The sequence below is a fragment of the Cajanus cajan genome, chromosome 6 (genome assembly GCF_000230855.2).
Source record: "Cajanus cajan strain Asha chromosome 6, NIPB_CcT2T_4, whole genome shotgun sequence".
Taxonomy (NCBI): domain Eukaryota; kingdom Viridiplantae; phylum Streptophyta; class Magnoliopsida; order Fabales; family Fabaceae; genus Cajanus; species Cajanus cajan.
Window position 1 is genome coordinate 51,404,266 of NC_138522.1, and position 72,089 is coordinate 51,476,354.

A 72,089-nucleotide genomic window follows, 5' to 3' on the forward strand; every position below is an offset into this window, starting at 1 on the left:
CAGTTGAAATCTCGATGTTATACTAATATACCTGAACATGAATTAGTTAGGATTGCAGCAACAGGGTTAGATTTCTCAATACGCAAGAAATTAGTAAACGAACAATTGAGAGATATGGCTCAACTGGCCGAAAAAGTGAGGAGGATCGAACAGATTAAAATTGAGAAAGAAAGGTTAAGAAAATTTGATAAGTTTGTTCGAAAAGAAAGGGTTGCTTATTTAGAAAATCTCGAGTTGAGTGAAGATCCTAACTGTGAGGCTTCGAATGAAGATTTTGAGATTAACTTAGCTGAATTACGTCCTGGCCCTACCTATCAATGTCAAATGTTAAAACCAGGAGAGAATATAGACGGAACCTCAACTAAGAAGTATAGTTTTGACGTAACTAAAGCCGAAAAGATATTTGATATCTTGCTAAAAGATAAACAAATTGTGCTTCCAGAAAACCATAAAATTCCACCATTCGAACAAAGGAAGGGAAAGAAATTTTGCAAATATCATAACATGTATGGGCATTGGACTAATAATTGTGTACGTTTCAGGGATTTGATCGAGCGAGCGATTACTGATGGTCGTCTTGCTTTTGAGGGTAAAGATATGAAAGTGGATACTGATCCATTTGCTGCCCATACTGGATATGTGGAACCTATGACAATGGGAATCAATATGGTAGACGTTGCTGTTGAGGAAGATGAGAACATTGAACCCATTTCTGATGAGAAGCTGGAAGAATTGATGGAAGATTTTTCCAAAGAGCAAGAGCCCATCTATCCTAAGGAGGGAGATAGCTTGGTCGAATTTCTGTCGAAAAAGAAGGAGGCCGATAGGGAGGTAATGTTATGCCCCCGATGTAGTGTCGTCTTCGACAAAGCGGCTGCCAAAGCCTTCGAAGAATCAGATATGATGAGAAGTTATAAGGCAGGAGGTCTTCGAGAGAAACCTAAGCTAAATGCTAGATCGAACACTGGGGTGACTATGAGGCAGGTCCATATGCCTCAGTACAATGCTCCCGTGGGAAAAATGGAGATGTACAATTCTGCGAGGTTTGGCAATACTTTTGTGCCAAATGCAAATGTTCCGATTGCAAAATGGAATGCACCTCCGAGGCCCATGGTTGGTGGAATGGGTCGAGGTAAACAGATAGTAACTTACCCTAAAAACCCAATACAGGGAAATGCTGGGAGATTCTCGAATTTGGCCCCAGGGCCTGGCAAATTCTCGACTAGTGGATACGGACGGGGTTTTCGACAACCATTCAATAATTTAACTAAGACCCAATGGAGGAGGCAATAGAGGATGCGAAAGGCTACTTTCGAAGGCGTTGGGGGAAATCGCTTTTCAGTCCCAGTTCCTCAAAGAGGAGAATCGTCCCAAAAGTATATCGAAGATGACGAGGACATGATTACTGATTGCTTCGAGAGCGGGTTCGAGGATTCTCTGGAAGACATTTGTGGGGTAGTTTCCATTTTGCCTTCTGAGTATGCTGGGGCTATGGAGTCTGTCAATGAACAAGAGGATATTCATCGAGAGGATTATTTTGAAGATCCTAATTATGAGTCCAAAGTTATATGGGTGAATCAAATTTCGAGGGTTATCCCCAAGTTCAATTCTGCGGTGTTCGATTCTCCCACAGAAGAAATGAAAGGCACCTTAAACCTCTCTTGCTGACCTTGATGATCGAAGGGCAAGAGGTGAACAAGGTTTTGGTCGACGGAGGCGCGGCTGTGAATATCCTGCCCAAGACAATGTTAAATAGGTTTGGGAAATCCTTGACCGATTTGAAACCTCATAACATTATGATCTCTGACTATGCAGGCAAGTCTTCACATCCTGAAGGCATGATTCTGCTCGATGTACAGATCGGGAGTGTGAAGAGGACTACCATGTTTATAGTGACGCCTTCTAAGGCAAACTTTAATGTGTTGCTAGGTCGAGAGTGGATACATGGAGTAGGAGCTGTTCCTTCGAAAGTGCATCAGAAGATTTTCTTCTGGAACAATGATGAAAGGGTTAGAGGTCCTCGAAGCTGATCAGAAAACTTATGAAGTTGACATGTATTTTGCTGATCAACAACTAACAGCATTTGCCAAGACCAAACTGTTTGATGCCTATAATTCGGGGGTGATGGATGAAGAAGAAGGAGTTAAGAAAACTTTCTGTTGGGATGTAAAGAGAGGATTCGTGATTCAAGCCGAAAAGGATTCGGCTCCACTAGAGGAATGAAGGATGAGAATCCTTATTCGAGCTTTTTAGCTCGAATATCAGCCTATGTGGCCGATCGAACGACCGATATGGCCAAAGTTGAAAGTGAAGAAAGATGTTTGGAAACAGATGACAAAAGTACGGCCATTTTGGTTGAGGAAAAACAAAAAATAGAAAAACAAAGAGATCAACGAATCTCGAGTAACAATCAAAAAATAGAAAGAGGCCAAGGGGTCGAAAAAACAAGAGTATGAAGAGCAAGAGCTTGACTTCAAATTAGACTGTATTTTCGATGATTCGCCCCTGGGATTCGAAAGGGAAGTTAAAGAAGAGCATAAGTTAGAATCCCAAGACCCACTCGAAGAAGTTAATCTGGGGACCATCGAGAATAAAAAAGTGACTTATGTTAGCAAGTTCTTACAAGGGGAAATGAAGGAGGAAATCATTCGAGTCTTGCACGAGTATAAAGATTGCTTTGCATGGGATTATGATGAAATTCCAGGATTAGATCGAGAGTTGGTAGAGCATAGGCTACCCATGATCCCAGGAAAGAAACCCGTTAAGCAAACTCCTCGAAGATTCGCTCCTGAGATAATCGAAAGAATCAAGGGAGAAATTGAGAGACTACTAAAAGCGAAGTTCATCAGAACTTCGAGATACCCTGAGTGGATTTCAAATATAGTGCCTGTTATAAAGAAAAATGGGAAACTCTGGGTATGCATTGATTTTCGAGATCTCAATACAGCAACGCCCAAGGATGAATATCCTATGCCCATTGCTGAAACCATGATAGACGCTGCTGCAGGTAATGAAATTATGAGTTTACTTGATGGTTATTCTGGATATAACCAAATTTATATTGCAGCTAATGACGTATCGAAAACTGCTTTTCGATGTCCAGGTGCTCTGGGTGTCTATGAATGGGTGATGATGCCATTTGGATTAAAGAACGCAGGTGCTACTTATCAAAGGGCAATGAATTTAATATTCCATGATTTAATTGGTAAGTTTGTTCAAGTTTATATTGATGATATAATTGTCGGATCGAAACAAAAAAAGGATCATTTATATCATTTGAAATTATCTTTCGAGAGAATGAGGAAACATGGTTTAAAAATGAATCCACTAAAATGTGCTTTTGGTGTTACAGCAGGAGAATTTCTAGGATTTATTATACACCAAAAAGGGATTGAAGTAGACAAGAACAAAACCAAAGCCATCTTGGAGACTAAACCGCCGTCGAACAAGAAATAACTTCAATCGCTCCTAGGTAAAGTAAATTTCTTGAGAAGGTTTATCTCGAATTTGTCTGGTAAAACTAAAGTCTTCTCTCCTCTGTTACGTTTGAAGAAGGAGCAAGAATTTCGATGGAATGAAGAGCACCAGAAAGCGTTCGAGGAAATTAAAGCATACTTGGCTCATCCTCCCGTATTGGCACCACTTTCTAAAGGGAAGCAACTTAAGTTATATATCTCAGCTAGTGATTCGACTATTGCGGGCATGCTGGCGCAAGATGATAATAATGGCATCGAGAGAGTCATTTATTATTTAAGTCGAATGTTAGTAGGTGCAGAAAGTAGATACTCCCCTTTAGAGAAATTATGTTTAAGTTTATATGTTGCTTGTACAAAGTTGAAGTACTATATTAAGACTCGTGATGTTGTAAGTCGAAGTAATGTGATTAAGTATATGTTGTGTAAACCTGTTTTACATTCTCGAGTTGGTAAATGGGCACTTGCGTTAACTGAATTTTCGCTCACTTTCGAGCCATTAAAAGCAATTAAAGGTCAAATACTCGCTGATTTTCTCGCTGATCACTCGAAAGAAATGAAAGATATTGGATACTTAACCACAAAGCCTTGGCAATTATATTTTGATGGATCGAAACACGAGTCAGGTGCTGGAATAGGTCTTTTAATCATATCTCCCGAAGGATTGCCGACTAAAGTGTCATTTGAAACGAACAAAAGGTACTCGAACAATGAAACTGAGTCTCAAGCATTAATAACCGGACTCGAAATGTTGATGGAGTTAGGCGCTCGAAATGTATTAATTCGAGGTGATTCGCAATTAGTTATCAAACAATTAACACAAGAGTATAAGTGCTTAAATGAAAAGTTAATTGAATTTAAAGCTCGAGTTGTGCATTTGCTTAACACTTTTGATGAGGTTGAGTTACAACATATTCCTCGAAGCTCGAATGCCATTGCAAACAAGTTAGCTCAAACTGCATCAGGATATAAAATAAGTAAGAAGTGTCTAGAATGGTTGTTGCATATAGAGAGTGAATGGATGGATCATCAAGAAATTTTGAGCGTTGGTTCCTCGAGTCAATAAGATTGGAGAAGCAAATTGATCGAATACTTGCAAAATCCCAATATAAAGGTTGAAAGAAAGATTAAGCTCCAAGCCCTCAATTATGTATTGCTAGATAATGAATTATATAAGAGAGGTTTTGATGGAGTCTTATTTAAGTGCCTTGGAAATCATGAAAGTTATGTAGCCATGGCAGAGATACATGAAGGAATTTGTGGAGCACATCAGGCTGGGAAGAAGATGAAATGGGTTTTGTCGAGAAAAGGTTTGTATTGGCCAACAATGATTAAGGATTGTATCGAATTCGCAAAAAGTTGTGAGGAATGTCAAAAATATGGACCAATACAAAAGGTACCAGCAAGTGAGTTACATTCGATCATCAAACCCTGACCATTTCAAGGTTGGGCAATGGATTTAATTGGACAAGACACCCACCTTCCTCGAAAAACCACAAATATATATTAGTCGCCATAGACTATTTTACAAAATGGGTTGAAGCTATTCCTTTAAAAGAAGTCGAGCAAAAAGACATAATTGATTTTGTCGAAGATCACATTATTACAAGGTTTGGGATTCCCCAAACAATTACTACTGATCAAGGCACAGTTTTCACAGGTCGAAAAGTTGCTCAATACATGGAATCAAGAGGGATTAAATTAATAACTTCAACACTGTATTATGCACAAGCAAATGGTCAAGTCGAGACGGCCAACAAAGTGGTGATAGGGTTAATCAAAAAACATATATCAAATAGACCTCGAAGTTGGCACGAAACTCTTGTTCAAATACTATGGGCTTATAGAAACTCTCCGAGAGATGCTACGAAAACTACTCCATATAAGTTAGTGTATGGGCATGAGGTTATTCTTCCTATAGATATTAACTTACAATCAATTCACATACAGAAACAAAATGAATTACCCATTGAAGATTATTGGAATTTAATGTATGATGAATTGACCTCTTTAGGGGAAGAAAGACTAATAGCATTGCAGCATCTCATTCAGCAAAAAGAAAAAATTGAAAGATCATATAATAAGAGAGTTAAAGCACAGCAATTTCGAGTTAGGGACTTAGTGTTAAAGGTAATACTGCCCATGGATCAAAAATCTCGATACCTTAGTAAATGGTCTTACAATTGGGAAGGTCCTTTCGTAATCGAGCAAGTATACTCAAACAACGCATACATGGTTAAATAATTAAATTCGAGTACAGGCAAGGTGATAAATGGCAAATACTTAAAATGCTTTCATAAAAGAGGAGAATAATAATTGTTCAGGGATAAATAGAAAAAGAGAAACGGGAAAAAGAAAATCTAATTATTACAAAATTTAGACTTAAATTCTTTGAAAGCTCTATAAGCATCATCTAAGCTTTTTCTTCGAGAGCGACATTGGGCTTCTAGGTGTTTTTTCTGCTCCAAGGCCTTAGCAAGTTTCGAAGAAATCAATTTGCCTTCCTCCTTAAGGCCTGTCTGACGCTGTTTGATTTCTTGACTCTGAACCTTGACAGCATCTTTCTTGGAGCGAGTCTTGTCCAATTCATGTTGCATAGCCTTAATGGTGTTCTCGATATCTGCCTCTTCTTTTTGTAAGTGTTGCAAAGAAGAAATCATCTCTGCCGTTGAATCCTTGAGAGAAATCAAGTCATCACGGAGTTTTTCGAGCTTAGCCCTATCTTCCTCGTTTTCAAATTCGACCTGAGCCACTTCTTGATAAACGTTAGACCATTGAGTGCGAAGGTCCCACGCTAGGCTAAAAGGTTTAACGAATTCTTGCAGCTTAGAATGGACCTCAGGAGGAAGGTTCGAGTAACACAGTAGATCGTCCATCATTTGTTGAACTTCTGCCTTGAACCCAGGAATAAGGAAAGCCTGATCAAGGTCCTCAACATAAGCCTTGGATCGGAAGGAATCGAGCAAAGGTTGATACGATGGAGTCTCAGAAACTTGCTCAACATTTTTTCCTTTCTCTTTCTCCGATTCAGAAGGACCACTTGTCCAATTATCCAAGACTTCGAAAATACTAGAGATATCTTCATCTCCATCGTTGAAGAAACTCATCAAATCGAAATCCAGAGAGGGAATTGATGAAAGACCTTGGATCGAAGAAGTAGCACCACCTTGAGTTGAAGGGGAAGTAGTGAATGGTCTTAGAGATTCAGTTGAACCTGTATAAAAGGAAATATATAAGTTCTCATTAAGAAGTTACCACACAAAGGGTAAAGTCGAAAGAAATATACCCTTGTTCAGACTCAAAGGAGGTTGTAGCTCAAAAGAGGGTTCACCTTGAGCAGAATCTTGTTGCACTTTCACGTGGACCAAAGGTTCTGAGTCAAGAGCCTTACCCTCTTCGACCTTTGGAGGAATCTTTATTGAAGCTACCACAGAAGCAATCTCAGCGGCGTTCAACTGAGAAATCAGTCAACCACAAGCAGATTATAAGACTAAAAAGAAGTGTAAAAGGTATATATATATAAAAAAATAAAAATAAAAAAAAAAACAAACAAACCTGCTGAGATGACCCTGTGGGAGGAAGAATATCTCTCGACATTTCTCGAGAAGAATCAATGGTGATGATTTCAACATCCTATGGATAAACAAAGTTTAGGATATTTTATAAGTATTGATTCGATAAGACAGACAAATTCGAGAAAGGAAATACCTTGGGTGTTGACTTCATGGCATCTTGAAGAAGCTTCACAACAGGGGGTTTCTGGGTCTTCTTAGGAATAGAGATTACCATTTTGCCTTTACCCTTATCTTGTTTTTTTGTGGTTGAGACCTGGAAACGAAAATTATTTTAGAACTATCACGTCGAGATAGATGCAATAATGGTGTGAGTCGAAAGACTTACAGTTTTAGTACTGTCGGAGCCAACCTTCTGTTTCTTCGAGGTTTCAATGCTCTACGAGAAAAGATTCCCAAAAACAAACGTAAGCCAAAATATGCCAAGAGCCTAAGTAAGAAAGTGAAGTCGAAAAGAATTATACCTTTGAACTCAGAGAAACCTTTTCAGCAGCGGTCTTTCTTTTTTGACCCTTCTTTGAGGATTCTTTGTCCTCATCGTCATCACTCTCCCAGTTGGGAGTCTGCTCAACATGTTGTGGAACACGCTGAGGGATGACATCTGCGAAAATCGAAAGGGGAGATGAGACAAATATAAAATCAAATGTAGAAAAGACTTAGCTAAAGTTAGTTACCAGGAGGAGGGTTAACGTTATTGACCCAACATAGTGGCCACCATTTGTCTCGAGGAAAATCGTACACGGAACATTTCGCATAGGTAACGCGATCCTTTTTAGGAATCTCTTTGCGCTCGAGGTAAAACGGGTCGAGTGTTTTCACCCAAGGAGGGTGAGATAGGTGCTTAACTAAACCAAAAAGAGCATTTGGAAGAGGAGGTATACGTTTTGGACAAAATTTTTCAAAATCAGTTTTACCTCGAGGGTTTATTACCTTTTTTGACCGGATGTTCCGTTGTACCATTTTCGACAAGGAGACGGAAGCATCAAAGATGGTTCGATGTACATTGTTGGGTCGATAACTAACTTTAAAAAATTGCTCGAATTGATAAATTATATTTTGATTCTTGAAAGTACCTGTTTGCTTGGGTCCCTGCGAAGAAGAGAGAGGAGAATTGATCAGCTTCTTCAAAAACATATCGAAAGTGATAAGTTTATCAGCGCAATATTGACACCACCATCGAAGGTAGCATCGAGAAACTAAGAAAGACGGTGAGAAACTGCATGAGGTGAGTGTAAGTTTTTTATCAGGTCGAAGGATAAATTCTAAGACTTCTTCATAGTTCCCCGTTTCAACACAGATATCAAAGTCAATACTTTCTTTTCTTCGTAAAGGAAGAGGCTTCATCTGACAAAGACCAAATTGACGAGCGAATAGTTGAGGCTGGTAGGGATAGATCCTAACATCTTTTTGCTTCATGCCAGACATGATTACATCCCAAGATAAAAATCCAACCCATATCTCAACAGAAGCCAGGTTGATATTCCAAACTTCATTATTCTGTCGAAGCCAAGCAGGACCAATCAAAGTAGGTCGAATGAAAGGAGCTAAATCTTCGTTAAATTCAGTGAAGCTTAGAATAGCCCTGATATATGCTTCAAAGTTATCAACCAAACGTTTTCGGGGAGTCAGAGTAGTTAGACGAGCACCCTCAAGGTCACAAGTAGGTGTGAAAGTTGAAGTGAGGGATAATCTTTTCTCGAAAATGGCATTAAGCCATAATTGAAGAAGCCACAATGGCCCAGAAAGATTTCGAGGTCCAGTTTCTCGAAAAAGGCTCTCAGAAGCTTCATCAAGGCAGGTATATAGGGAGGCCAGCAAAAGCTTACTCAAACAAACTTTCTTTTTCAAATGCAAGGCCTGTGCAAGAGTGAAATAGTACTTCAGAACTTGGAGTGAAGGAGTGCAGAAAACACAACCGGATAACCAGTACATTAGAAAAGCAATGTGTTCAGAGGTCGAAACAGGAGTCCCGGGTTGTCCTACGTGAGCATTGATGAAAGCTAGATATTTCTTCTTGTCCCATGTGATCGAAAGCTCTTTGATCGAAATCTCGTCTTCAAAGACATCAGGGTAGAAGCGATCTCCCAAAGGTGTTAAACCAGTAATGGCAGCAATATCTAATAACGTGGGGCAGACAAATCCACAGGGGAACTCGAAAGCACGTGTCTCTCTATTCCAGAAAAAAATTGCGGACAAGAGCATTTGTGGGTCGAATAGGTGTAAATCGAATTTGGCAAGTTGAATGAACTCAAAAATACCAGTTTCAACCCATGAAGAACTCATGTCATTTTCCAGACGAAGTAACCATTCTAAATGCCTATTTTTTACAGGGGGAAAGGCCCTAAAGATCTTGGTAGTATCCTTAAACAAAGAAAGATTTATCTCTGGTGAATAAATAAAAGGTAAAGTAGACGAGTCTTCAGGCAACAAAGTATTGCCAATTTTCTTCTTATTCTGACCTACAAATGGCCCTAAGAAAGCATGAATTTGACTATTCTCAAGAGAGAAGGGAAGAAGTACCTGAGAGTTATAAATTTTGAGGCTGGCTTCCTCCATGCCAGGAATGGGCACAAATTCCTCTTGACTCTCAGGAACAGTACACACTGGTGCATTGGTCATCAATAAAGGTCCCGTCTGGGTGGAAGTGGCGGTGGCCATGGCGGCTACGGTGGTAGCTACTATAGCAGCAGAGGGAGTAGTAGTGAGAAGAGGAGAGGTTGAAGCACCAGCAGTAGGAGACGTAGTGGAAGCGACGGCAGCGGAACTGGAAGCAGTAGAAGAAGCCATCAAGTCGTTGAGAACAAAAAACGTGAAGAACGAAAGAAGAATCAAGGGTGCAGGGGTCGCCGGAGAAGAAGACCAAGCAGAAGACTTGGGGATAAAGCAAAGTGAGTGGTGAAAGTAATTCACTCTAGGGTAAAAAAAGGGGTGTTTAAGTGAGGTAAATGGGCTTGGGTCAAAACGGGTCCGTTTTAAATCTATTTCAAACGTTAAAATTGCATCCATTCAAATCAAACCGCCAAAACGTATGGGACAGAGTAAGCACGCGCCGTCAGGATAATCAGTGTGTCTCATCAAACGGTCATATGAATTTAATACAGAATCAGGGTAGGTTTTCATCGAAGAATCAAAAAGTCACTAGGGGAGTCCATGGAAAAGTTTTGAAAAAATGAAGTATTGATAAGGAATTCGAGTCTTTCATCGCATTGGACATGCTCACCTCGACTTAATTCCTAGGGGGGCATCTGTTAGGACCACTCAAAAATTGCAAGAGTTGAAACAATACATGAGACCCCTCGAAGGATGTTATGAAGACATACCCCTACCAATGACAAGGGTCCAAGGTCGAAAAGAATTATTTTGAGATTGGACAATGGTATGCTCGAAATTAGTATAGGTGTGGGTGATACTTGTCATACGGTGTTCAACGTTCAGGTCGAAAACCGATACTTGAGTATTGACGGTTACGTTGAAGAAGTTAAGATACGTGGGCTGAACGGTTTTAGGAGGTTACAATTTCCACGTAGTGTGTGTAGTGGGAAGCGGTTATCCTTTAATGATGTACGTGCACGAAATTAACTGCCCCTAATTAGTTCTATAAATACAAGTACTACACACCTTAACAGAGGTCGGAAAATTCATACTAAAGATTATACTCTGAAGTACTCTCTGCCTGCGCACATGGCTTACGTACGAGGGATTGTTTTTGGGTATGACTCCTTCTCGGCCATTTTTCTGTTTTCTTGTTAGGAGTAGCATTAGTGTAGTTCTTCTTCTTAAGTTCTTTTGATTAAGTAGTTCAAGCATTATGGTACTATAATATCTGTTAATTATGTGAGTGAACCATGATCTGTATTGCAAATATATATGTTGTTCATTCTGTTCAGTTGAGTATTTATGTTCATGGAAATAGTTACTTGTTAATTATTGAGGAATTCTTGGAAACAAGTAGTCATTAATCTTTCTGCTCCTTCTCTTCTCCTCTCCGTTAAATTCCAAACAATATATACCTAAATTGAAACGCGTGTCGTGCTAGTTCGAGTAAAAAGAATCCATAAAAAACGAGTTTCACAGTAAACACATGGATACCATATATTTCAGGCAGAAATATAAAAGCTCATATAGCTAGATGTATGCTTGCAAAAAATAATAGATTTAACCTTATCGTGTTTTAACCTCCGACCTCAAGCTTGACCCAAATAGTTGTGACCTTCGACCTTGGGCTCGAATAGAAATGAAAGGAAATGTAACTTTGGGTTTGGCTATTTGGAAATGGAAGGAGATGTGCTTTTGGGTTTGCTAAAATTCTCAACCGTGTTCTTAAATCTAAGAATAATACTCTCTCTTTTCACAATGACTAAAATTTTAGCATTGAAAAATGACTCAAAAAGAATAATATTTTTACTTTTCAATATAATATTAATTAAATTTTTTTATTAATTTATTCCTTCACAAATTATTCAATCATCATAATTACAAGTAATGCACTTATTAATATAATAATTTATTTTAGTAAAATTGGATAAAAAAGAATAATACATCTATCATATACTTTAATCTATGTGTATAAACCTTAAAATCGAATTATTGTAAAGGGAAGGAGTAAAATATAAAAACTACTTTTATATAAGAAACCATAAGAACCGATTTTTATCAATTAAAAAACAGTTTAAAATAAAAATATAAAATAGTAAAACCCATACATAGTAAATTAAAAACTTTCCATTAAATTATTTTTTTTTTAAAAAACATCTACAAAAAGCACATTAAAAAACCAAAATAAGTTCTCATATTAGACGATGGTTTAACAAAAACATTGCACACGATTGAGTTTTTGTGGACAGAGGGCGTATAACAGCAATGATTCCAGTAAAGTAGTAAATGTTTAATTACTACAATGATGTTGGTTATATTTACAATGGTTTGAGATGAATTGGACTCCCTTAAACGTATGCAGTGCCAATGTGCCATTGTCTAATCAAATTGCACGTACCTGCCATCTCCATTTTGACACTCAAAAGTCAAAAAACTACATTAAAACTTGGTTCATAAAAAGATATTGAACGCTAGCAACGACAATCGCAAACTAGAACGATTAGAAGAACAGACCATGGCCCAAAAATGAAAAGCTTACTCCCACATGACCAAGAAAATTGTCTACTTTGATAGTAAAAAGATACTAATAAAACCCGTCTGATGCACAACTAACTAAAATTGTTTCAACTCGATCAAAATCAATAACTCAATCAAATCAAAAGTGTAAAGATTTATATAAAATCATATCAACTGCTCTCATCGTGATTTTGAAAAATCTATTGTAAAACCAAGCGGAAACCAAAGAACCTGTTATTTTCTCAAATGTTTAATAGCAAGTAGTCTTATTGAAATTATTCGGTTCAAAACAGGTTAGCAAACAACTAAAAATCTTTTCGTGTCGAGATGCGTCAGACATACTAAACAAAACGAATGCGTAGCGCGATAACCAAACATTAAGCAAAACACCTCATAACGATTGAAATTAAATCCCCAAATCCACGTCCAAAAGGGTCAATAGATAATACAACCCAAAATCTTCACATATTGTAGCATACACAAGTACCAGTAACTACTCAGGAAAATGGACCACACGCACATTTCCTACTCAAATGTATCATCATCATCGTCAGGAAGGGGCTGACTAGCAGCTGCAGCAAGCTCAGCCTCATGCCTGCAAAAGCCACCAATACATACAATATAAAAAATCTAAAACGAACAATTCCATTTGACCAAGAATAAAATTACTTAGAATCTGTCGCTATAGGAAACAACTCATGGAAATTGTGTGCTTTGTTTATAGAACCTAAAATAACACAATATCCAATATCCATCATGGCTGGCAATTCACTATTAGAATATTTTTAAATTCAAAATGAAACTCGTCAATTGTATAATCTATGTATGTAATCATCATGCTGAAAGCCATGAGTCGGGAGCAAGATTACTGGTTGTTGAAAAAGGAATTCAGTTAATGACGGGTAACTTACTGTTGTTGAGCAGCTAAATCAATTTGAACCTCGGGAGGAGCCAATGCAGGAGATTCTACAAAGTGTAAGTTAGTATCCCTGCAAAAATGACAAACGTAGCAAAATTTAAGCTGAAATGCCTTTAAAAAATTATACCATTCTTATAACATATAGAAACTAAAAATTGCAGCATTGTCCTTACCCTGCAAGTTTCCTGGCCAAGTACAAAAACGGCTTTTCAAAATTATAATTGCTCTTAGCAGATATCTCATAGTACTGCAAATTCTTCTTCCTATGGAAGGTAACCTGCTTTGCTTTCACTTGCCTGTTCTTGACATCAACCTTGTTACCACAAAGAACAATTGGGATGTTTTCACAGACCCTGAAAAATCATTTGGGTAGAAAATGTCCATTATCTAATATAAATAACTCGGTGCTAAATAATTAGAGATGAAACTGATAGATAAGCTTTGAAGACTTCATTAACGAACCGACAAAGATCACGATGCCAGGTAGGGACATTTTTGTATGTTAGTCGTGCAGTAACATCAAACATGATAATCGCACATTGACCATGGATACTGCAATATAAGACATCATGTTAGAAGCACTAGTTAGGGAGCAAAACAAATGTAAAAGAAAAAGATTAGGGGATTTATATCACAACAAAATAAAAAAAACCTTCACAAACAACTCCAATGGAAAAAATCAAGCATTTCATTGCAGTTCTTAAATGGTAGATTTCCTACATCTAACCAAGTCATCCCTGCAGAAACTAAGATTGCAGAAGCAGGTAATTAGCATGCAAAACTACAATTCTACGGTACTGATAAAAGTAAAACCCGTGGAGATAATGAACATCCATAAATGTTCACAGGCACCAAATTTTACATTTAACACATGCAAAAGTTGTGATTGTAAAAACCATGCAAAGTGTCGACACGCTATGATAAAAGATAACGAAATTTGTGGTTCCATCTCGTCATAGATAGAAATACAGGTAATCAAAAAGACATAATCAGCTAATCCATGAACATGCAAAAACACAGGTGAAATCTCACAACATGCAAACAGAAGGACCCTCAAATATGATTCTAAGCATTAAACAACAAAAACATTCACATTTCCCCATTAGGTGCAAATCATCAAACGTGCAACTCCAATCACACAGGACATATTGATTAATAAACATAGTCTGTTACTCTTATTCACGCAAAAATTTGAAACCCTAAACACTAAATACAAAAAACTTACTAATAGCCATCTCTGAGGCCACCAAACTTCTCTTGCCCAGCGGTATCCCAACAATAGAAGCGAATCTTTCCACAGTTTGTGAAAAAGTCCAACGGGTGAACCTCCACACCGATGGTGGCTGTTTCGGACAAGCAAAATCAAGAGAACAAATGAGATAAACGCAGATAATTAAAGATGAAGACTTAACTATAAATAAAAAATAAAGAATCTCACGTTCGTATTTCTTCTCGAATTCGCCGGTGAGATGCCTTTTCACGAACGTTGTCTTTCCTGCAAAGGTTCAAAACGATAAAATCCTAACACATAAGGCGGTGCCGAAATCTTTTGAATATAGAAAGAACCTAGATAGTTATGAAAGAAGAGCAAAGAAGATGGGAAAGAACCCCAACTTCAACCCTAACCCTAACCGTTTTGATTTTAGAAAGGAGGAATAGGTAAGGAAATTGACCTGTGCCACCGTCACCGACGATGACGAGCTTGAAGCTAGGGTAATCCACAGTTTGCTGATTGGGCAAAGCCTGTGACGGAAAAAATCAAATGTGAACGGAATTGCGAGAGAGAAAATCGAAAAAGCAAAGAGATCGATGCCATACCATGTTGTGTGTGGGGAGAAGAGCGGTGACAGACAGACAGAGGAGAATCGATATTTATTTGAAATGTATATATATAGTTGATTGATCAGTAATTGAATATTACTTTTTTTTTTTTTTACAGCAGTGGCTGAATCTTACTGCATGCTTTTTACTTGCCAAGAAATCAAGAGTTAAGTTTTAAAATTTATTAATATATTAATATATTTGTTTTCAAAACATGACAAATAATTTATACCATTTCAAATATTGTCTGAACTAACCGTTAAACCTAGAATAATAAAAAATTATGCTTGTCTTTTTTTAATTTGGATGGTTTAAAAGGTCAATTTAAAGGTTTAAAATATCATTTTCAGGCAAAAAAAAAAAATGCTAATTTTCTATAAAAGTATAAGTTAATAGATATTTTATATTTTAACATTTGTTCCCAGAAATTTCATTGTACATGTATTATTTGAGTTTTTTAAAAAACAAAATCAAGCTTTAATTTTTTTTTTCCTATCTTTCATAACTTTTCACAAAATTTTATAAAGTTACGCAATAAATGCCGTCAGATTAAATAAGATACATTTTTATTCTTTTACTAGTGTCGAGCCCGTGACATGGACGGAGAAAATATTTTTTAAAAATTAATGTTATATGAAATTGATTTTTTTTATTTAAACGTTAAATTAAAAAATAATGACAAATTGTTAAAAAAATAATGTATAAATATTTTGAATTTAAAAACATAAATATAAAATTGAAATAACGAACAAGTAAAATGATTTTGATTGAAAGCTTTGGTTGAAAATAAAATACAATATTATACGTTGATAATTTAAGAAACAAAACACTTTTAAAGGATTTAACTAAAAAAATTAGGTAAAGATGAATTTCATACTTCACATTGATGAATAAAGAAAATAATAATAATTACTGATAATATTGTTTATATAGACACCACTTTAGAGTAATGATTTACGAAATATATTATAAATTAGATTTACAAATCAATTAATATGCATATCTTGTTAGAAAAATAAAGCATAACACATTTAAATATTATTTTTTTTAAAATAAAAAAATGCAATTCTTATAAATAAAAAAAAGGAAAAATAAATATAATTTTTTAAAAAATTAAATTAATAAATAAATTTATATATTATTATTTAAATATCTCACTTTTTAAAAATAGGACATTAAAAATGAAATTAAAAAAAATTGACACTAATCTTCAATTAAGTCTAATTTAGTACAAAAATGAAAAAAATTGAAAAATATATTTTATTTAGAATGGATAAATAAAATGCTATTTATTATTTATTAAGATAATTTTAAATTATAATTTTGAATATTTAACAATAAGATTAATGAAATAAGCATAATTTGGTTTGACTTAATTTTTTTTAATGTAAAACATAAGTTGAAATTTTTTTTACAATATTAACAATGGTAGAAATAATAATGATATAATTTTTACGAAAGAATTTTAATTAAATTTATAATATTAATTAATAATAAAATTTTGAAGAATTACATCTTATATTTGTGATAATTAAGATGATAAACCGGTAGAAAAATAAAAATTATTAAAATGATAAGTTCAAATTAAATTAACAATATTAAAATGAGATAAAAAATAAAGTCATAAAAAACAATCAATTAAAAAAAATTCTTGAAAAATGTAATATCTTATTGTCATTTTTATTGTCATTTTATAATATCAATTAAGTATATTATAAATAAAAAAAATATTAAGCATTAAATATATTTTTTAAATAATATTGTTAACTATTTTTGATAAAAAAAAACAAATAATGAAAATCTAATTAATAAGAAAGACAAAGGTACATAAAAAATTTGAATTATATTTTTTTATAAAATTTAAAATATTAATATGTTCTTAATTAAATTCTATAAAAAATTAAAAAAAAAATTCAACTTCAAGTAAAATGGAAGTAATTTTTTTATAATGATTTCTCATTATCAAAAATTTAATTATAATATATAAAGTAATCAAATTAAATATAATTTTTAAAATATGACTCAATGTTTTCATATCAATTTCTATGTAATATATTTAATTTGCATTTTATTTAATTAAAATTACATTAATTAATATTTAAATATATATTTTTATTAGAATATAGAAATTAATTCACACACAAAATTAATTTATACTAAAATTAGCTTCTTTTTTTCTCTAACAAATGTTATTTGTGAAATCTTCTACCTCACATACATATTACACAATACATATAAAGTATATTTATTGAGTAAATAAAACTTTCTTAATCGAAACAAGGTTCCAAACACAAGGGTAAAAAGTTCACACTCATAATTCATAATTTATAGTTCAATATGAAAATTACAACAAAATAAAACATAGGTCTTTCCAAAACACGGTAACAATAATGAAGCTCCTAAGTTAATCCTAACTAAGTTCTGATGTCATATATCCTATCATTGCATGCTTACTAAAGTTTAAGCATCATCACCAATTTCCTCATGTTGATGATCATCTACAACACAAGGAAAACATACAAAGAACAACAAGGGAGTGAAAAACATCTCACTTGGGTTTAAGTGCAGAGACACATGTCGAATAGCAAACACACACAACAATCATAATACAAGGTACAAGTACTATCCAAACATATTCAATTATCACACACACAATCACTCATCATGTTAGGAAAGTCATGGACTCGACTCTTAATGCATGCATGTGGTGTTATACGGAAGTTGCACATTTCTCATCATTGGCATGTTGCTACAACAAAATACCTGGGGGGATATTTATTCATAAATACATCCTGGTGACCCAAGGTACACTTGGAATAGCTCAATACATCACTGGCATGCGGCCTAAGTGGAACACCTGGAGTCATACATGCACATGATTCATGTCACACATTCATTATTTCATTGACTCAACATTTCATTTATCATGTCTCATCATATCTCATATCACTTGCCACATTTCACATTTCTCATAGTCATCCTCCCATAGGGTCACACACATTAGTATCCTCATCGTCAGAATTTCCATAAAAACACATAATCAACAATGAATCAGTAACTAGGCAATGTACATCCAATTCGCACCTTCAAACACACTACAAAACATGTAAACACCAATATGGGTCACGCTCGGCGCACTCCAACTTGAAACTGAAATTCCTAACTTAGCAAATCACGCGATTATTCATAGAAAAACACATATTCATGCAATCCAATCATTACAATTACTTCTAATAACTTTTAGAACACGAATTCATACTCAATTTTACATAAAATACTTCAAATCTCAACCAAAGATCATGTTCCTAATTTTACCTCGTAAGATTTCACACAGAAATCCACAGAGCACTCTAATTCATATCAAAACTTATTTTTTTTTTTAAATTAAACACAATTTCACATTCAACAAACATCAAGAAACACAACAGAAAACTCAAACATTAAAACAGAAAACATTCAAAAAGTGTTTGTTCCTAAGAGCATGCATCAGGCAAGGGATTCAGGCTAATTATGTTATCAAACATCTAATTTAAAAATTAAACACACATTCATGCTCAACATTCATTAAGGAACACAACAGAAACATCAAATATTCAAACAAAAAACTTTCATAATTTGTCTGTTCTTAATAGACATGCATCAAGCAAATTGGGGGTCAATCCGACTACCCAATATATATTTTCACACCCCTAGGTGAGGTCTCTCACTCCCCCTTACCTTGATGAATAGAAGAAGAAGTGTTTTTACGTTCCCCAGTGACCTCCTCCTCATGGTTCTATTAAGTTTTCAAAGCACAAGACGTAGAAAAGAAGGAGAAAGTGAGAAGCTTTAAAATAACTATTGACAACCTCCTTTCTTAAAAATAATAAAAATGAATAATAATAATAATAATAATAATATATAATAATAATACTATTTAGCAAAAGACCACTACGTCCCTCATTCACTTTTTATAAAATAATTAAAATAATTAAAGATATTTTATCTATTTAATAAATAACATAAACATAATTCTTAATAAAAACATATTTTCATAAAAATAGTCTTATAGAAAATAATCTAAATATTAATTAAAAATAATTTTTATATTAAAATAGAGCTTACATAAAATAGATAAATAATATAAAATATACTTCTCCCTTTTAGTAAAAATAACATATGTTTTATATAAAAATAGAACTTATATCTACTAGCTAAATAATATCAAAAATCCTTTTAATAAACACATTAACATATTAAAATAAATACAAATATATTATTAATAAAATATATTTCATAATAGTTATATATATATCACTAATCAAAATAATCATTATAAATGATGCCTCATAAATAAAATAGAGCTCATATAACCCAATCGACCATTTTATGAGAAGGTGGTGGATTGGGTCAACTTCTGAATTTAATCTTTTTTGTCATTTCTAATTATAGTGTCTTTATAATTAAGTTTAAATACATAAATGATATATTAATATTACTATTAATGTTTAAAAAATTTACATAGGAAGAATAGTGGTTGGATTATGATACCAATAAATGAATGGAAACTAAAATTTAACTTAAAGATCATTTTTAAGTTAAATAATTAAAGTAATTAGAAGAGATAATTAAGATATTAGGGGTAAAATTGACTATTGAAAAATGGAAACTAAAACTCTATATCTCCTTTTATATATTTTTTTTATATAAACATCATTTATTTTATATATAATATACATAAAATAAATATAATTATTTTGAAAATTAAAATATGTTGTTCCTACATTGGATTGACCAATATAATAATAAATGTATAATTTAGTTTTTATAATATCATATATATTCTTTCAAAAATTTAGTCTATTAAATATTCTCAAGTGGCTAAACCTTTCATATTCATCCCAACACTATTTAATAAATTAAATACATTCCATTTCGGTAAAACAAAATGATAAGACTTTCATTACAAATCTTGTACTTCATGTATATATAATCATCCATGAATCCTTTTACTTTTCTCATGTTATTTATTTTAAGATTATTATTAGTGTTGATTCTTTTTTCAACAAGTTTATGAGTGAAAGCCTTAGACATCAAAATGGTATTTTTATTATTAAAAGATGGGATGTTGAAGAATAAAATATAAAATTTATTTTATATGTTTGTGTAATAATTAACATATATAAAGTATGTATATGAACCATTTTTTTTTAATTTCATAATAGAAATTTTATTTTGAAATGTTTGGTGTACAAAATAATATTATTATTAACATATGCATTAGTTTAATTGGGCTAAAAAATATATTAAACTCATTAGTGTATACATTAATTTATAAATGCTATATAATTTACTTTTTAATTATTATAAAATAAAAAATAACAATAATTTTAAAATATAAATAAATTTTACTTTAAAATGTGAAACTAATAACTTTTTAAAAAATATATTTTAAATAAAATATTTAATCATTGCATGATTAAACATAAGAATATAATTCCAAACTATATAGTGTAAATAATTTATCCCCATAAACATATCTGATTATTTGAAGTATTTACATCGGAAGCTTTTGTACCGGTCAAGTTCTACGCACAAACCTTACAACAACGATGAGGAAATGAAAGAGTAGTTAGCTATATAATGAAGGTGTGAAACCACGCACGCTGTACTTCAAAACTCAAAAATGGCTTCAATGAGCTTGAATCTGGATATCTCAACTCACATATAAATAAACTCCGATAATCTAATCCCAAGGCAAAGGGAGAGATATCTATGGTACATGACATATAATTAAAATTTTAAATTTACAACATTTTCATAATGTAAAAAATAACAAAATTACATAATAATTAAGAAAGAATCTTCGGTACGTTAACTTAAATCATTAAAAACTGTAGGTGAAGGTATTAATTAATGTGAAGGTCTCCAATCATAAACAAGTTATAATTGTCCCTTTGTACGTTAACTGAGAAATGTTGAAATACAATGTTGTAATACTCAAAGTAGTTTTAAAATTAAGCAATTGTATCTTACACATAATTTCTGTTGGAGTGTATTTATGTGGCTACTCAAATCGCTTAAATGTATGTTCCGTCTCTTAAATAAGATACGATTGTTTAAGAATAAAAAAATAATTTAATGGGAGGCAGTGGACAGATATATGTCTTTTGGTATAGTTATGTCTTTACATGCTCACTAAGAAGATGCAGGACCTTCAACTACCTTCATATGGGATAATATTTTTTTTATTAATTAGGAACAATTGTGAATAATGATAATTTTAACTTCTACAAATAATTAAATTTTTCAAAAAAATTTTGGGGATTATTTTAACTTCTACAAATAATTAAATTTTTCGGCGGTTAAAAACCGCCGCAATATTTACCAGTCAATTTAATTAAAATATTTTTATAAAAAATTTTAAAAAAGTTTAGACTTAATTCAAAATAATAATAATAAAAACAGGACACGTGAGTGAGTCTCTGCTTCGACTATATGTTCCGTCACCAACACTGCCAACTTCCTCCTCTACCATCTGCAAAACACAGCCCCTTGGCGTCGTTTTGGAGGACCTGATTTGCGTTTCCAATTCCAACTCCGTTTTGTTCCCCTACTCTCTCATCCTCTGCCTCGAGGAAATGTACATTGTTCTCACAAGATTAAAACGCTAATTGAAGATTGCTCCAATGGAAGAAGTAAGTTCAATCTACTCGTGCAAATCGAAACCGTCGTTGACACCTTCCACAGGCTCAGCAGAGAACTCTCCACGCTCCTCGATGTTTTCCCTCTCCAAGAACTCCACCTAAACGACCAAATCAAGCACGAGATCGTTCCCGATCAAGCGCATCTCTCTTTAATTTTTGACAAACTAGAGATTCGCGACGCGTCCAGCTACAGAGCGGAGATTGAGAGTCTCAAGGAAGAAATTGTCAATCGGAGCGAGGAACAATCCAAAACGGACCTTGTCACGTTTATCCACCTTGTGGATTATTTTTAAAATTCGAATATTAAATAATTTGACACGTAAGAAATTAAATGATATATAATTAATATTTATTTAATATAAAATTTACATTATTAATGTCTGTTAAATTTTGGATGATAAATTGTTTGTGAGATTAAAATTACTTATTATTTAAATTTTATATGGATCAAAATTAAGTAATTTAAATTATAAGGACCAAAATTACTCCTGCATTAAATTAGGAGGACCAAAAGTATAATTAAGCCTAATATTAAAATAAAAAATGCATAATTAGATCATTTAAAAATTTATAAAAGTAGATTGATCACCAACAATTAATCGATTAATATGTAATATTTTTTAAAAAAACTTATTCATAATTTTTAAAAAACTCATAATTTTAAGATAATAAATTTATAATATTAAATATAAATAAAATTGTATAAAAGATTATTACTAATTTAGTTTTATAAAAACGTCATCTTGATGCCTTAAACTTCATATCCAATTTACTTCTTTCTATTGTTTTAATTTTGACCTCTCACTATGTCAAAATCTCAAAATTCAACAACAAACCTCTAAGGTGGTTGATAATTTCTTGGTGACATTATACATTATTGATCATTTTTATTGTGCATAAGTATGAGGATATCTTATAATTTCGTACGAACATATGATATTTTTAGTCATTTTGATTGTAAATGAATGTTTAGTTATTGCTAATCCTCTATTTTTTATTTATAAAAATTATAATGATAATAATAATGTTCAACTTAGAAAGTTCAAATACGTATTACCAAAATCCTTACTATTAGACTGACCCAATAGATGATTATATATCATCAGGGTTAAAAATATTAATAACACAATCTCTAATACATTCATTTTTACTGGTTAAAAATTATTGAAAATCAAAAAATTAAGATAGAAAGAGAAAGTGAGTTATTAAACAAGGTGTGAGACTCACCAAAATTTATATTTTTGATAGATTTCAACATAATGAGAGGGGTATATTTAAAAACGTGTGATAAATAATGTGTTGCTATCATTTCTCTTATGAGGGTATCATTTTTGTTCATGAGACTAAAAAGTTGGTTTAACTATACTTTTACCACCCATGTTTAATATTTTATTAATTTTTATCATTTAACTTTTAAAATTATGCATTTTGTTACTTTATTAGTTGAAAACTATAATGTGACATGTTGATAGTTGATCGATCATATAATGTCACATCATCATATGTATGTTGCACCAAAAATTCACATTATCGATCAATGTATCATATGTGAACAGTCAACATATCATATTAACAATTAACTAACGGTGTTAATGGTTAACTAATGGGTAGAAAAATATGCAAAATTTTAAAAATTAAGTGACAAAATTCACAAAAATATAAAAAAAATAAGTGACAAAAAGTGCAATTAAGTCGTTAATAATCAAGGCGAACACTCTATTCTACCCATCTTATTCTTAGCCTACAACTAACAATAAAAATGAAAAGTATTTATAAAAAAAAAGGATCACATTATGTGTAAATATAATTATAATTTCAAAATAAAAATCAATTATTAATCCCTATATATTAAACAGAACTTTTATCTTGCGTGAAAATATTTTTGAGAACTTTTTTTTAATAGAAGAGTTTGTAAGGATTTTTATAACCTCTTATTTAATTTGATTTTATTTATTATAATTATTTTTTAATTAAATATATAAAAAAATATATTATAAATTATTTATCATAAATTTAAAATATAATTTATATATTTAAAAATATTTATGTATACTTATTTTAAATATAATTTATATACCTCAATATAATATTTTTATATAATTTATTGTAAAATATTAATAATATATTAAATACGGACATTTATTTTACGTGATAGAATTTTTAACAATGGTTCATCATCAAAACATTTTTGGAGATTTTTTTAATTTTTTTTAATTCAAATTTTTACTAATCAAATTTATTTATAAATTTTATTTTATTTTAAATAAATTATTAATAATTAAAATAATTTTATATCATAACATAAATTATTGATCTGAAATATAAATATAATATTAATGTTAAAAAAGATCTATTATACAAATTTTAAATATATATAATTTTAATTATACAATAAATATTTAGGTGGATTAAAATAGTACATAGATGCAAAATTTGAAAATGATAATAAAAGATAAAAGAAGGCAAATAACGTGAAAGAGAAAATGGGTAGGCAAAGTGATACTATATAACACGGAATACACGGGCGAGATCACGTGTCTAATTTGGGTGTGAGGTGGTTACAGAAAGATACGTGAGGCCCGGAAGTTTAGTTAGATATATAGGAACGTGTATGATGTACATGCATATTAGTATGTTAAATATTAATATTAATTACAATTGGTTGGGTTTTATTCTATTATTATGGATGTAACAGGGATGCAGCTCCATGTGTATATATTAATAGAGGATTGCTAGAGAACAATTCTACACTAGGTTAATGCTAAGAAGATACTCATTCCTTGCTTTCAAAAGTCATTACAATCCAATAAAAAGGAAATTTCAAAGACTCTGGTTCCTACACGTGTAGGACCTTGATTCTAGGTTAAGAAAACAGAAACAACAACTGGAACAATTTGTTGGACTCCCATTTGAACTATTGGCCTTTTTAAGGCCCAATTCCTTAAATCATGTAATCTTTAAATTTGAGAGGGCTTGTTTTGTTTCGTTTGGGCCTTCCACCTGTATCAATACCGGCCCGATCACCTTTGACATTGTCCTCAATGTCATTGGCCATGGGGATGAAGTCACGGATCGAGGCTGAGGTGGACACCTGGGATGCATTTGTGTTTTGTGTGGATGGCTGAGATGAAGCGGTGGAAAGTGGAACGTTGGCGTTAATTGACTCCTTAATGACATGGGCACATGTTGGGGCAAACGAAGTGGTGTCTGCTTCATCAAAACACGCAACAGCCTTGGTATGTGTAAGAGGTGGGACTTCTTCCGCGTTGTGGTGAGAGGATGAGAGCGTCAAAGGTGTAGCTGGACGAAGCGGATCCGGAGTCGGTGGGAGTGGGCGGAAATGACTAACAGGGTCAGCACCCTTGTATGGGCGGAGTAGGGAGACATGAAACACCGGGTGAATGCGGGCAGTTTCTGGCAACAGCAACTCATAAGCCACCAAACCGATGCGACGGTGAACGCAGAAAGGCCCATAGTATCGCTTGGCGAGTTTCTGCGACGTTCGGCGCAACAACGACGTTTGACGGTATGGTTGAAGCTTGAGCAAGACCCAATCCCCCGGTTGGAAGGTAATATCCTGACGGTGCTGATCTGTGAAAATTTTCATGCGCTGCCGTGCTCGAGAGAGGTGTAGTTTGACCTCCTGTAAAATTTCTCTATGTTCTTGTAGGAGAAGTTGAACAGTTGTGGAAGACGGGCTGTGGAGAACATCCACCGGGGTAGGCGGGGAACGACCATACAAGGCGTGAAAAGGGGTGGTTCCAATGCTGGTGTGGAACGATGTGTTGTGCCAGTATTCGGCGAGATGAAGGTACTGATACCAGGCACGGGGATGATCACTCACAAAACAACGGAGATAAGCCTCCAAGCAACGATTCAAGACCTCTGATTGCCATCCGATTGGGGATGATACGCCGAACTAAAGGCTAGAGTGGTGCCTTGAGCTCGAAATAATTCGCGCCAAAAAGAACTGACAAACAGGGGATCCCGATCCGAGACAATGGATTTCGGGCAGCCATGAATTTTGAAAATTTCCACCATAAAGCGGCGAGCTAGTTGAGGAGCGGTGAACTTGGCCGGCAGTGCAAGAAAATGAGCGAACTTGGTTAATCGATCACAGATAACCCAGATGGTAGAATGCCCAAAAGATTGAGGTAAGTGAGTGATAAAGTCCATTGAAATGTCTTCCCAGACTCTGTTGGCTTGCTTGAGTGGTTGCAATAATCCAAATTTTTTTGTGGGCAGGTACTTATTGTGTTGACATTCCGGGCACGCACGGATGAACTTACGAGCATCAGAGTAAAGGCCAGGCCAATAAAAAGCGGCAGCAAGACGATAGACTGTGGGTTTCAATCCAGAATGACCGGCCACCGGGGTGCAATGAAATTCCTTGAGTAACTGGAGGCGAAAGTCTTGAATGTCAGGAACAAAGAGGCGTGATTTAAAATATAACAGCCCATTGTGAAAGGTAAACACTTCTTGTTCCGGATTTTGTTGGAGCAATTTCGTAACTAACATCTGACCCTCCGACTTGAAATATTCTTGCCAAGGTTGAATAAATGTTGGAACGGGTGAGGAAATGTGAAATAAAATGGGTGGGGCTGGTTCCGGACGTGACAACGAATCAGCCACAATATTCTGTTTGCCTGGCCGGTATAGGATATCAAAGTGGTAGCCCAAGAACTTAATGGCCCATTTCTGTTGCTCTGGTGTGTGCACGACTTGGGTAAGTAGATTCTTCAAACTCTTTTGATCTGTAATGATTTGGAAATAGTGACCAATTAAATATTGACGCCATTTCTTTATGGCTTCTGTGATAGCAAACATCTCGCGCACATAGACGGACGCAGCTTGAAGTTTTGGGCATAGGCGCTTGCTGAAGAATGCTATGGGGTGACCATGCTGAGATAAAACGGCCCCAATTGCAGTGCCTGAAGCATCGGTGTCAATGACGAATGGGACGGTGAAGTCGGGAAGAGCCAAAACAGGGACTGTTGTAATCGTATTTTTTAATTTTGTGAATGCTTGTTGTGCCTGAGAATTCCATTGAAATGAGGGAGAACGTAACAAATCGGTGAGGGGAGTGGCAAGAGTCGCGTAATTACGCACGAATTTGCGGTAAAACCCCGTTAGGCCTAAGAACCCGCGTAGAGCCGTGAATGAGCGCGGAGGGGGCCAGGCCACAATAGCCTGAATCTTCTCTGGGTCAGGCAGAACGCCCTTGCCTGAAATGATGTGGCCCAAATAGGCCACTGATTGCATTGCAAATACACACTTGGAGAATTTGGCATAAAACTGGTTAGACAATAGGAGTTGTAGAACAGAAGTCAAGTGGGACAAGTGATCTTGAAATGAATTACTATAGACCAATATATCATCAAAAAACACAAGCACACATTTTCGCAAAAATGGTCTTAGTAAGTCATTCATGGTCGCTTGAAACGTAGAAGGAGCATTAGATAAACCGAATGGCATCACTAAAAATTCATAATGACCATCAAACGTGCGAAAAGCAGTTTTATAAGTATCGGAAGAATTTACTCTAATTTGATGATAACCGGAACGCAGATCAATCTTAGAAAAAACCTGAGCAGAACCGAGTTCGTCTAGCAATTCCTCAATTGTTGGCATAGGGAAACGGTCGCGAATGGTTATGGCATTCAGGGCCCGGTAATCCACACAAAAACGCCAAGTGCCATCTTTCTTTTTAACTAGTAAAACTGGTGATGAAAATGGACTAGTACTAGGCTTAATAATTTCATCAGTTAACATTTCTGTAATGAGGGTGGTCATGAGAGTCTTTTGGGAATGAGGGTAACGGTACGGCTTAATATTAACTGGGGGGAAATTTGGCATGAGGGGAATATGGTGATCTTGGGGACGATGTGGAGGAAGACCTTTAGGTTTTTGAAAAACTTGTTGGAATGTGGTTAGGAGGTTGCGAATCTCAATGGGGTATGAAACAGGTATGGAATCAGAAAAGGTTAAATATGAGGGAGGTTCGGGATGTGAGACTTGGAGTAGGTGAAGAGAAGCCACGGAATCTTGGTGCACATAGTGGCACAATTGGTGAAAAGAGGAAAAAATAGGGGAGGCCGAGTCACCCGTAAGAGTGACTAAAGTATCGTGATGTTGAAAGGTAAGTGTAGGCACCGAAAAGTCTGCTTGAATCGGACCTAATGTGCGAAGCCAAGCAACCCCTAGAACCACATCAGCACCTTCAATGGGAATGACATAAAGCGGAACACATAAGGTAGCTTTTGGAAGAGTAATAGGCACATAAGAGCATACTTGATCACAAGTAATAGAGTCACCATTGCCCACTAGAACTTTGAACGGAGAAGTGGGAGTCGTAACCAACCGTAAATGACGAGCTAGACGGGGTTGGATGATATTGTGAGTGCTACCCGAATCAACGAGGATCGTTATCGAGCACCCATTAATATAGCCGTTAAATCGTAGGGTTTTGGGTGAGGGAACACCAGTGAGTGCTTGAGCTGAGAGTTGAAAGTGAACAGCTGGGTTGGGCTCGAAATCTGCTAAATTAGGTGCATCCAATACCGCATTTGTGGCTGGTAACTCCAACTCCGAATCATCCTGAGAAAGTAACAACAAGAATTTGGGGGTGGAACACTTATGGCCCGGGTGGAACTTTTCATCACAATTATAACAGAGGCCCGCGGCCCGACGTTCTTGTAACTGTTGGGATGTCATCCTTTTAACGGGTAAGTATTGGGGTTCTTTTGTAGTGGTGGGTTTAGGAATAGGGTTGGCCGATTTAGGGGGTGGGGATGGGGGGTACTGAAAGGAGGAAGAGGAGCGGTTGAATTTAGGTTTGGCATCCTTTAGTTTGGCCTCAATTAGTTTAGCCAGCCCAATGGCCTGAGATATGGTTTGGGGTTGAAATAAGGCAATTTCATTTTGAATTTCTGGAAGTAACCCCGAAATAAAACAGTTCTTAAGCACTTCAGGAGGTATACCAAAAACTCGATTGCTCAATTTCTCAAAATTAACCTGAAAATCAGTAACTGAACCTGTTTGACGTAACTTCAGTAATTCCCCCTGATGATTTTCATAAGATGAAGGGCCAAAACGAATTTCTAAGGCTCGAGCAAAAGAAGTCCAATCCCCTAATTGGTTGTTGTGAAACATCCATTTAAACCAGCTCAAGGCAGCACCTTGCATATAAAAAGCCACAATAGGAACCCTTTGATCCCATGGTACCTGATAAAACATAAAGTATTGGTCTGCCTGAAAAAGCCAATCTAAAGGGTCCGATCCATCAAAAGGGAGCAAATTGAGTTTAGGGGGTCGGATTTGGGAGTGTGGGATGGCATTCAAAGGTGGGATTGGTGGGGCCAAGGATGAAGAAACGGGGGGTATGACAGAAGATGACAAAAAAGGTAATGACGGAGGTACTGTGGTAGAAATGGGAAAACTGGAGGGACCATAACCAAAGGAGTGTGGGGCCGCGGTGAATATGGGGGGTGGTCGAGGGAAGGAAGGTTCACCAGGTGGAAAAAGTGGGAGGGCCATATTGGGAAAAGGAGGGGGAAAATTGTGTGATCCAAAAGTGGTGCCGTTAGTGGGGAAAGAAGAAACGGTAACAGAAGGTCCGGATGATGAGTTGGGGTTATTAAAATGGGTTCGTAGGGTATCCATGATAGTGGACAAAGATTCTTGGTTTTGGGCAATGGCTGCCTGCATGGTAGAGTATTGAGACTCAAAGGAAGCCACTTGGGAGTCAAACTGGGATTGGAGGTCTTGGAATTTGGTGGAGAGATGGGTAATGGGGTCATCTTCTTTCGAAGAACGAGGAGGCATGAGGGAAATGAAAGCACCAAATAATAGAGGATTGCTAGAGAACAATTCTACACTAGGTTAATGCTAAGAAGATACTCATTCCTTGCTTTCAAAAGTCCTTACAATCCAATAAAAAGGAAATTTCAAAGACTCTGGTTCCTACACGTGTAGGACCTTGATTCTAGGTTAAGAAAACAGAAACAACAACTGGAACAATTTGTTGGACTCCCATTTGAACTATTGGCCTTTTTAAGGCCCAATTCCTTAAATCATGTAATCTTTAAATTTGAGAGGGCTTGTTTTGTTTCGTTTGGGCCTTCCACCTGTATCATATATCGCCGTTCATTTCAGCGGTGAAAAAACAGGCACGTAAGTTGAAGGAAGCATTTGAAGTTTGGCACGAAGAAGAGGTCTCTGACTCTGACCAAGAACGTGCAAGAAACCTCAATGCCGACGCGTGCCATGGCCATGTTACCAAGATTGTGTGGCAGCCACGACGAGGGGATGGATGACCAGGAACACAGAAATCGCATTGAGTTTGATCAAAGGTCCATGGACGACGCCAGCCAATACAGCCTCCAGGGCATTCCGCTCCCTTCCCTCGGCGCCACCGCCGTCCCCAGCTGCCGGAGGACCAATCTCCGTCCATACATTGTCTCGCCCTACACCCATTATTACAAGTACCTACTTTCTATTTATGTCGCATCTACATCTTTTCACTTCTTTATTTTTTTTTTTCCTTCTTTTCTATGTGTCCATAGGATCATGCTTTCGGTTTTAAGCCTTCTAGACACTACGGATATTGCACATTACTCCATCCTTTATTTGCAAAAGGATCCCGTTAGTTGAACAATTCATGCTAGTCAGGACAAAACTTAAAGTATTAATGTGAGTAATGGAGGAGTGTGTACCCTCCAAGCTCCATCCACATGTTGAGTAACCGTAAGTCTCTTTCCACTTTTGTGTTTCAGGTTATTAGGGGTTCTGTATCCACTAAATGCAAAGCTAATCAAAGTAATATATATAAACATGTTGGGACTTTTGGAAATTATTTTCCAGAGGATCTCAGATATATTAATACACTCAAACACTAGTTTATAACCTTCCCCGTGGATTTAAGAGCCAATAAATTACACTCTTTTCTTTGAATGTTTTTGGACAACTGTTGGAGTTTTTCAACGAGGTCCTTCTTACTGGAACATAGACATTTGTTGCTAGGACGAAGATTATAAGGATTAAGAAGTACTTTTTTTTTATAAAAAAAAATAAAATAATTTATACTGCTTGTTGTTGATTAAATCTTTTTTAAAATGATGAAACTATGAGCGAGTTAAAAAAGAAGTAAATCGCACTAAACTGGGAGGGGTTTGAACATGTTGATTTTGCGAGGCTTTGTTAAAAAAGGACTATATCACAATTTTAAAAACATTGGCTTAAGGTTGCTTTTTACTGGGAATCAGAGAGCCATCATACGAAATCAAGTCCATCCCAAAATTCACCTTATTTACTATCTATATATTCATATGATCTTGACCAAATCGGATGGCTGCAGTTAGATGCAGCGGTAACTGTTGAATGAATATCACGCCGCTCAAATCTCGAATACCTAATATACCAAGATAAAATATGAACTGTCTATTCCGAATTGCTTATTGTGTGAATACGTTAAAATACTGACTACAGGGAATTCGGATCCGTTAATCAAACACGGTTTGGTCTTGCGGAAGGAGCCTCACAAAAGTGGGCTTAACTATGGGATATATCCTCTTATTGTGGACAATAACGAACAAAGATAGTATTACACTTTTAGTTTTCTTTAAGTAAACTTGAATTATACACTTACTAATGAAAATGTTGCCATGAGAATAGTCCTACGATGTCATGAGTGTGAGTCTGATACACCATTGCCTTTCTTGCAAGACACATGATCTCCAATAGAAAACATATATTTTGTTATGTATTTCAGGTTCTTGCTACATTTTAAATTACATACATAATTAATGTTTCCTTTCATGTTTCATGGGGCAAATGCAGATTGTGGGAGAATTTTCTGGTGTTCTTAGTTTTCTACACTGCATGGGTTTGCCCTTTTGAGTTTGGCTTCCTTAATAAACCGAAGGATCACCTTTCCATTGCTGACAATGTGGTGAATGCGTTTTTTGCCGTTGACATTGTTCTCACCTTCTTTGTTGCCTACCTGGACAAGGTTTCATATCTGCTCGTGGACCAACCAAAGCTCATTGCCTTGAGATATGCCAAAACATGGCTTGCATTTGATGTCATTTCTACCATCCCTTCTGAACTTGCCCGCAAAGTGTTGCCCGGTCCTCTTAAGACATATGGCTACTTCAATATACTCCGTCTTTGGCGCCTCCGTAGAGTTAGTGCCATGTTTGCAAGGTAATTGTCTTGCATTTGTATTGTATTTTGGGTTAACAGTTATTTAGTAGGTAGACAATTCATATATATTTATATTGAAGTTTCAAACGTTTCTTCATCTTGAATTCATAACTAGTAATAACTTATTTGGAAGTTTAATTAAAGGCAAAAGATTAAACTCAGGCTTGAGTTGAGGCGCAGTACATTTTTTATTGGATCTTAAATAGGAGTTGATATGATATTCCTCTTCTTCTTTGTCAGATTAGAAAAGGACAGAAATTTTAACTACTTCTGGGTGCGCTGTTCAAAGCTTATATGTGTAAGTATTTCTTTTATTAAAGGGTTTATTTGGAATTGACTAATAGCATAAAGATTTTTTAGAATGAAAATCACTGACTTTTGTGATGACTAGTTTAAAAGTCGTACCTAAAATGTTATCTGATGAGTTGATTATGTAAAATACACTAGTAGTATGTCAAAATTAAATTCATTATTTAATTACATAATTTATTTCTTGTTAGACTTGGCGACTTAATATATATACAACAACCTAACTTATGAGCCTTGATATGCTTTGCATTTGCAGGTTACTCTATTTTCAGTGCATTTTGCTGCCTGCTTTTACTATTTTCTTGCGCTAAATCATGAACAACGATCAACATGGCTTAGCTTGGCTACTGAACTCTCTCAAGACAATCTTTGGAGTCTCTACGTAACATCAATGTACTGGTCCATATCGACTCTTTCATCAGTCGGTTATGGTGATCTGCATCCAGTAAATACCAAGGAGATGGTATTTGACATAATATACATGCTCTTTAACCTGGGACTAACGTCATATCTAATCGGAAACATGACAAACTTGGTTGTTCATGGGACAAGCAGAACTAGGAAATATGTAAGTATCATCATTTAAATCATAAAACTTTCAAATATTTCTTACTTGTCCTGAATGATTTTTGGAATCCTTTTTTAGCAAGTCAATATTTATTGCTAATAAATGGTATAAGGAAGCCTCTTAGTACATTTTTTAATGATTTAAAACTAAAAAGTATTATATATATGATTAGCCTTCTGATCCGAGAAAACTATGACCTTATGGAATTATTATCCACAAGTAACATCATTATGGTGGTTCTAGAATGTAATATTTTTGGTCTTTAAATCCCTTCTAACAGTTCCAATAGTATTCTGATGTCTTTTTTTTTGTTGGTCACTTTGTGGCATATAAAGAGAGACACGGTGCAAGCTGCCACAGGTTTTGCCCATCGGAATCAGTTACCTATCCGCTTGCAAGAACAGATGCTTGCTCATTTGTCTATGAAGTACAGAACTGATTTAGAAGGATTGCAACAACAAGAAATTATTGAATCCCTTCCAAAGGCTATTCGGTCTAGCATCTCACACTACTTATTCTATTCACTGGTAGACAAATTGTATTTGTTTCGTGGAGTGTCAAGTGACCTACTCTTTCAACTGGTAATATTCTCTTTTTGGTCTTGTTATATAATTCTGTGATCAAGGTGCTAAAACATAACAGTGTGAAGTTTTCGGTGTAAAAATCCATTTAGAATTAACAAGCCCCTAGAGAGACAAAAGAGAAAAGAAAAAGAAAGTTGAGAATCTTTCTTCACGATTCAATATGAAATTAACTGATACTTGACTTCAAGAACAATGACGTTGTATATCTGCTTTCTGATAATCCTTGTATATTAGATGATTAATAACTGTTTTATATATGTTCATATCTTGAACTGTCGCAATTGAAAATTTGAAGGTTACGGATATGAAGGCCGAGTATTTTCCTCCAAAGGAAGATGTGATTTTGCAGAATGAAGCGCCAACAGACTTTTATATCTTTGTTACCGGTGCTGCAGTAAGAAACTATGTCCTCTCTTTATTTCCATTCACTTCATATATGCGCCAAGTAGTATGTAGAAAACCAAGTGCATGATTTAAAGTAAATGAAAACAAGGAAATTAACTGTTATTTTTGTTTTATTATGATTAATTTCCGTTTATTGTATTTGGAATGTGTATTTCTCAAATGTCCTTTCCCCATTCTAAAGAGAAACTGAGCTTTCATTTTCTTCTGATGGACAGGAAGTTATCACTATAAATAATGGAATGGAACAGGCAAGTCTAGTTAGAATAACACCTTTATGAATAATCCCTGCCAATATGAAACCTTGTCTCTATGACTAACAAAGTATTGTCTGAAATAATTGCAGGTCGTTGGTGAGGTAGTGTCAGGAGACGTAGTTGGAGAAATAGGAGTTTTATGTTACAGGCCACAGGTGTTTACAATTCGAACCAAACGACTGAGCCAAATTCTTCGCTTGAACCGTACTACATTTCTAAATATTGTTCATTCAACGCTTGGAGATGGGACAATAATCGTGAACAATTTTCTCCAGGTATGTAAAGTACATGCTTGATGATGATTATCATGCCTATCTAGTTAGGTTTCAGATTTATTCACGTAATGTTTTGCACACAATCTTTTCAATTTGTAGTTTCATCCGTATAACATTTTCTTAATGTCTTGCACTTTATGACGCGTGATATATATTTTGTTGCACAGCATCTGAAAGAATCGAGGTATACAGGGATGGATGTTATTTTGGCAGAAACGGAGGCCATGATTGCTCGAGGCAGAATGGATATGCCCATTACCACATGCTTTGCAGCAGGCAGAAATGATGATCTATTGTTACGTCGTTTGCTTGAGAAGGGTTCTGATCCAAATGAAGAGAATAAGGACGGACAGACAGCACTGGTTTGTTGGCATAAACACATACACATCCATGCATAAGTATACATGTATAGACAATACTAGACGCTTACAGCTTCATTTTCTCATGTAACAGCATATTGCAGCTTCCAAAGGCAATAAACATTGTGTAACTTTGCTTCTAGAACATGGTGCTGATCCCAATAGCAAAGGTACTTTTCAGTCCTTTAGCACCTAATTATATTCTTTTCTATCAAACACTCCCTTTCAAAAGTAATTACGAACAACTTTTTCATAAAGGAGTATGGGCTAGTACTGGTGATATCTCTAGATTCTGATTGCTTTTATTTATTCAGATAAGGACGGAAATGTACCACTATGGGAAGCAATTAAGGGGAGGCATGAATCTGTCATCAAACTTCTAATAAACAATGGTGCAGACATATCTTCTGCTGATGCAGGCAATCTAGCGTGCACTGCTGTTGAGCAAAATGACATAGAATTGCTCAAGGAATTAATTCAGTGTGGTGCGGATGTAACACAACCCCAAAAGAACGGAACCACTGCTCTGCATATGGCAGCACTTTATGGAAATGCTGAGCTGATTAGGTTCCTTGTAGACCAAGGAGCAGACATTGACAAACAAGATGCTGATGGGTGCACTCCCAGAGATTTTGCAGAAAAACATGAGCATGAAGAAATTAAAACTATATTCCACAACATTGGAGAGAGCAGAATATCAAAGAATGACGGCATTAGGAGCTTTCAAAGTGATCGCAGCATGCCTGCTATTTCCCAAGAAAGCATGTCACTGCCATCTACTCGAGAGTCGACTTGGCTTGATAATGGGAGAGGATCTTCCAGCTCTTATCATAATTCCATTTTTGGAATGATCTCAAAAGCCAATCGTGGTAAGTAAATCTTTGAATAATTGGTGATTTAGTAGTATTTTATAAAGAAAATGCATTTAATGTTTTGGAAATATAAAGCCCATTCAATAGAATAAGTAGGAGGATTTAGAATTATTCTTGGTAATTTTAACTTTAACAACTTATTTTCTGATGGCCAAAAACAGTAAGCAGGTGTTACTTTTTTTTTTGTGTGCATATTATCCAAAGAATTTAATTAGAATACACCTACATATATACTGTCAAATATCAAACAATCTTGGACTACCATGTCATTGAAAATCATTAACTTATGTAATGCTCAAGTTTAGTTAATTGACAATGTAAAGTTGTAAAAATCCTTTATATTGACAATACATCAAACTCTTAGTTTTTGATTCTTTTAACTTATATCTTAAGAATAATTGCTTGGAGAATCCATAATTTAAATCCAAGAATGGATTGAAAATAGAGATACATGGGAAATAAACATGTGAAAATATGAAGTATCTTTTCTGTTGGCTATCAGATCGATGACGCTTTGATTTTAACTATGTAGATAGAAGACATTGCCAGACATATGAAAGCAGCAACATTAGTAAAGTTAATGTGAATGAATCAATCAGAGTGACAATTAGTTGTCCAGAAAAAGGTGAACATGCTAGAAAGCTTGTTTTGCTGCCCAAGTCCCTTGAAGAGCTGCTAGATATTGGTGCCAGAAAGTTTGATATATCTGCCACCAAAATTTTGACCGCAGATAGAGCTGAAGTTGACGATTTAAATCTTATAAGAGATGGTGATCATCTTATTATTACCGGGGAAACAATAATTGATTCCTAAACCCTTTTGTTGTCATGGGTATCCATTGTTGTGCAATAGTATCTTGCCACTAACTTTTTTCTCCTTAGTTTTCTCTTAAGAAAGTACTCACATTTGTAACTTGTTGATGACAGGATTATAGCTGATTTTAGATTAGTTTATAGCAGAGAATGGAAATGTTGAGTATGTGGAGTCTGAAGGATTTATTGGGCATGACCAATTTGCCTTCTTTCTTTTTTTATAAATACTCATGTAATTGTAAACCTAATCATGAAATAGAAAATACCATCCAGTGCGGTCGTGGACGTAGGTTATTTTGACCGAACCACGTAAATCTCTGTGTCTTGTTAATTTACTTTCTCTCTTGTAATTGTGCGTGTGAGTGCGTTTGCGATCCCCAAGAATTGGTATCAAGAACCTAGGGTTTCACACGAGTGGAAGCAATGGTAGAAGATGGGAAAGTGACGATTAAAAAGTTCGATGGGAGCGATTTCGAATTTTGGAAGATGTAGATTAAAGATTATTTCTATCAAAAGAGGTTGAAGATTATTTGTATCAAAAGAGGCTGTACCAGCCTCTGTCTGAGAATAAACTAGAAATGATGTCTTAGGAAGATTATGAGTTGCTAGATCGGCAGGCTCTAGGCGTCGTCAGATTGACATTGGCAAAGAATGTCGCCTACAACATTGTCAATGAGAAGATGACATATGGTTTGATAAAGGCATTATCAAACATGTACGATAAGCCATTGGCATCAAACAAGATATTTATTACTCGTCAACTAGTTAATACGAAGATGGGAGAAGGTGTTAGTGTTAAAGATCATGTGAATGAATTTAATTCCTTACTGTTGAGATTAGTATCAATGGATATTAAATTTGATGATGAAGTACAAGTCTTATTGTTACTATCCTCGTTGCTTGATAATTGGTCAGGAACTGTCACAATAGTCGCTAGTACATCTGGGACTACGAAATTAACCTTCGAAGGAATTAGGGATTTAATCCTTGGTGAGGATGTTCGTAGGAGAAACGATGGAGAATTAGCAGGTTCCTTATTGAGCACAAAAGGTAGAGGCAAAAGGCCTGAAAGGGGGCAAGGTTCTAAGCGTGATAGATCAAAGTCCAAGAAGTGAGGATAGTCCAAACCTTGCAAGGATATTATCTGTTGGAATTGTCAGCAGAATGGCTACTTTAGAAACCAATGTATTGCTCATTTTTCCCCTAAAGAAAAGAGGCATGACAACACAGTGAATGCAGCACAAGAAGACATTGATGATGCGTTGATCTGTTGCGTTGAGAGTAAGTTTGAATCTTGGATCATGGATTCTGGTGCATCTTTCCATGCTTCTCCTTACAAGGACTTGATGAAAAATTTTAGAACCGAGAATTTTGGCAAAGTTCGTCTAACAGATGATGAAGCTTTAGACATCATAGGCATGAGAGATATAAATCTTAGAACTTCTACGGGTACAATATGGACACTAAAGGACGTTAGATATATTCCAAGACTCGAGAGAATGTTAATCTCTGTGGGTATGCTGGATGTTCAGGGATATCGATCGAGTTACATTTGGAGATGGTCAGTGGAAGGTGGTGAAGGGTAATCTAGTTGTTGCTCGCAACTGGAAGAAAGGAACCCTTTACATGGTAGAACTACCTACAGAAGAAGTAAATTTAATTAGTGATGATGTTGGTCACTCTTCGACTCTGTGGCACCAGAGACTTGGTCATATGAGCGAGAAGGGTATGAAGATACTAGTCTCAAAGGGAAAGATTCCAGAACTGAAAGAGGTAGAAGTTAGTTTCTGTGAACCATACGTGTTTAGAAAGCAGAAAAGAGTTACTTTTGCCAGGTCAGGGAGGATGTCCAAGGTTGAGAAGTTGGAGCTTGTTCATACAGATGTGTACGGACCAACATCAGTCTCATCATTGGGAGGATCACGATATTATATGTCACCTTCATTGATGATTCCACCAGAAAGATATGGGTTTATTTTTTGAAGCAAAAATCAGAAGTATTTAAGACCTTTAAGAAGTGGAAAGCTGCTGTTGAGAATGAGACAGGATTAAAAGTTAAATGTTTAAAGTTTGATAATGATGGTGAATACAATAATACTGAATTTGTTAATTACTGTACTAAGAATGGAATTAGAATGCTTAAAACTATTTCTAAGACACCTCAATAGAATGGTGTTACTGAAAGAATGAATAGGACCTTGAATGAGAGGGAAAAAAGAATGAGAATTCATGCAGGGTTACCGAAGACATTCTAGGCAGATGTAGTGAGCACAACAACATACCTCATTAATCGAGGACACTTAGTTCCCATAAGGTTCAAGATTCCTGAGGAGGAATGACAAAGCAAGGATGTAAGTCTTTCTCATTTAAAAGTATTTGGTTGTGTTTCTTATGTTCATGTTAGAGATGCTAACAAGGAAAAGCTTGATCCAAAAGCAAGAAAGTGCATTTTTATTAGCTATCACTACAAGAAAAATGCTAATTTTTGACGAAATTTTCGACGGAAAAGGGTCAATTTCTGACGAATTTTTTTTCTGACAGATTTAAATCCGTAAAAAAAAGTGGCGTAAAAAAAATGGTCAGAAATAATTTAATCCATTGAAAATTTCCAACAAAAAATTTCGACGGATATTTTCGTCGGACATTATAATTTTTTTTTAATTTTAATAAATTTATTAATGTAACAACTCTCATATTTGGCCTATCGAGGGTTCTATTTCACGACATTTCACTTTTTAGCGTGTTTTACCCTTACTTGCGCAATTTCTGGGAAACTTCCTAAAAGGTTACCCATCCCTATACTACTCCAGGTCAAACACCCTTAACTGTGAAGTTTTGATGAGTAAGCTACTGAAATGTATATGTATGTTGTCAGTATAACTTGTACAAATTAATTCATTTAAGTCATCTCAAATATACAATCTCATACTTGTACTATAATAATAATATATAATAATTTTATATTATGAATAATAATAATAATAATAATATTAATAATAATAATAATAATAATAATAATATATTCAATTATTCTTTATTTATATGTACTTACTTTTATAATTAACATCTACTTATTTTTGTGACACCTTTATTACCTCAACACATACATTGTAATAATGTAATTAAATTAAGAAAAATAAACTTTCAAAGTTAGTAAAAGGGTTCACATAAAAACCTTTAGAAACATTCTTCGATATCCAAAATATTTTGAAAATGAAACTTGGAAAATAAAACATAAGAAGTTATAAAATGTTTTCAAAATAATAAGTACAACTCCATTTACAAATAAATTCCATGTCGTAGAAGTCTTCTGCCCCGATGTCACAATATTAGAGCATACACATAACTCAACTGTTGGCATTCTAGATGTCACTCATAACCGAATCTTCCTCACCTAAAGCATCCACAAATTATACGGTGAGAAAAGAAAACATCTATATGAAAAGCACACAAGAAAAATCCACAATATCATCTCATCATAACTCATTACTTATTAAAGTATTTACAAGCATTTCTACCTATCCTAATTCTATCAATCACGTAACATCTTCACATCACAATTCACAATCACACTAATCCATCACAAATCTTGCAATTAACCCTATGCCAAGGTCACGCCTGTAGCATCTCTTGCTCGAGGTCGTGCCACCCCTGACATAAGCATTAATTGCCTCACACATCCCACCCTATGCCAAGGTCACGCCTGTAACATCTCTTGCCCAAGGTCGTGCCACCCCCGACATAAGCATGAGAAATCATACATCCTACACTGTGCCAAGGTCACGCCTGCAACATCTCTTGCTCGAGGTCGTGCCACCCCCGACATAAGCATGAGGAATCACCCATCCCATACTATGCCAAGGTCACGCCTGTAGCATTTCTTGCCTAAGGTCGTGCCACCCCTGGTCACAAGTGTGAGGAACCACAATCATATTCTCATTCACATCCACATTCACATCTACATCCACATCCACATCCACATCCACATCTCAATTCCACAATACATACACAACCCACACAAAATGGTGGTTCACATACCCCTCAAGTAATTCACCATGAATCCTCACCTAGATCATAAATTTTATCAAATAATATAACAATAACATTCATAAATTAATATAATAATCAATAGAATTAGCAATTTAATATAATCTTAACATAAACGGTAAAATCCCCAATTATTCCAAAACCTAACTCACAGACACTTTTCTACAACTTCGTTCTCTCTTCCAGATCATCATTCTTACAAATTAAATATATATTTCTCATCCTCAACATATACCGAATCTAATGGGATCATCAATTTCTCAAACAGAAATAATCCAATTTTTCCAAAACCTAGCCTACAGGCACTTTTCTATAATTTCGTTCTCTCTCCCAAATCATCATTCTTACAAACTAAATATATATTCATAATCCTAAATATATACAAAATCACATAAGACCAATAATTCTCCAAACAGAAGTAATTATAAAATTACTCATAATCCTACAAGCTTCCTCTTCTACCCAATTTCCTCATGTAATTTTGCATACAAATAATCTCCTTTTCTCCCGTACCTTGATAAGTAGTAGCTGAACCTACGCAAGATCTAGTTGGTCTCTCTCGCTGGGTTCCTCTCGGTCTGAAGCAGAAAGTAGAGGGAAAGAAGAGAGAGCAGAAGAAAAGAAATCAGAAAATGAGAGGTGTGCTTTTTGGGAGTGGCAGAATGCTCTATTTATAGGCATCAGGTTTCGCCGGAACGGCCCGTTCCAAATCCGGAACAGCCCGTCTGGACCCTTAACTCACGACTAAAAATCACATCTAGAACGACCCGTTCTCAAACCAGAACGGCCTGTTCTGGGGTGCATTTAATACTCACAACGGTCATATTTTGGAAACGCCCCGTTCCAATTTGGGAACACCCCGTTCCCATCTAAAATTTGTAGACAATTTTTGTATTTTGGAACGACCCGTTCCAGTTTGGGAACGGCCCGTTCTGAGATACAAAATCACTCTCGTTTTAGTCGTTTGGAACGGTCCGTTCTGGGCTACTAAATCACCCCTATTGGGCCTTTGGACCCTCAAACAATCTGTGAAAATCGGGCTGTTACAATTTCTATTTAAAATTATAATTTAAATTATTTAATTTTATAATTTATAATGATAATATAATTTATAAAATTATAAATATTTATTTATTACATACTTATAAATTAAATTTTAACATTTTAAATAAATTATTAATTAATTTAATATATTTATTTACCTTAAATTAAACATATAAAATTCAAAAAAAAAATATTTATCCTTGTTTTATTTTCTAATTATCAACTATTAATAAAATAATAACTTAAAATCTTATCTAAGTATATCATAATATTCTCATATCAAATTTAAAACTAGATATTAGTTATACAAAAATATTAAGATCATATAGTAAATTGTCAACAAGATTTTAGTTAAATAATTTAAAATAATTAATGTTTCAATTATATTGTTAATTAGAAAATAATTTATTCCAAAGCTAATTAATTTTTTATATATTAATTATTAGTAAAATTTAATAACTTTTAATTTAACAATTAATTGGATCGATGAAATTCAACACACACTATGAGTTATTGAGCGGAATAACTTTACCAAGAGTTATTTTGTAAGTTATCTTAAATCAAACATATAAAATTCAAAAAATTTATTTATTCTTGTTTTATTTTATAATTATCAACCATTAATAAAATACTAACTTAAAATCTTATCTAATTATATCATAATATTTTCATATCAAATTTAAAACCAGTTCTTACATTTTCTACAAATATAAATTTGTCAGAAATATTTCATCAATAATATAGTTTTTCCTACAAAAAAAATTTTCATTGAAAATATAAATTTTTTGACAGATTTAATTTTATTTTATAAGAAATCATCTTCGATTAATATAACATTTTGTATATATGATTTAAGAGTAAAGAATTTTCAATTTAACAGTTGGATTTACAAAATTCACATTTAATATAAAGTTATTGAGCGGTCTAATACTTAATAAAATTTACACCGGTGTAATTATAACCCTCCTCATATATATATATATATATATATATATATATATATATATATATATATTAAATGTGACTTTTACTAAGTATTACATTACTCAATAACTTTATATTAAATGTGAATTTTGTAAATCCAACCATTAAATTGAAAGTTCATATCTCTTAAATTATATATACAAAATTTTATATTAATCCAAGATGATTTGATATTTTATTTTTATAAAACAAAATTGATGTAATATATTCATTTCAAAATACACTAAAATATGAACACTTTGATTACCTTCCAGTAGTTGTTCAATTTTAACAAAATTTGATATGCACGTATAAAGTGATATGAACTTTCAATTTAACAGTTGGATTTACAAAATTCACATTTAATATAAAGTTATTGAGCGGTGTAATACTTAGTAAAAGTTACACCGGTATAATTATAACTCCCTATATATATATATATATATATGTAATTTTAAGCTTATTACTTCTAGAAAATAAAAAATTTGTTTTTTCTTCTAAAATATAAAACTACTATTTATGTTAAATAAATTAATATATGCACTAATTATTTAATAGAAAACTCATGAAACACACAAATATGAAAATATTCACACTTGAACTTGCTTACTATAATTTTAAAGACAATACACTAACATCTCAAGTATTTTATAAATATTTAAAAATAAATATTATTTATTTAAAATAATTTTTAAGATCGAAAATATTAATTTTAGAAGGTTTAAATATATTTTAGTCCCTATAAGATGGGTGATTTTGATTTTGGTCTTTGTAAATTTTTTTCTTTATTTTTCATCCTTATAAGATTTATAAAAATTGTTTTGTACTTGTAAAATGAGTAAAATATTTTTCTTTGATTTTCATCCCTCTAAAATATAAATTCACTAGTTTGATTATTTTAAGGTAGACAAATAATATTTATTTTAAAAAACTAAAAATTTTTTTAGAGGTGTTAAATATCAATATGATAATAGTACGTAATTGTTGTAGGTGATACTTAAGATAATTATTTATCTTTTTTTTTTAAAAATAAAAAGTAGTTAAAAATGATTACATAAAAAAATAAAAAATAAAAATAAAAATTTTAATTTTAGAAAATGAAAAACAATTTTTTTTACAGAAACTAAAATCAAAACTTATTATTTTTATAAGGATTAAAGACATATTTAAGTCATTTTAAAAAGATAAAATTAAAGAAAAATATTTTTTAAAAAATAAAAAATAAAATTTATTCATTTAATAATATTAAAAATAATATTTATAAATTTAAAAAAAAGTGATCATCGGATTCCCGAAGAGTTCAAACAAGGGACATTAGGAAGTGTACTATGGTCTTAAATTTTTCGACGGAAACAAAAATCTGTCAGAAATTTTTGACGGATTTATATTTCCGTCAAAAATTTCTGACAGAAATATAAATCTGTCAGAAATTTCTGACAAAAATATAAATCTGTCAAAAATTTCTGACGGAAACAAAAATCTGTCAGAAATCTTCTGTCAGAAACTTGGTTTGTAAGTTGACTAAGAGTTTGTATGGGCTGAAGCAAGCACCAAGGCACTGGTACCTGAAGTTTGACAGTTTTATGAGTAAGAAAGGGTACAAGAGGTGTGCCATAAATTAGTGTTGTTGTTTGAAAAATTTTGGTCCATTCTATATCATATTACTATTATATGTTGATGACATGTTAGTTGCAGGATCTAATATGGATGAAATCAATAGAATGAAGGCACAATTGTCTGAAGAGTTTGAAGTGAAGGATTTAGGTGCTGCAAAGCAGATTTTGGGCATGAACATCAATAGAAACATATCTAAAGGTTCCTTAATATTATCTCAAGAGAAGTATATTGGGAAATTGTTAGAGAAATTCAGCATGCAGGATGCCAAAATCGTAAGTACATCTTTGGGGGTTCACTATTCAATCTCACAAACACTACTAGATTTTAATCCTTTAGCAACATTTTCTTGTTTACATTTGTTAAAATGATACTATATATTATATAAATATGTTATTTTGTAACATTTTTTGAAAAATGTCATTATAGATAGAATAATATTTTGTATTTCAATATTATTCTTTCCAATTGTTTTTAAAATCAAAGTCCCATATCGAGTAAAAAAAAATTGCATAAGTTATTTTGCAACATTTTTTTGAAAAATGTTACTATAATTGCTTCTAAAATCAAAGTCCCACATCGAGTAAAAAAAAAAATATTTCTCTTATATTTAATTGTAACCCATAATTAAAGTCCCACATCGAATAGATTAATGACTCATAAAAAGTATATATACTCATATAGTTATATTTAAGATAAATGAAATTTGATATTCTATATACAATTAGTGGTGACTAACTAAAAATTTATTTCCCTAAAAACTTAAGGAATTCCTAGAAGTTTAGGAGACATAGAAATATAATAATTGATAGTAATATTTAAATTAAAATTAATTATCATTTTATAAGATTAAAAAAATCTTGGCAACATCATTAAAATGTTACAAAAAATTATTAAAATGTTACAAAAATACTACTTTGATAACATTTAAAATATGTTACCTAATTATGCAAAAATGTTACTAAAAGTCTTTAGCAACATGAACTATATACAACATTTGATAATATGTTGCTAAAACAAATTAGCAACATTTATACATAATTAAGTAACATTTTTTAAATGTTGCTAAATACCATTTGTGTTGTAGTGTTTAAAGAAGCATTCACCTAAGATGGATGAAGACAAGGCAGCAATGGCTAAGGTTCCTTATGCATCTGCAGCTGGTAGCTTAATGTATGCAATGGTATGCACTAGACCAGACATTGTTCATGCAGTGGGAGTTGTTAGTAGATTCATGTCTAATCCAGGAAGGAAGCATTGGGAAGCTGTCAAGTGGTTGCTACGCTACTTGAAAGGTGCTTCTAAGATTGCATTATGTTTCAGTAAGAATGATGTTATTTTGGAAGGATATTTTGATGCAGATTTGGGAGGTTGTTCAGATACAAGGAAGAGTATTACAGGATTTGTTTTCACAATAGGTGGCACAATAGTTAGTTGGATGTCTCGACTTCAGAAAAGTGTTGCACTTTCAACCACAGAAGCATAATACATGGCTATTTCAGAAGCTGGTAAAGAAATGATTTGGTTGAAGAATTTTCTTGAAGAGTTGGGCAAGAAGCAGTGTGACAGTGCTCTTTATAGTGATAATTAGAGTGTCATTCATATTGCAAAGAATCATGTATTTCATGTGAAGACAAAACACATCCAATTGAGATACCATTTCATTAGAGGACTAATCAGTGATGATACTTTGTTCTTGAAGAAGATCCCTGGGTCAGAGAATCCTGCAGATATGTTGACTAAGGTGGTTACTACTAAGAAGTTGAAAGTTTGCATAACTTCAACTAGCCTTCATGGTTAATTGTTGCGAAGGCATCGCACTAGCTTGGAGGCGTTACGGTTTTGAGGTTAACTAAATTTACTTTGAAGTGTAAGTGATGTGATCAGCCTCCAAGTGGAAGATTGTTGAGTATGTGGAGTTTGAAGGATTTATTGGGCTTGGCCATTTGCTTTCTTTCTTTTTTTTATTTATTTATAAATAATCATGTAATTGTAAACCTAATTACGAAATTGAAAACACCATCTAGTGCAGCTGTGGACGTAGGTTATTATGATCGAACCATGTAAATCTCTGTGTCTTGTTAATTTACTTTCTCTCTTGCAATTGTGTGTGTGAGTGCATTTGCGATCCCCAACAAGAAATACAAGAATAATAACAATTTTTGTACTTTAATATGTTAATTTGAAAACAAATGTCTCTTATAATTAAAAATAATATGTTGTAAGAATTGTTTTTCTTCATTTTTAGTTTAAAGTTGAAGAAACTGATCATCTTGTTTTCTAAAATAACAAATTGGGTAGAATCATTTACTAATTAGAATATGTTTGAGGAAACTGTCAAAATTAGATTACTTTAATGATTCATTATATAAATAATCAATCTATTATTGTTATAATTGACTATAATCAAAATGAAAGTTTGTTTAAATAAATTTGCTGGAAAAACATTTTTAAGATATTTAATTTTGTTTGCATACAACAAAATAACTAATTTTATGTAGTAAATCAACTTAAAAGAGTAAATATTGTTAAAAAATAATAATAAATTTTAAATTTAACTTCATAAAATCAACTTATTAAAGTTATTTGCAAATTTAAGTCGATGTCTCAACATACAACTTAATAATCTTTTCTAAACATGGCATCGGTGGTAATGTAATATGGTTAGTGTGAAATGAGGTGTTGGTTATAAATTTTTTAGGCGAAAAAGTATTGCATAAACTTCTTTAATACGAAAAGATTATCGATTGAGAAGTTTTAAAATAAGAAAAAAAATCTTTTATTTTGAAAAGAAGGACGATAAAATTAGTCAAAAACTTATAAATTAGTCAAAAATGTATATGTTATATATTAAGACCTGAAAAGTAAACTTATTGAATTAAAACATTTATAATATTAATTAATAACTTAGTTGATAAATATAAAATAAATGACATTTAATTAAGTGTTACTGTAAGCAGTTTAAATACACAAGCAATGGAAAAAAAATATTAAATGACATTTAATTTTCAACACCTTTCTGGGAAATTTTCGTTAATACTCAAAGTTTTGACCTCAATTATCATTCCCATATTCTCGGAATAAGAATGCTTGTATCCCCTCAACACGTTTATTGTTTCTAGATTCTGATTGAGACATTTTCTTACCTTTGGGCTTTAACTTCAAGTCTAACTGGTCTCACTCAACTTTAATACGATTAGTGTAACACCCCTAATGCATATTTAAAATAAATAATAATATCTTATGTTGCAATCATGAAATCTACTCATTAATATAAGATTCATAGTCATTCCTCAAGTTCGAAAAAATCAATAATTTAGTCACAAATTTTATGAGAGGAATTTATCCTAACTAAAATAGTTTCAAGTATTAATTTGTTTTTAAATTTGATGAAATTCTCATTTGCACTCAATTTCACTTAACTTATGGTTAGAATTTATTTATTATAATGTTATTATATTTAGCATTAATAGTTAACTTAAGTATTTTATTTATTGTTAATTGTATTATAAAGTTGGTACTTTATTTAGTTTGTTTATTTGTTTTAAATTTTATATATTTACCATTACCAACCGGGTGATGATATATACACCTCCTATTTTTTATAAATATACCTCTAATCTCTTTTTTTAAAATAAAATTTCTAAAATATCATTCTAACTAAATATGATTATGTTGATGAAAACGTTAATTTTAGCATTCCGGAAAGTATTTCCATGAATATAATTGTATTTAGTTAGAAGGATATTTTAAGAATTTTATTTATAAAAAAAAAGAGATTGAAAGTGTATTTATAAAAAATAGGAGGTGTATATATCGTCACCCTTTGTTGAGTGTCTTTTATGCATGATTTGCACTCAACTTTTTGGTACTCTTTTTGGTAATTGTAGATATTAAATATGTTATTTTACCCCCTTTATTTAAAGAATCAAGTTATACTAAAAGAGTAGAGGAGTAGTAGCAAAATCTTAAGGAATTTTCTCATTTTTTGCAGGTTTTTTAGGAAGGCAGAGATCCACAGCCATAGCTGTGGATCTGGAGCTCGAGCTGTGGAAATCTGGGGAGAAATTGTGAAGGTCAGAAACTTGCAGCTATAGCTGTGGAAATCTGGAATGCTCATTTTTGGTTCCAGAGACTTGAAGCCATAGCTGTGGATCTGGAACTCGAGCTGTGGAAGTCTGGGAAGAATATAGAGGTCCAGAAAGTTGGAGCTATAGCTGTGGATCTGCAGCTATAGCTGTGGAAATCTGAAATGTACTTTGAAGCTCCAGAGAGTTGAAGCTAAAGCTGTGGACTCACAGCTAAAGCCGTGGAAGCACCCAGGACCCAATAAAAACTCCAGAGACTCACAGCCATAGCGGTGGCTTCACCGCTTGAGCGTTGGAAGTTCCTTAAGATTGAAGGAGTTGTCACAGCTATAGCTGTGAACCCACAGCTGCAGCCTTGGAGGTTTCTTCACCCTGAAGGACTCTCCACAGCTATAGCCGTGGATCTGCAGCTGTAGCCGTGGAAATAAAAGTTACTTTTTGGCCTTGTTTTAAAGCTGATATAAAAGGGAACATGGGGGATGATACGGATTATGAATTTAACAGAGAAAAACAGGGGAAAAGCTTGTGAAGAAGGAAGAACGAAGGAAGAACAGAGACTTGGAAGCTGGATCCTTTGGGAACGAAGATCAACTCCATTTCTTCATCATTTGCTTTGTAATTTCTTCTTTTCACTCTTTGATTCTGTAATGGCCATGGGTGGCTAAACTTCTTAAGGATTGGTTAGATGTAACTACTAACTCCTCTTCTTCTTAAATATATGCATTTTGATCTCATTATTTGTGTAATGATTCTTCGCTTAACGCTTATATCGGCTTGATCAACCGTTGTATGAATTTTGGCTTTTGAATCCAGTTGGAAAACGCTTTCGAAAACCCGAACTGAATCTTGCACCTAATCACCTCTTGTTCTAGGAATAGACTTGATTTGGTTAGTCACATTGTTCAAGTTATTGTTCTTAATGCGAAGTGTTAGACTCAAAACATTGAGGAATCATGTTTTGAGCTTAATGACTTTAGGATTCAACCTTGAGGAATCTTGTTGGATTATTTAATGAACGTGGAAATAATGAAATTAGAATTGCATTTATGCTAAGAAGATCTATGAGTTAGCAAGTGCATCTGAGCCAATCCTCGTTTCTTAATCATTGTCTTTACTACATTTGCCTTATTGTGTTGTTTGAATCTGTTTTCACTCAATTGAATTTTTAAACTCATTCTCTTTTAAATCATTTGAGCGAGAGTTACTAAACACGCAAATCCCTGAGGACGATCTTTAAACACTACTTCGAAACTTGGTTCACTTGCCAAGTGATAGGTTTGCGAAAATCTTCATCAAGTTTCTGGCGCCGTTGCCGGGGATTTGGTGCTATTTAGTAATTCTTAATCTTGTGATTTTGTAATTGTGTAGATAATTCATTTTGTGAATATTTATAATATATAGATATTTGTCTTGTTGTGTTTTGTGGACTTACCTTGCTGTGCAGACTTCTTTAAAAGTGTATGCGAGGAAAAACTCCAGCCGAAGAATTGCATTTTGATCCCGAAATTGAAAGAACGGCAAGGAGGAATAACAGTAGAACAAGAAGGCTGAGACAGTTAGAGAGAATCCAAAAACAACAGCAAGATCTTCTGAGTTCTTCTACTTCATCAAATCAACCACACTTCGAAACAGAAATGGCTGAAGAGGGAACAGGTGGACCAGGTAGGCAGCCAAGAAGAACCCTAGGTGATTATGCACAACAACATGGTCCTAGGCATTTTTCTAGTATTGCAGCTCCAAATACTTCTAGGGCAATGGAGATGAAGCCTGCCTTCCTTACCTTGGTTAGCTCACAACAATTTGCTGGCCTTGATCATGAAGACCCATACTCACACCTTTCAAATTTCTATGAGTTATGTGGAACTATGGGAATTCTTGAAGGCGATGAGGAAGCTGTATATTTGAGGTTGTTTCCCTTCTCTTTAACAGGAAAAGCTAAAGTTTGGTTACAATCTCACCCAAATCAGAGTTTGACAAGCTGGGGTGATGTGGAAAACAAGTTTGTGAACAGATTCTATCCATCATCCAAGTATATTAAGGCCAAGTCAGAAATTACTACTTTCAGGCAAGGTGCGGATGAACCATTTTGTGAAGCCTGGGAAAGATTTAAGTCATTGCTTAGGAAATGTCCTAACCACGGGTTTGAAGATATAGCTCAACTCAATTTCTTTGTGAATGGAATCAAGCCTGAGGTGAAGATGTTATTGGATGCTGCAGCTGGTGGCACTATGATGACTGTGAGTCCAGAGGAAGCCACTCAAATCATAAAATCTTTGGCATCTTCTGATCACAAAGCAGAGCATGGGAGACACCAATCTCATAAAAGAGGAGTTCTTGATCTTAGCACTAATGATGCAATCCTTGCTCAGAATAAATTGCTGTCCCAACAGATTGAAGTATTGACTAAGCAGATGGCCAAGATTCCACAACAGCTTCATGTTATTGCTTCTTCTTCAAATCAACCAAACCCTTCCCTAAAATGTGATTTTTGTGGAGGAGATCATCCCAATGGTCACTGTGCAGAAATTCCAAATGAAGAAGAGGTCAATTATGTGGGGAACCAACAGAAAGGAGGTAATTTTAATTCCCATAATTATAATACTAACAATTATATGCAGGGGAATCAAGGTTGGAGAAACAACAATAACAACCAAGGTTATGGATGGAGGAATGAAGCTGGACCATCCAATAGGCCACCACCACAACAACAACAACAACACCAGCCTGCTTATCTTTCTATGCATGAAAGAACCAGCAAGTTGGAGGATACTCTGAACCAGTTCATGCAGGTGTCTATGAACAATCAGAAGAACACAGAGGCATCTATCAAGAACTTGGAGGTGCAGGTGGGTCAGCTAGCTAAGCAATTAGCTGACATGTCTAAAGGCCCATTTTCAGCCAACACCAAGACCAACCCCAAGGAGTATTGCCAAGCCATAACAACAAGAAGTGGAAAGGTGGTAGGTAGTGATGTTGGGGTAAGTGAGAAAAATGAAAAGAAAGAAAATGTTGAATTGAGGGGGGTTGAGGAAGAGATTGAGAAGAATGAGGAAGGAAGCAATAAAAATGAGGGTGTAGATAGTGAGAAAATAAAAGAGAAGAATGGAGTAAAGAAGGAGAAAAATAAAAAGAAGGGCAAGGAAGTCATTTCCACTGTTCCTATTAAAGACTTACCTTACCCTCATGCCCCATCTAAGAAAGAGAAGGAAAGACAATTTGCAAGGTTTCTGGACATCATCAAGAAGCTCCAGATAAATATTCCCTTCACTGAAGCCATGGAACAAATGCCTACTTATGCTCGGTTCATGAAGGATCTCTTGACTAAGAAGAGAAGAATTCTTGAAGAAAAAACTGTGGAGCTTGAGGCTGGGTGTAGTGCCATCATACAAAAATCTTTGCCTCAAAAATCCAGAGATCCGGGTAGTTTCACTCTCCCTGTATCAATTGGTAATCTTTCAGTGGGTAAGGCACTATTAGATCTTGGAGCCAGTATCAATTTAATGCCATTATCTATGCTGAAGAAGATTGGAGATGTAGAGGTACGACCCACAAGGATGACCTTGCAATTGGCAGATAGATCCATCAAGCTTCCATATGGTATAGTGGAAGATATGATCGTGAAGGTTGATAAGTTCATGTTTCCAGTTGATTTTGTAGTGATGGACATGGAAGAAGATTTGGAAGTTCCATTGATTCTGGCAAGACCTTTTATGAAGACAGCTCGAGTTATCATTGACATGGATGAAGGAAAGTTGAAAGTGAGGGTCCAAGATGAGGAAGTGAGTTTCAATGTATTTGAAACAACGAAGTTTCCAAAAGGTCACAAAGATTGCTTTAGAATTGATGTATTAGATGATGTGCACATGGAAACTCAAAATGATTTCAAGAGCTCATCGCCACTAGAGAAGGCTTTGTCTATCTCTAACGAAGAATTGGAAAAGGTCATTGGTAAAGCTTGTCATCTGTCAGTGGGATTGGAACATAAAGCATTTTGGGCTTTGAAGGCCTTAAATTATGATTTGAAGGCAGCAAGGGAGAAAAGAAAGCTTCAATTGCATGAATGGGAAGAAAGGAGATTGAAAGCTTATGAGTCCTCTAAGTCTTACAAGCACAAAGCCAAGATATACCATGACAAGAAGATTCTGAACAGGAACTTCCAACCTGGCCAGCAAGTATTACTGTTCAATTCCAGGTTGAAGCTTTTCCCTGGGAAGCTCAAATCTAAGTGGTCAGGTCCTTTCTCAATTAAATCTTTCAAATCATATGGAGCTATTGAACTTGAAGATCCTGCTTTTGGAAGGACTTGGTTAGTCAATGGTCAAAGGCTCAAACATTATCTGGGTGGTGAAGTTGAAAGACTCACTACCATCACTCATTGGAAAGAGCCATGATCAAGCAAAGATTGTCAAGCTAAAGACATTAAATTAGCATGTTCTGTTTAATTTCTGGTTTTTTATGAGTTTTGTGTGGAATGAGTGTGTAGTAAGAGTTTTGTTCATAGATATGCTTAATTTTATAATATTAATGCATGTTGATTGGTGTTTTTAATGTTTTGTAATGTGTTAAAACTATTGATCACATTGGTTACTGTCTTGTGCTTGTTGTGTCAGTAGGTAGGAAATTATTTTGATGTTTTATCTTTGGTTGTGCAGTATTTTGAGCTCTATGTCTGGGGTCATTTTGATGCTTTATAATATGCAGTAGAATGTGTTTTGTGATGTGTAGTGGAATGTGTTGGTGGTTATAATACTTTGTAATGTTTTGAGTTTCATGGTCATGTTGGCTGCATACTTATTTTGTAAAGCTTTGGTCTGTGAGATGTTATCTTTGGGTGAATTATAGTTGCTTGGGTAGCTTTGAGTATTATGTTGTCATAAGAAATTTGATCATTAGTTGGTTTTCTATATATGTGTTTGGTAAGTGAATCCCTTGAGGATGTGTTCTTTTGAGTGGTATGTTCATGGTCAATGTTAATTTTCAAACTCTAAGTCTCACCGCTTTAGCGTCACATTCACAGCTAAGGCGCCAACTCTCTGTTGGTGTTTAGAGTCATTATTTTTCTCAGCGCTGTAGCGCCAAACCACGCCACTCAAGCGCTAGCCCTCTGGAGCTAATTTCCTAGTTTAAAAATTCCACAGCTCAAGCGCCAGGCTCCACAGCCATGGCGCCCACTCTCTGTTCAAGCCAAATTGCATTGTGAATGTCCACAGCTGAAGCCCCAGGACCACGGCCATAGCGCCAACTCTCTGGTCCAGTTTTTGATTTCAAAATTCCACAGCTTCAGCGCTAGCTTCTACAGCTAAGGCGCCAATTCTCGGGTTGACCAAATTGTATAACCAGTTCCAACGCTCAAGCGCCACAATCTGCAGCTAAAGCGCTAAGTCTCTGCCAAGCTCTTTATGTGATTTAAATTCCCAGCGCTGGAGCGCCAGTTTCCACGGCCTTAGCGCCAACTTTCTGGTTGAATGTTGACTTTCCAGCGCTCAAGCGCCCAATTCCAGCGCTATAGCGCCACCTCTCTGGATTCCTTGAGCTTAAAAACTTCACAGCTGGAGCGCCAAGCTCACAGCCATGGCACTAACTCTCTGGTAGCATATGCAATCCCCAGCGCTCAAGCGCCAAAACCACAGCCTTAGCGCCAATTTTCTGGCGCCAATTTAAGACCAGGGAACTCCACCATTTGGGTTAGTTTTAAAACTGAACCCCTCTATCCACTCCTTTGTTTCTCTTCCTCTCCCACTCACGAAACTCATTAACCTCCTCACGTTTCATCTCTTCTCTTCATAATCTCCATAAATCCTTTGTTCTTCATCATCCATTTTGCACATAAACACGAAAGGATACATTTTTATTAGCATTACAAGGTACAATCTTCATCTTTCTAACTTCCGTGTGTAATGCATGAAACCTTTGCTTGCTCACTTCAACTTTTTGGAACCTTAAGCATGATTTTGTTATCTTTTTGAGTTCTTTAAAGCATGATGATGGCATCAGTTGTGATGTAGTTCACTTGTGGAATGCAATGCTTGAATTTGGGTGTTTGATTCTTCAATATTGCACATGCATGATCCTTCTCATTTTCTGCCTATTTTGTGTTTGAAGAATTTCCTGAATGAGAAAAGTATTTGATTTGAAACAATGAAAGCTTTGAAAAAGGTGATCACTGAAATGTTTCATTTTTGTGAAGAAATGTAAACCTTGCATGGCAAGAATTCACGTGCATTTTGCTTTTCTTTCTCATGTACACCACGTGTTTGGTTAAATGCTTGAGTGAATTTGTGTTCTTTATTTAAAGTGTAAAATCATTGTGGTTGGTTGATCGTGGGAGCTAGTAGGAAATATTTGCTTGTTCATTGGTGGCTTTGAAATAACTTTAGTGTTTCACATGTTAGAATGTTTATTGATCATTCCTTATGCCCCATGAAGAATTGTGTTGTGTTTGATCAACTTGTAGACTAACTTGGTTGCAAGAATTGGTTGTAAAATTTTCAGATAGTTGTTCAAGAGGTGGCGGTTCAAGCGGAAGCTCTAACGCCACTCATAAAATCCCAGATGCACCAACCTCACCCCCACCATCTGAAGTGGCCTGGGGACAGTCCTATATTTTCTGGAGGGGGTGGAGATCAAGGAGATCAAGGTGAACAACTTTATGGTGGGGAGCAAGAGCATGAGCAAGCAATGATGAAAAGGAGAGAATGGAGGGTCATTGTCACCCTCGTTTTAAGGAAGAGAAGTTCCACTTTAATTTTATGCCATTTTAAATTCCAGTCATTTTAAATTTCAGTGGTTTTAGGTTCTGTTTTGTTAATTGTTTGAACTATGTGGTAGTTTATATACTTATTGTGAAAAAAAAAAATTGGAAAAATCGAAAATCATTTTTGAAAGGTAGTAAATGAGATGGCTTTTAGATCAACAAGAGTGAAAACACATCTTTTGATTCACCTTAAAATGGTTGTTTTGAGACTTGTTTTGAGGTTGCACTCACCCAACTTTGTTTGATCATGAAATTGTGAGTTATTTGATTAGCATGGCATGAAAGATCAATAATTGAACATTTAGCCAAGCTGGTGAGTGAGAGAGACCAAACAGTGCATATATCATATATTTCCACTTTTGAGAGCCATCATCATAATATATGTGTTTGCATTGGTTGAATCTTGAATGATTGTTCTTGTGAGAAAGTTTTGGACAGGATCAAGGCATTCCCTTGTAAATAACTGAAATCTTTGTAAGCCTAGAGCCAAACAGCCAGCCATAACTGAATTCATCATTTAAAACCTGTTGAGCCTTAACCTTCAAATCACCTTAAACCTTTCCCAAATGCCAACTCATCACCCTAACCAAAACTTTTGAGAGTGAAATGAAAATGAATTGGGAATTAAGTTGGGGTAGTTGGTTAGAGTTGTCAAGTTGAGAGAAAATGGAGAAAGTAAGCCAATGCAATTTGAAGGGAAGAGTCACCTCTCTTTCATGTTTTTCTGCTTATAGTCAAGTGTGCTTGTTAGTTTCATCTTACCATTATCCTGTATTCATGATCTAAAAAAAAAAACAAAAAAAAAACAAAAAAAAACAAAAAAAAAAAACAAAAACAAAAAAAAACAAAAAAACAAAAACAAAAACAAAAACAAAAACAAAAACAAAAAAAAAAAATCAAATCAAATCAAGAGCAAAATAAGCAAGCACATGTACAAAGAGTCTTAAAAGAGAGAGGGACCTCTTGAAATCTAGGCAAAGAACCTTAAGGAAAGAGGGTGTGTAATTAGAGGAAGATTTTGGGCTGAGAGATCTGGTTGGAGTTGAATATTTAGAGTGAGCAAAGTGGAGTGTTTGGTTCATGTTCATTTTACTCTCTTGAGTTTAAACCCTGTTAATCTGAAAAACCACATTCCTTTGTTAACCAAGCCTCAGTCAACCCTCAACTTTCCAAAAAAAAGTCCTTGTGATCCTTAATTTCTTTCAAAGAGTAATACTGAAGAGATGATATCAATGCTTATGTTCATAGAAATGATGAATGGACTTGAGAGAAACACTCACCCTGGAGAGCCATTGTTGAGAGAGTATGTTCAGATATTGGTTTGTAATGTTCATGCTATGATTTGCCTTACAATTTTTGTGTTTGGGCATGGTTGTTGTTGTGGGCACCTCAGTGAGTAGAAATTGGTTTTTGATGGTGAATTGATTGAGTGTTTACCTATTGTTGATATAGAAGAAATCTCATTGTAGGAAGTAACCTTTTTGGTTTTTGATTGGTATCTTGTTGGGGACCAACAAGAGATTAAGTTGGGGTAGTTGTTGAGTGTCTTTTATGCATGATTTGCACTCAACTTTTTGGTACTCTTTTTGGTAATTGTAGATATTAAATATGTTATTTTACCCCCTTTATTTAAAGAATCAAGTTATACTAAAAGAGTAGAGGAGTAGTAGCAAAATCTTAAGGAATTTTCTCATTTTTTGCAGGTTTTTTAGGAAGGCAGAGATCCACAGCCATAGCTGTGGATCTGGAGCTCGAGCTGTGGAAATCTGGGGAGAAATTGTGAAGGTCAGAAACTTGCAGCTATAGCTGTGGTTCTGCAGCTATAGCTGTGGAAATCTGGAATGCTCATTTTTGGTTCCAGAGACTTGAAGCCATAGCTGTGGATCTGGAGCTCGAGCTGTGGAAGTCTGGGAAGAATATAGAGGTCCAGAAAGTTGGAGCTATAGCTGTGGATCTGCAGCTATAGCTGTGGAAATCTGAAATGTACTTTGAAGCTCCAGAGAGTTGAAGCTAAAGCTGTGGACTCACAGCTAAAGCCGTGGAAGCACCCAAGACCCAATAAAAACTCCAGAGACTCACAGCCATAGCGGTGGCTTCACCGCTTGAGCGTTGGAAGTTCCTTAAGATTGAAGGAGTTGTCACAGCTATAGCTGTGAACCCACAGCTGCAGCCTTGGAGGTTTCTTCACCCTGAAGGACTCTCCACAACTATAGCCGTGGATCTGCAGTTGTAGCCGTGGAAATAAAAGTTACTTTTTGGCCTTGTTTTAAAGCTGATATAAAAGGGAACATGGGGGATGATACGGATTATGAATTTAACAGAGAAAAACAGGGGAAAAGCTTGTGAAGAAGGAAGAACGAAGGAAGAACAGAGACTTGGAAGCTGGATCCTTTGGGAACGAAGATCAACTCCATTTCTTCATCCTTTGCTTTGTAATTTCTTCTTTTCACTCTTTGATTCTGTAATGGCCATGGGTGGCTAAACTTCTTAAGGATTGGTTAGATGTAACTACTAACTCCTCTTCTTCTTAAATATATGCATTTTGATCTCATTATTTGTGTAATGATTCTTCGCTTAACGCTTATATCGGCTTGATCAACCGTTGTATGAATTTTGGCTTTTGAATCCAGTTGGAAAACGCTTTCGAAAACCCGAACTGAATCTTGCACCTAATCACCTCTTGTTCTAGGAATAGACTTGATTTGGTTAGTCACATTGTTCAAGTTATTGTTCTTAATGCGAAGTGTTAGACTCAAAACATTGAGGAATCATGTTTTGAGCTTAATGACTTTAGGATTCAACCTTGAGGAATCTTGTTGGATTATTTAATGAACGTGGAAATAATGAAATTAGAATTGCATTTATGCTAAGAAGATCTATGAGTTAGCAAGTGCATCTGAGCCAATCCTTGTTTCTTAATCATTGTCTTTACTACATTTGCCTTATTGTGTTGTTTGAATCTGTTTTCACTCAATTGAATTTTTAAACTCATTCTCTTTTAAATCATTTGAGCGAGAGTTACTAAACACGCAAATCCCTGAGGACGATCTTTAAACACTACTTCGAAACTTGGTTCACTTGCCAAGTGATAGGTTTGCGAAAATCTTCATCACCCTTACCAACTTGGGTAAATAATAATCAAGTTTTAAGGCCCAAATTTACAAAGAGGCCACACACTTTTAAATCTCTTATCACTTTTTTGGAGATTTCTACATTTTTATCCGGTTTTAAGTTTTTTTTTCCAGCTCATAGATGGTAGTTTTATGAAACACTGATAAAGAAACACTAATAAAAAAGTTTAAATATTTTTTAGTCTCTCAAATTTATGATACATTTATTTTTGGTTCCTTAAATTTAAAATTATTATTTTTAATTCCTATAATTTAAAAAAAAATCTTGTTTTAGTCCCATAAGTTACTGATAACATATTTGAAAATGGCAGATTAAGATAGTTATACAATATTAACTAGGTTTAATATGATATTTTCATTAACAGAAACATCTATATGTAGGTTTTATGTGGTTGTATTTGATAGATTTTTTTAATAAAATTTAAATATAAGAACTAAAACAATTTTTTTTGAAATAACAAGAACTAAAAAGACCAATTTTAAATTTAAGAAATTAAAACTAAATTTATCTTAATTTTAAAAGACTAAAAACATATTTAAGTCAAATTTATATTATATTTAGAGTTTTTATTGAGTTATCTCTCTCTTTTTATTTTGGTTTTCTTTCATTTACAACCTAATTTTTATCTCCCTCACATATTTTATAACATCAATGAAGTTCTCAAACTATATTAGAAAACATAACAGACAAAAAAGAAAAGAAAAAAATAAGTTACACAACTAAATAGAACATACACACAAACCACGATAAATGTGAAAATCAAACTTAAGCTCTTATGTAATTATTTTAATTCTTTATCACTAAGTTGAACTATAGATTAATTGTTATACACTATTAAAGTGTTGGAACAAGCTCAAAGGTTTATGTTATAAAATTTGTGATTTGTTTGATGGAGATATATTTTTATTAAGAAGAAGATTATATCTTGTTATTTTTGTTGAGTTATTTGGAGTATTTGTGTACACACTCCACATTAGTGTATATATTGTCCTCTTTGAGTTTTTCACCTTCATGGTTTTATTTTTTATCATCATTCAAAAAGTTTCTCAATCAATAAAGTATGTATGTGTTTTATAAACTCTAATGATGTGTAACTTTATTTGTATGCCAATAATCATTCCCTTAAACAAACCGTAAAATAACCATAATGATAAGCCAATTTGTAGAGTTGAGTTAAATTCAAATATAAATTTTAACTAAAGCTACTTAAGTTCACAAGCTACAAAGTCACTCTTTAGATAACACAAATAATCATCACTGATGTATACAAGTAAGGTTTTTAACCAAACTTACAAAATTAGAAAGTGTAAAAAAATATTTAATATGACAGTCAAAAAATCTCAATTTTGTTTTTTAAAGAGTGTTTCTATTGGGAGAATCACAAACTCTTAATAGTATAGGTATCAAAGGAAATACCTTCGTGGATAATATATTTTTGCGAAATTTATAATTCAAAGGAAATTTTCCTACGAAATTTCTTGCGAAAAAATTTCGTAGGAAAGTTTCTTGCAAAAAAAAATTCGCAGGAAACTTTCCAGCAAATTTTTTCGCAAGAAATCCTACAGGAATATTTTTTACGAAGAAAATTAAAGAAATTACTATAAATTCTATCAATAATTCTTCAACTTTCAAATGCTCACAATGAATTCATCCAAAGCATTTCTTTCCATGCCTCCAACAAAAATTCGCAAGAAACTTTCCTACGAAATTTTTTCGCAAGAAATCCTACAGGAATATTTTTTACGAAGAAAATTAAAGAAATTACTATAAATTCTATCAATAATTCTTCAACTTTCAAATGCTCACAATGAATTCATCCAAAGCATTTCTTTCCATGCCTCCAACATGTGATACATAATCTTTTAAATTCTAAGATTGTAAATTATAAGCCAACACTCAACCATACAAATCAACTTGTAAGGTAAGTGTTGCCCCAACTTATATGCCCTTTAATTGTTTTATTTTCAATCGATGTGGGACTAGAAGTTTTTTTAAAATATTAAACTTATAAATTTAAATATTTTTTTATTTTTCTGTGGATTAAAATTTGCAGGAAAATCCGCAAGAAAAGTTACCTGTAAATTTTTTCTACCATTTAGTAAACATTACTTGCGAATTTATTTTTGCAAGAAAATCTGCAAGAAAAAAAAATAAATTTCTTACAATATTTTCTGCAAATTTTTACCACGAATTTTTTTTTCTATGATCATTAAAATTGTAGCAAAATTTATAAAAAAAAATACCTATAAAGTATTCTTCACAAATAAATTCGCAAAAAAAATATGCGAATATTTTTTTACAGGAAATTTTGCAAAAAGATTCTGCGAATATTTTTTTGCAGGAAAATTCATAGGAAAATAACACTTTTCTAATAGTGTCCATGAGGAAACTAATTAATTAGCTTAATTCGCTTATAATTTTCTTGAGGACTACGTCAATTTAATCCTTGCAGAACGGGCCGTTCTGATTGGAGATCATTGCAGAACGGGTCGTTCTCCTTGCAGAACGGGCCGTTCTCCTTACAGAACGGGCCGTTCTACTTGCACTCGTAATTTTTTTTATAAATTTTTTGCTACTTTTTTACGTCGGACCTTTATATGTCCGACGTAAATTTACGTCGGTTTTACAATGCCGATGTAAATTTTACGTCTTCCATTTTAACGTCGGTAAGTTTTTCTGACGTAAAAAGCTCAAAACAACCGACGTGAAATACCTCTTTTGTACTAGTGGAATGAACGTTTTTGAATAAAAAATCGAGTGAAGTCATTCGGTGAAGGAGCTCTGTTTAGCAAATTCTAAAGGTAACTTTGCCGAGATAGGTCATTCGGCTAGGGACCCTAATGAGTGAAAACCGAACGGGGGTCCTTCGGTAATGCACTGGAGGGAAACCTTGTATAGGTCTGGGCACATCTTTGGCCGAGTGGGGTCACTCGGGAGGGAAGCCTGATTACGAAAACTCTGAAGGCGCATCCTTGACCGAGTGGGGTCACTCGGGAGGGAAGCCGTTTTTGAATGAAGTCCGAAGGCGCATCCTTGGACAAGTGGGATCACTCGGGAGGGAAGCCTTTTTGTACGAATTTCGAAGGCGCATCCTTGGCCAACTAGGGTCACTCGGGAGGGAAGCCTTTTTGTACAAATTCTGAAGGCGCATCCTTGGCCGAGTGGCGTCACTCGGGAGGGAAGCCTTTTTTGAATGAAGTCCGAAGGCGCATCCTTGGCCGAGTAGGGTTACTCGGGAGGGAAACCTATTTTGTACGAACTCCGAAGGCGCATCCTTGGCCGAGTGGGATCACTCGGGAGGGAAGCCTTTTTTGAATGAAGTCTGAAGGTGCATCCTTGGCCGAGTGGGGTTACTCGGGAGGGAAGTCTTTTTGTATGAACTCCGAAGGCGCATCCTTGGCCGAGTGGGGTCACTCAGGAGAGAAGCCTTTTTGAATGAATTCTGAAGGCGCATCCTTGGCCGAGTTGGATCACTCGGGAGGGAAGCCTTTTTGTTTGAGCTATGAAGTTTAATCAAGAGCGAGAATACTAGCAAAATGAATTGAATTTCATTAATAGGTGCCTCGTTAAAAACCTTGTCGGCCAAAATCCCTTTTCACTTTTTTATAAGGGAAGAAAATACCGATCAAGATAAGAGTGCACCATGTGTGTACATCGATTACTTGGATATTACACAAAAAGTCAATTGTAGTAAGTCTTCAAGTGGATCGAATTCCACGTTTTGGGAATGATTTTTCCCGAAAGCTCTTCTAGCTTGTACGCTCCATTTTGGAGGTTGTGTCGAATTCGGAACGGGCCATCCCGGTTGGCCGCTAACTTGCCTTCGCGGGGGTTGCGTCTCACCGATCCTTACGCTCTCCACTAGGTCGCCTTCCTTAAAGTCTCTTTTGGTGAGGTTGGAATTAAACCTTCAAGTCATTCTTTGTTTGCACGCCTCGGCAACAAGCTGAGCCCTATCGCGCACTTCATCCACCATATCGACCTCGGCCCATAGCGATGCGCCGTTTGAAGCCTCATCGAAATGTGATCGGTGAAATGAAGGCTCTCCGACTTCGACCAGAATCATTGCATCGGTGCCATACGTCAATCGGAAGGGGGTCTCTTGGGTTGTGGACTGGGGGTACAACGATAAGCCTATAGTACTTCTGAAAGCTCTTCGGCCTAGACTCCTTTGGCTGAGCCCAAGAGTCTCTTCAATTCCGAGAGAATCACTTTGTTGGCGGCTTTGGCTTGGCCATTTGATTACGGATGCTCGACTGATGTAAAGCCTCCGGTAATTGTGTTGATTACACGCCTATGTGACGTTTGGGGTTCTTCCTTCCTGTCCCTTGATCGGTTGCGCTCGCGGCGATGTCTATCCGAGCTGATTCCGAGACGAGTTTGGCCGATCAACAAAGTTTTGGAGTTGTCCTTGTTTGATTAGGTCTTCAATCCGATCCCTGAGGGCAGCGCACTCTTCCGTGGAATGTCCGGATACCTACAAGATTTGTTTGTATCGGCTCGGGGGGGAGTTGACGCTCTCTTTGGGATGACCAACACCTCTGATGCTAGGGCTTGTTCGAGCACCGTTGCCCGACTTGCATTCAGAGGTGTGTATTGGGACTATTTCAGACCACGGGTTAACCATTCTTGAAGTGTTATCTCTTTGTTCCGGGTCTGAAAGGGTTGCTCTGTCAGCTTCTCTACCTTTCTCATGGTTTCGGCTCGAGCTTGGTTACAAAAGTCGGCCAACTCTTCCATCTACATGTACTTTTCAGCCCGATGACGCGTGTCATCCATGTTCGTGGGGTTTTTTTTTACAAATACTATTAGCGAAAGGCCATGGTTTTAGAGCCATTGTTAGGTGGTGAAGTGCCACCGCTGGGTTGAGGTCTCGTATTTCTAATGCTATCTTGTTGAACCGATCCATGAACGCCCGAAGCGATTCCTTCTTATCTTGTCGAAGGCTAACTAGTGACAGGGACATTAGATGGTGTGGACGACTTGTAGCGAATTGGATTGTGAACTGAGAGGACAGAGTGGTGAAGGAATCAATGGAATTGGGAGGAAGCCGAGTAAATCAACTTAAGGCCCTGCCTTTCAGAGACGTTGGAAAAATCCGACAAAGGGTCGCATCGTCTGTGGTGCTTAACGTAACTTGTGTAAGAAACACATCAATATGCTCATCCGGGTCGGTTGTGCCGTCATACTTGTCGATCGGCAAGGACTTCCAATTATCCAGCAAAGATGATTGCATAATAGAGGAAATGAAAGGGTGTCTGTGCGATCCAACCGGCGCGGGGTGCACCGGCCGTTCGATGGTGGGCACGGCCGATGAGGGTTTTTCTTGTGCCGCAACCGAAACATGAGGGACAGAGGCGTGATTTTTGTGGGACTAGAAAGAACCTTGGGTTTGTGTAGGGGTTGATTGAGTAGGCTTCCATGACGAATCTTGATTCATCAGTGCGGCGTTCTCCGCTTTCAAGGCTGAAAGCTCTCTCGCATCTTTTTCTCTTTGTTGTTTCAAGGCAGCCATTTCTTTCTTTAACTGCCGAACGATCTCAAAAAGATCTGTTTCGTCAACAACCTCGACGGGGTCCTCTTCTTCCTCAGATCGGTGGTCTTTTGTGTTGGTCTTCCTTGTCTTAGCCATTGCTTTGATCTTGTTGACTTGCTTTCTCAAAACTCTCAATTCGGCCCACGGTGGGCGCCAAAATGTACTTGTCTGAAGGGCACACTAGTAATCTTCTCGTACTCTGAAGGCCGAACGAGAGCTCTGAACCAATATTCCAATGAGAGGGAGGGTACCTGCAAAAGGCACTCTAACGCTCAAGTCAGGACAAGCACTGATAGACTATGGCCAAGGCCAAGGAATCCAAGAGGTGATATCTTAAAAGAACCAAGAGGAATGGGATGATCTTAAAGACCTTTTTCATATGTTTGTACATATAGTAGTTTCTTTGTATAGGCTTATTTTTGCCTTTGTATTTGTGAGGCACTTTATTTGCTTTTAATTAGTTATTGTATATTGATTTTAGGGTGGGTTACTTGGAGAGTTTAACTCCATTTAACCTTATTTGTTAATACATTCATTTTCTATTTTTTTAGTAGGGAAAGGGGGTGACATTTAGCAAAGTTAGGGAGTGTGTTTAGAAATTGGGCCTGAGTTAGCTAATTTTTCATAGATTTGATTTAGCTAGGTCTCATCATCATTTGATGAACCTAACTAAACCAAATCAACCATTTTTGAAATAATTCAAAGGAGGAAATGGAGCCTCGGCCGCCTAGCTCACTTGTTTCTCTTTGGCCGAAATTTCTATGCTACTCTTCTTGGTTTTTGAAGCTTCTCCTCCAAGTTTCTAAACCTTGGTAGGTTAGGTTGACCTTACCATGGTTCTTACGTGAACCATGGTCAAGGTTAGCTTCTCCTACAAGTTTTAGAAACCATGGATGGTTAGCTACACCTCACCATGGTTCCTAGTGAACCATGGTTAAGGTTAGCTTCTCCTAGAAGTTACCTCTCCCTATAAATTTGTAAATCCTTCTCTTGTAATCACTTTTGAACATTTGAGAAATAAAACTTCATATTTCTCTCCCAAAAGTCTCTCCTAAAACCGAAGAGAACTCTCTCTTTAAGGTTTCTATCAAAGTTTCTTCAAACTTTTCCTTGGTTCCTCAAGCTTCCTTCACAAGCTAGGAGGTAACCCAACCTATTCCATTGCTTCTCCATCATTGGAGAATCCTCCAAGGTGATTCCGCCACCTCAAGGAGTTTTACCTCAAGATTTCTTCGGTCCTTTGCATGGAGACTTGGATGAACAACAATATTCACCAAGTAGTTCCATCAGTTTTGGTATCTAGAGCCTAATGCTCTTGAGGTTATGTGTTTCTAATTTTTTCTTCATTGAATCCGTGTTGTTCCTTCCTTATCTTTGTCTAAATTTGTGTTGCTGTATGGATCTAGTTTTATTTCATATTTTGATGGGTCCTATATGTCTCATGAGAAGTAATTGATTCATATTTTGCTTGTTTCCAATTCTTGTGAATCAATTCGGTTTGTGCTTTTAGGATTCTTGTTCTTGTGCATTTTTTTATATGTTTGTTTGAGTCTCTCCATTCCTTAACATGTATCCGTGATTGGACAACATTCATATTGCATTAGTTTTATTTTTTAATCACTTGTTTTGTCTTAGAAGTCATGTGTAGTCTTTTTCATGTTGAAAATTTCTAGACTAGCTTGTTGACCTAATTTTTTGTGTGTTGTTTGTGTCCGAAATTTTTTGTGTATTTTTCTTTTTGAATTTGAACCTTACCTATATGTACTTTTGTTTTACATATTTGTGTTCATAATTTGCTATTAGTTCTAGCAAATTTCCTAGAGTTAGGTTTCTATTATGTCTTGTTAAAAGTTTTGTCAAAAAAAAATTACTAAACACTAATTCCTATTAGGTTTCCTTGAGTCTTATTGTGTGGCTGAAACTTTTAACAAATTTTATACATTAGAAACAAAGGCAAAACAGAGGTGTATGTGTTCCAAATGCATGAGAAAAACAAAAGAAAATAGTGCCTAAAAATTTGACCTAAAAATACTATAAAATTGTGAAGCACTAGTGAAAACATGCTTGTGAACACCTCTTGTTTTGTGAAAATATTTTTCTGCAGTTTTTCTAGCCTAAGGCCGAGACCTATAATTGTTCAAAAGGCATTTAAACTCCTGATTAATCAAAGAAAAAGAAGTGAAAAATATTTTGCAAAAAGAAAAGAAAGAAAATAGCAAAAGAAAAAGCCAAAAGGAGTGAAAATTTTGTGTGAATTAGCTCTCGATTTTGGTGAAATCTTTGCCTATTAATTTTCAGTCCAGCCACATATTTTGTGTCTTAATTTTGTTTCTAATCTTAGCTTTGTTTTTGTAATCCATTCTAGTGCCTTTGATCGGTTATCCTTTGTGTGCTAGCTTTCTAAATTTGCCTTAATTTTTGCTTGTCTTTTTTGTGGAACTCCTTCTAGTTTGTCTCATTTCATTCTACCAATTGGTGTAGCCATTATAAATTGTGCCTTTTCAGTTTTAGCACTAATATTCCAGCAATTGAAGGTTGTTGAGTGCTTCTTAAAAGGTGTAGGAGGCCAAGTCAAAGGAAGTCAACTTGAAGGCTTTAGTGGTTGCTTAGGGAGCTTGTTCTCTCTTAGTGGAAGGTCTCTTGCAAACACCTAGAAGTAACCAAAGTCAAGGTTGCTTCTAAAAGAAGAGTGATACACCTGTGAGGGCTGCATTATTGGTGGTTGGGATTGGAAGAGAAGGAGCAACAAATTTTAGAAAATTTTGTGAAATTTAGAGACCAATTTTTAGTGACCGAAATTTTAGTTTCTAAAACCTATATTTCCTTACAAAATCTATCTCTAAAATTTGTCTCTAATTAGTGGCTAATTTGTTTTCTTTGAAATTAAGTACAGCCACTAATTTCATTTGATTGTGAATTTACATTTCATTTGGTGTGAATTTACATTTCATTTGGAGTGTGAATTTGCATTTCATTTGAAGTAAATTTGCATTTCATTTTCTTGTAATCTTTTAATTTTCAATTTTTGTACAAGGCCTTTATTAAGGAGTGTCTTGGAGTGCCTTTGGTGTATCTCCATCTCTCTTTAGGTGTTCTAATAGTAAAACCATGTAGTACTTGTGAGAGGGTTCTTGAAGGTCTTTGGTGCCTTTTAAGCTCTCACATAGGTTTAATTGCTTTCAACGCCTAGTTTATGTTTTCTTGTCTTTAAGATTTCATGCAATTTATGTTTTAAGCAATTTATGTTTTCAGCAATTTAAGTTTTCAAGCAATCTATGTTTTCTTGCCATTTATGTTTTCAAGTATTGATTAATTGTACACTTTAGGCACTTGTTTGTTATTTTTCTTTGAAAAATATCTTTGTGAAAATTATTTTGTGCAAGGCAAACGTACAAGGGGGTTTAGAGATTTTTACTTGAAGAGGCTTGGTTATTAAGTGGCTCTTTAGTAGCTCACCTCCCTCCATAGTTCAATTTGTACTCTTAGACCTCTAAGTGTCAAGTCTAAGCACTTCAAAAATATTATTTTCTTAAAATTTATTTTTGTGTGAAGAGAAAAATCTTGTTGTTTAAAATGTCTCAACAATCCAACTATAGTGGAAGTAATAGCTCTCCTAAAAGCATTTCTTACTTAACAAAAGAGCTAAAATCACTTAAACTATGGAAGAAGCAAGAGGCCTTTCAAAAAGAGGAGAAAATTGAAAGAGAGTCCAAACTTGCTATCCTAGATGAGAAGTTGAGAATTCTTAAACAAGAAGAAGAAAAATTGAAAGAAGACATGAGAAAACACAAAAGAAGAAGACAAATGAAAATCAAAAGAAAAGAAGAAATAGAAAAAAAAAAGAGAGAGCTTTGTGCAGGGAAGAGTAAAGAGGAAGAAATATCCTCTAAAGGATTTGTGACTAAAGAGAATTGTTTTAGTACTAAAAATCCTATGAAAAAAATTCTCTTTATTTATAAAGATCTTAACTCTTGCCCTCATTCTTCCACTAGTCTTGAGGAGGAGATTCATAAATCCATTATTTTTAAAGAAAAAAAGTCTCAACTTCAAGATTTGGTGAAGGAGAAGTGGACTTCACTTAGTTCCACTTCTCATGCTACTTCCTTGGTGGTGCCCAAGGTAGATAGTCTTCCTTTGTGTAGGAATTTTCCTACTTTAGTTGTGTCAGTAATGCACCCAATTTATGGAATATATCATTTGTTGGATATAAAATATGAACCTTCAAGGTTCCTTGTGACAAATTCTTTTCATAACTATCCAACAAATAATATAATCTAAAATTGTTTAGGAAATTTCTTAGTAGTATTTTCCTTATTTTCTAGGAAATGCCTAGGTTACCATATAGGGTACTTTAGGCAAGATGTTTTAGTTTTTAGGATTAAGTCTTTAGTGTGCTACAGTTTTAGTTTTAGCACATTTTTAGGATTTAGTAATATACCTAGTCTATGTTTAAGAGATCCTATTCATTATATTAGAAGGTCTAGTATCATAGATTTCTTTAGGTTCCATGAAATGATTCCTTCTAGGATATACCTTTCACATTTATTTGTTGAGAATATCACCTCTCATGAATTTTATTATATATTTGTAGGTGTGGCCAATAATCATGAAGATCGTCGAGATTTGAGGTCAAATCCTTTTCAAGAGGGAGGGGATGTTTGTATAGGCTTATTTTTGCCTTTGTATTTGTGAGACACTTTACTTGCTTTTAATTAGTGATTGTATATTGATTTTAGGGTGGGTTACTTGGAGAGTTTAACTTCATTTAACCTCCTTTGTTGATACATTCATTTTCTATTTTTTCAGTAGGGAAAGGGGGTGACATTTAGCAAAGCTAGGGAGTGTGTTTAGAAAATGGGCCTGAGTTGGGCCTAGGCAAAATTTTGCATATTAGACTCATTTTACTCCTAATTTTTCATAAATTTGATTTAGCTAGGTCTCATCATCATTTGATGAACCTAACTAAACTAACTCAACAATTTTTGAAATAATTCAAAGGAGGAAATGGAGTCTTGGCCGCCTAGCTCACTTGTTTCTCTTTGGCCGAAATTTCTATGCTACTCTTCTTGGTTTTTGAAGCTTCTCCTCCAAGTTTCTAAACCTTGGTAGGTTAGGCTGACCTTACCATGGTTCTTAAGTGAACCATGGTCAAGGTTAGCTTCTCCTACAAATTTTAGAAATCATGGATGGTTAGCTACACCTTACCATGGTTCCTAGTGAACCATGGTTAAGGTTAGCTTCTCCTAGAAGCTACCTCTCCCTATAAATTTGTAAATCTTTCTCTTGTAATCACTTTTGAACATTTGAGAAATAAAACTTCATATTTCTCTCCCAAAAGTCTCTCCTAAAATCGAAGAGAACTCTCTCTCTAAGTTTACTATCAAAGTTTCTTCAAACTTTTCCTTGGTTCCTCAAGCTTCCTTCACAAGCTAGGAGATAACCGAACCTATTCCATTGCTCCTCCACCATTGGAGAATCCTCCAAGGTGATTCCGCCACCTCAAGGAGTTCTACCTCAAGAGTTCTTTGGTCCTTTGCATGGAAACTTGGATGAACAACAATCTTCACCAAGTAGTTCCATCAAGCACAGATATCGATAGTAATTAATGAACAGTGACGTTACCTCGTGACATGAGCTATTTATACTGACATTTATGGACCCTGATCTCCATGGACCCTGCAACAGGATTACCATATTAGGTAATACGTCCCTAATCGGCTTATTGGTGTGATTAACCCTTAATTCTTGATTAAGGGTAATCCTTGAGTGTAAGGTGTACCTGGTGGCCGATCAGGTATCAGCCACCAGGTTGGCCATTCGGTGGTCGATGGGATTTCGGCTACATGGTGGCTGAATGCTCTTACCCATACAGATCTCAAAAGCCAATCATGGTAAGTAAAACATGGAATAATTGGTGACTTAGTAGTGTTTTATAAAGAAAATGCATCTAATGTTTTGGAAATATAAAAACCCATTCAATAAAATTAGTAAGAGGATTTAGAATTATTCTTGGTGATTTTAACTTTAACAGCTTATTTTCTGATGTCCCAAAAATAGTAAGCAAGTGTTACTTTTTTTGCATATTATATAGAGAATTCAATTAGAATACACTTACATACTGTTGGGATACAAACAAGTCTCACATCGATAAAATAAGACAAAAAATAACAACTTATATAATACAAATATACTTCAATAATCAAGAGGAACACATACTGGAAAGCTTATTTTGTTGCCCAAGTCTCTTGAAGAGTTGCTAAATATTGGTGCCAGAAAGTTTGATATATCTGCCACCAAAATTTTGACCGCAGATAGAGCTAAAGTTGACGATTTAAATTAGGGATGGCAATGAGGCCCCATGGGGGCTGGTAATAGTAAACCCGCCCCCACCCCGCTGAATGAAAATTGGCCTCATACCCACCCCATATCTGCGCGGGTATCCATGAATTTCTTGAATACCCACAGATATCCATGGATATCCATGGATATTTATAAATTTTTTAAAAAATTAAAAAGATTATATTACAAATAATTTTAAGTTTATATTTAATGTCATTGAAATATTAAAAATAAAAATTTAATGTTAATTTTGAATTTGTATTTAACGTTAATTTTGTTGAAATAATAATAAAAATGTAATATAATCAATAACTTAAAATACATCAATCTGACAAGTAATTAAAGTCTTATCACAAAGTTACAATAATTCAATCTCATAATTCCAAACGAAAGTAAATAACTTAAATTACATAAATCTTATTGGTCCAATCAAAGCTAGAAAATTAATCAAATTACATCTAACATAATTTTATAACATGCTTAACACATGTTAACACATGTTAGTAACTTTATCAACCTCACTTTTGTAAGAAAATAAGATGAGATAGTGTAGTTTTAGGGCTATGTGGTATAAGGATAATTAAGATATTTAAGAAATAATATTAAACGGGTATCCGCGAGTATGGATATAATCATACCCGCCCCCGCCCCATTTATAAACGGGTAAAAAATTATCCGTCCCCATTATCCGCAGCTATCCAATTAGCCTATCCATTTATTACCCGTAGCGGATTTATCCGCAAATACCCGCGGGTGCGGGTATTTTTGCCATCCCTAATTTAAATCTTATAAGAGATGGTGATCATCTTATTATTGTCAGGGAAACAATAATTGATTCCTAAACCTTTTGTTATCATGGGTATCCATTGTTGTGCAATAGTATCTCCCCACTAACTTTTTTTCTCCTTAGTTTTCTCTTAGTTGTTGATGACATAATGATGAGTTATTTTATGGTATTTGTTTGAGGGGATATTTTATAAGAATTATTTTTATCAGGGGAGCATGATATAATTTTATTCATGAGTCTCTATTTATAGAGAAAATTTGTTATACAAAATCAAATATTGATATTATCCTATTCTAAAATAGGGAAATAAATCTTAAAATAATCAGAACAGATTAAATCTAAATATTTGAAATATAAATAAAATATTCTTATAAAAAACTAACTTAATCTTCTAAAGATATTTAAGCATATTCCCAACACTCCTCCTTGACTGAATATCTTTATCACCTAATTTGAGTTTCAAAATCTGCCTTTTCTCTTTTTGATTGGTTTCTTCTTTTTGTGATTTTTGTTGTAATTCTTCTTGAGTGGGACTACTTTAACATTTGTCTCGAACTTCTCTTTTGAAGGTGATTTTTCATCATCTTCATTCTCCTCTTGATCATCAACTTTCTTTTGAAGACATGCATCTTTGTGTTCTTCACTTGTATCTTCATTTATAATTGGCTCCTCCTCCAAATTTAAAGCAAAACTTTTGCCTTTCATATGAACATTGAATACTTCTTTGTTGTGTATATCTTTAATCACACAATTTTTATCTTCAAATAACACTTTATAGCATTTTCCTAATAATTGAGAAACACTCAACACATTTTGGTTAATATCAGGAACATATAAAACATCAGATATTAATTTAAAACCTGAATGACTCTTAATAGCAAGTGTTCCTTTGCCTTTTACTGCAAGGTGTGCTCCATTCCCCATTTGAACTTTAGAGATATCAGTTTTGTTGAGTTCTTTGAAGAGTTCTCGATCATAGGTCATATGATTTGTACAACCACTATCAATAATCCAAGCTTTTGAGGGTTTTTTGGTCATAAAGCATGACATTGAAAGTAGTTCTTCTGATACCACTGATGGGGTTATTTTTGTGGTATTTGTCTGAGAAGATATTTTATGAGTTATTTTTATAAGGTTATTACACAAATATACTCCACAATGATGAGATATTGTCCGCTTTGGGCCTTAGCCCTCACGGTTTTGCTTTTGGTCATCACCCAAAAGGCCTCTCAATCATTGAAGTATGTTTGTATTATATAAGTTGTTATTTGTTGTATTATTTTATCGATGTGAGACTTGTTTGAATCCCAACACATAATTATAGCTGATTTTAAATTAGTTTATAGCAGAGAGTGGAAATACAAGAATAATAACAATTTTTGTACTTTAATATGTTAATTTAAAAACAAATTTGTTTTATAATTAAAAATATTTTGTCGTAAGAATTGTTCTCCGTGATTTTCAGCTTAAAGTTGAAAAAACTGATCATCTTATTTTCTAAAATAACAAATTCGGTAGAATCATTTACTATTTAGAATGTGTTTGAGAAAACTGTCAAAAT

General features: G+C 34.6%; 4 protein-coding genes across 4 annotated transcripts; 3 read left to right on the forward strand and 1 right to left on the reverse strand.

The window, feature by feature from the left end:
- Positions 1-12,534: 12,534 nt before the first annotated feature.
- LOC109790544 (GTP-binding nuclear protein Ran-3) lies at positions 12,535-15,016 on the reverse strand. The gene is made up of 8 exons (XM_020349729.2): positions 14,895-15,016; positions 14,750-14,819; positions 14,515-14,571; positions 14,302-14,419; positions 13,539-13,628; positions 13,250-13,429; positions 13,069-13,146; positions 12,535-12,752 (listed from the first exon to the last, which is right to left on the reverse strand). Exons 1-8 carry the CDS (start codon positions 14,895-14,897, stop codon positions 12,683-12,685), a joined length of 666 nt encoding a protein of 221 aa, XP_020205318.1. The 5' UTR covers positions 14,898-15,016; the 3' UTR covers positions 12,535-12,682.
- A 13,061-nt stretch (positions 15,017-28,077) lies between these two features.
- Positions 28,078-36,530, forward strand: SPIK (Shaker pollen inward K+ channel). The gene is made up of 12 exons (XM_020349864.3): positions 28,078-30,066; positions 31,421-31,786; positions 32,027-32,084; positions 32,352-32,663; positions 32,999-33,244; positions 33,543-33,641; positions 33,868-33,900; positions 33,996-34,181; positions 34,349-34,543; positions 34,635-34,710; positions 34,855-35,409; positions 35,945-36,530. The coding sequence occupies exons 1-12, from the start codon at positions 29,834-29,836 to the stop codon at positions 36,223-36,225; spliced, it is 2,640 nt and encodes an 879-aa protein (XP_020205453.2). The 5' UTR covers positions 28,078-29,833; the 3' UTR covers positions 36,226-36,530.
- A 374-nt stretch (positions 36,531-36,904) lies between these two features.
- LOC145958748 (uncharacterized) lies at positions 36,905-38,207 on the forward strand. The gene is made up of 2 exons (XM_083076278.1): positions 36,905-37,335; positions 37,757-38,207. Exons 1-2 carry the CDS (start codon positions 36,905-36,907, stop codon positions 38,205-38,207), a joined length of 882 nt encoding a protein of 293 aa, XP_082932404.1.
- An 11,233-nt stretch (positions 38,208-49,440) lies between these two features.
- LOC145958749 (uncharacterized) lies at positions 49,441-52,371 on the forward strand. The gene is made up of 3 exons (XM_083076280.1): positions 49,441-50,523; positions 50,770-51,061; positions 51,149-52,371. The coding sequence occupies exons 1-3, from the start codon at positions 49,441-49,443 to the stop codon at positions 52,369-52,371; spliced, it is 2,598 nt and encodes an 865-aa protein (XP_082932406.1).
- The last annotated feature ends 19,718 nt before the right edge of the window (positions 52,372-72,089 follow it).

Excerpts from the sequence above, each read along its gene's own strand:
- SPIK (XM_020349864.3), top strand. The coding sequence starts at position 29,834 with ATGCCGACGCGTGCCATGGCCATGTTACCAAGATTGTGTGGCAGCCAC. Across the intron at positions 32,085-32,351 it reads GCTGTTCAAAGCTTATATGT|GTTACTCTATTTTCAGTGCA; the intron begins GTAAGTATTTCT and ends TTGCATTTGCAG. Across the intron at positions 32,664-32,998 it reads CAAGCAGAACTAGGAAATAT|AGAGACACGGTGCAAGCTGC; the intron begins GTAAGTATCATC and ends TGGCATATAAAG.
- LOC145958749 (XM_083076280.1), top strand. The coding sequence starts at position 49,441 with ATGCGAGGAAAAACTCCAGCCGAAGAATTGCATTTTGATCCCGAAATT. Across the intron at positions 50,524-50,769 it reads AAATTCCAAATGAAGAAGAG|GTGTCTATGAACAATCAGAA; the intron begins GTCAATTATGTG and ends CAGTTCATGCAG. Across the intron at positions 51,062-51,148 it reads TAAAAATGAGGGTGTAGATA|ACTTACCTTACCCTCATGCC; the intron begins GTGAGAAAATAA and ends TTCCTATTAAAG.
- LOC145958748 (XM_083076278.1), top strand. The coding sequence starts at position 36,905 with ATGACATATGGTTTGATAAAGGCATTATCAAACATGTACGATAAGCCA. Across the intron at positions 37,336-37,756 it reads GATAGATCAAAGTCCAAGAA|GGATATCGATCGAGTTACAT; the intron begins GTGAGGATAGTC and ends CTGGATGTTCAG.
- LOC109790544 (XM_020349729.2), bottom strand. Across the intron at positions 14,420-14,514 it reads ATTCGAGAAGAAATACGAAC|CCACCATCGGTGTGGAGGTT; the intron begins GTGAGATTCTTT and ends TGTCCGAAACAG. Across the intron at positions 12,753-13,068 it reads GATTTAGCTGCTCAACAACA|GCATGAGGCTGAGCTTGCTG; the intron begins GTAAGTTACCCG and ends TGGCTTTTGCAG.